Source organism: Quercus robur, chromosome 1, assembly GCF_932294415.1.
Source record: "Quercus robur chromosome 1, dhQueRobu3.1, whole genome shotgun sequence".
NCBI lineage: Eukaryota > Viridiplantae > Streptophyta > Magnoliopsida > Fagales > Fagaceae > Quercus > Quercus robur.
Window position 1 is genome coordinate 28,747,641 of NC_065534.1, and position 72,089 is coordinate 28,819,729.

General features: G+C 36.9%; 5 protein-coding genes across 6 annotated transcripts; 4 read left to right on the top strand and 1 right to left on the bottom strand.

Moving 5' to 3' along the window:
- Positions 1–22,415: 22,415 nt before the first annotated feature.
- Positions 22,416–24,095, bottom strand: LOC126713953 (uncharacterized). Of its 2 annotated transcripts, none has more exons than XR_007651508.1 (4): positions 23,400–24,095; positions 23,107–23,313; positions 22,919–23,020; positions 22,416–22,834 (listed from the first exon to the last, which is right to left on the bottom strand). XR_007651508.1 is itself a non-coding variant. In XM_050413922.1 (4 exons), the coding sequence occupies exons 1-3, from the start codon at positions 23,849–23,851 to the stop codon at positions 22,952–22,954; spliced, it is 345 nt and encodes a 114-aa protein (XP_050269879.1). In that variant the 5' UTR covers positions 23,852–24,095; the 3' UTR covers positions 22,416–22,834; positions 22,919–22,951. The 2 variants fall into 2 exon arrangements, 1 of the variants encoding a protein (XP_050269879.1); XM_050413922.1 differs by having other exon boundaries at positions 23,783–24,095.
- Positions 24,096–24,587: 492 nt separating this feature from the next.
- LOC126696733 (copper transporter 6-like) lies at positions 24,588–24,971 on the top strand. The gene has a single exon (XM_050393461.1). It carries the CDS (start codon positions 24,588–24,590, stop codon positions 24,969–24,971), a length of 384 nt encoding a protein of 127 aa, XP_050249418.1.
- Positions 24,972–36,858: 11,887 nt separating this feature from the next.
- On the top strand, positions 36,859–37,299 carry LOC126696816 (copper transporter 6-like). The gene has a single exon (XM_050393575.1). It carries the CDS (start codon positions 36,859–36,861, stop codon positions 37,297–37,299), a length of 441 nt encoding a protein of 146 aa, XP_050249532.1.
- A 14,799-nt stretch (positions 37,300–52,098) lies between these two features.
- Positions 52,099–52,853, top strand: LOC126728469 (uncharacterized). Its single transcript, XM_050434286.1, has 2 exons — positions 52,099–52,190; positions 52,274–52,853. Exons 1-2 carry the CDS (start codon positions 52,158–52,160, stop codon positions 52,805–52,807), a joined length of 567 nt encoding a protein of 188 aa, XP_050290243.1. The 5' UTR covers positions 52,099–52,157; the 3' UTR covers positions 52,808–52,853.
- Positions 52,854–71,079: 18,226 nt separating this feature from the next.
- Positions 71,080–71,685, top strand: LOC126728480 (copper transporter 6-like). Its single transcript, XM_050434294.1, has one exon. The coding sequence runs from the start codon at positions 71,185–71,187 to the stop codon at positions 71,659–71,661; it is 477 nt and encodes a 158-aa protein (XP_050290251.1). The 5' UTR covers positions 71,080–71,184; the 3' UTR covers positions 71,662–71,685.
- The last annotated feature ends 404 nt before the right edge of the window (positions 71,686–72,089 follow it).

The window sequence follows — 72,089 nt, forward strand, 5'->3', positions numbered from 1 at the left end:
CCAAATATAATAGGGTGTTCTCTATTTATTTGTGAGAGAACCAAAAGCATATTTCGAGTTTGGGTTTGAGTGAGAGTGTTTTCAAGTTATTGTTGTAATCTCCAAAATTATAGTAAAACTTTATTTTGTTGCCTCCTGTGAACGTAGGCGTATTGTTGAACCACATAAATTTCTTGTATCATATTTTCTCTTCTCTATTCGTCAATCTTATGTAAATAGATTATTTCACAATTTTCACGCCAAGGCCCCAAATAAAAATAGGCCAAGAGAACTGCAGTGAAGTTTCGATTAGCATAAAAAAAATAAAAAATAAAAAATAAAACTGCGGTGAAGTTTTTCTTCTGTTGGTTTACTGGCGAGTTTGAGTTTCTTTTCTAAATTTGATTATAAGTTGGTTGTATCGGTTTTTTTAAAATCAAGACACCCATCTTGTTGTATTGACATCGAGGCACTATATATGAAGATGATAAAATATGAAGCCTGACGGGCCTATCTTAATGGGCCTGACGGATAGGAACTGTTGGGCCTGTGTAAAGATGATCCAATGCGCTTTGAAGGCCCATCGCTGAAAGACACAGTAAGGGCCCATGATCCGAGATCTCTATCGCTCATTGCCTAGAAAAGCCCTAGGATCCCAAAATGGAAATCCAAGTACAAGGGTGATTCTAGGAGACACGCACGCTGAAAATAGATTTCCTCTATAAGGAAATCCTTGCTCACCACGCTCGGAAAAGTTTGAAGTAAAGTCCCATATGGAAAAGACTTCGAGACCAAGAAGGAAAAGCCGACTCTCTACTACTATAAAAGACCTAATACCCTCGCAAATCAAGGTACGCATAGTTTACCCTCTCTAGCACTCTAGAGTTGTGAGAAGAATTCTAACTTGACCTTTGGAGAGTGTTTGACCGGCACCACACCGGTTCTCTCTAAAGGTTTTCTTTCGATTGTTTTTGTTGTGCAGGTTCGCTTCGAGTCGTGAGTGCTGTGTGACCTATTGGTGATACTTTCGGCATCATCAATATATATGGTAGCTTTGCGCAACAAAATGGGGACTGTCCAATATAATTATTCTTTGGCCACATGATTCTTTACATTCCTTACCACAGCTTCCTTTTGGTAGCAGCTAGTAAATCACTAAATTTGTTATATTCAGACAGATTTGATGGGTAGAGCTGAGATGCTCTTTGTCCTTTGTAATTGATTTGAACTATAATTATTATATTCATTTTATAGGCACTTGAAAGTATTGGAAAAATAATTTTTTGTATCACATACAAAATATACGCAGCGGAAAATTAACGGATCTATTTTATTCACAATTAATAATATGTACTATGTAAGTTTTAGAATTTAAAAACAAGAAAGTATACATTGGTGTGGTGAAATTCAAAAACAGAAGATTAGAAGTACTTGGGAACACTTTTAATCTTCACTCCAATTCCACTTAATGCCCAAGAAGTGTAGTCTCTCAATCAATTTCCAAGGGAGAATAAGAGAGTGACTTACACTCACATACAAATCATTTCATTCTCATACAAAATTCTGTATGTTTCTCTCCTTATATTTAACTGATTATCTAATTGGACTAGCCTTTTGGGTTATTTTAATTGGGATTTAGTATGTGGCTTGGAGTGGGACCAAAAGGGAACAAATAAGACTCTAACTCCAATGGGCCTTGGACTTTTTTGTCAATTCTTGACAAGTCCAAAGTTACTATTAATTATATTTAATACCACTATATAAATATAATTGCATTCTAGGTCTTATTAATAAATTATATCTCAAGACTTTATTATACATGCAACCCTTTCATTAAAATATTCGTAATAATACAAAGTTATGAATGTTGACTGCCACTTTAAAGATTATTATATCTTAATCCTTGAGTATCCAATTTAGTCCTTTAAGTTATTCATCATATATTTATGAAATCCAATTTCATAAATATATATATTTTAGTAACTCATTACTAAAGTGGTTAGGCCCAACACTCTGAATAACTAAATTCATTAAACTTATTTTAAGGGAATATTTTATATCTCCGTTAAGAGATTATGAATTCCATCTTAAGAATATATGTTTCATCAACATCAAATGTGGCTGCCCAACATACTGAGGTTTTGATTGTAACTTTAGATCTCACTCCTGATATATCAAAGCAATCTACACCTCATGATCAAGTTCATTATTATCTCAGGATTTAGAGTTGATGTAAATAGAAGTCATGAGATTTATTATTTATTTGACAGTCGTTAAGAGAATAATAAATCTCATAGCAATCCATTTCAATATGTCTTAACTCTTAAAACATACCAACATATTGACTAGAAGTCTCCACTTCCATGATCAAGACAAATCATCTTAGTTGATATGTTATAGTCTTCTCAGATGAAATGCCTAATTAAATCACCGACTACGAACTAAAATTCTGAGTTTACAAAGAACTTGTAATTTATATCTTCTGTGACTAAATCACATACTATGCATCTCATAGACTAAGATTTTGTCCCATTAGTTCATTTGAGTGTGGGAGATGAGACTGATAGGCCTTGATAGCAAGGTCTGTCAATGGTTTATTAGATGATGATGATGATGATAATAATAAATCTATAAACTTCTCAAAAAATAATTAAGGAATTAAAGTTTTTTTTTTTCATTTTGAATTTTATTTTATTTTTTATTATTTTTTGCATAAGCATTCGCCCATTAGCAAGGGGTATGGTCAACATTACTATCTCATACATGCCATTTATCAAGGGCAGGCCTGCCTTAACCTTGCGTGCCTGTACTCTTAATTGCATTATGTGGTTAACTATTTCTTCTGGATGAAAAGCAATAAGATTGACTTGTTGGACTACGTATATACTGTTGAGAAGTACCAATAATAACAGAACAGGGCTCTGCTAATGTATTAAGGTGCAATTTTTTTGTCTAAAACTCTGAGAGCTAGGTATATAATTTTTTTGACAAAAATATGCTGGTGTGTGTGCATACATTGTAACTACTATTATTGCATAGTGTATGCATCTAGCAATGTTGGCAGTAAATTCACGAGCTTGCTTGCATACATGCATTCACAGCTATATTTTTTTTATTTGCTGTGTCTTCACAAGTATTTCAGTTTTAAATTTTTTTGGGTTTAAACTGTGCCCGATACACCATGTTACCAAATTTAACAATTGATCTTTGTCAACAGCATTTTCCCCACGAAAGTAGCACCTGGCATCATTCAACCTTTTCAAGTTTTTTGTGTCATGTCCAAGGTTAGTCCCATGTACTTAATCCCAGCTCAAATAAACTTTAATCAATGAGATATCTATACCTTGTTAAGCTACATCTTTATTCTATTTTGTGTATTTTATCTATTGTATTATATAATGTCTCAAACTCTACGTTGATTTTTTTTTTTTTCTTTTTAATTATGCAGGCTTTTCCACTGGATTTAGTACTCTTTTCCGGTTGAGGACAACTTAAGGAATGTCCCTCATTGAAGATTTTTTAAAATTTTTTATCCAACTTTAGATGGAATGGAATTGGGTAAAGCTCAGGAATAGAGCTCTTCTTGAGTATAGACAAGGAATTAAAGACTTCCTTGACTTTGCATTTGAGCATACAACAATGGGGGATCAAATTTATTGTTTGGGTAAGAAATGCAATAACTACCTTGCAAAGACCAGAGATGACTGTGAGGCTGATTTGCTTACTACTAGTATTCTCCCAAGTTATACTCATTGTTTTAGATATGGTAAGGAGAGACATTTTCAAACATGTGATAGTTTGGATAGTGATGATGACTCAGATGGGCATGGCTTGAGTGAGATGGTAGAAGATTATTGTGTAGCATTTAAAATAGCTAGTTGTGTAGCTGGAGATTCGAGTGGCGAAGGTACTCCTGAAGAGCCTAATGATGATGCAGCTAACTTTTTTCTGAAACTAGGGGATAACGAGTAGAAACTTTTTCATGATTGCAAGTATACAAAACTGTCTTTCATTGTGAAGTTACTTCATATTAAATGCCTTCGTGGTTGGACAAACAAATCGGTTACTTTGTTGCTTCAATTGTTGAATGATGCGCTTTCTAAAGTTATTGTAGAGTTGCCAAATTCATTATATGTGGCAAAGAAGATGATTCGGGATTTGGGTCTTGATTATGTGAAGATAGATGCTTGTGGAAAAAATTATATGTTGTATTGGAAGGAAAATTCCAACAGAAGTGAGTGTTAAGTTTGTATGTTATATTGAAAGTTATGTTCTTGACTTATCTAAATAGTTTCATGTTCATTTGTTTTATATTGTGTATTTATGTATATGTTTGATTTATATAATAATATGCATGTATTGACTAAATTAATTAAATATGCATATGATGAATAGTGTTAAAATATATTGTATTGATCAAAGCAAGGACTTCTATTAATAGCAAACGGAGGTAGCAATGGAGGAGTTGGCACAAGTGGTGCTAATGGAAGTAGAAATGATCTAGCTCATCATGGTAAGTTTTAAATTATACTTTCAAGTTTTTTAATATTGTATTGAAGATACTATTCAAGTAAGTTGAAGTGATCTTTATGTTTATTTTTCTCACCATAGGGAAGAAAGAACGAGAAAGGGCCCACTCAGAATCTTAAATTGGCCAAAGAGTTCAAGGAAGGGGAAAAATATGAGATTGATTGGTTGAATGGAAGACCTGTAGGTCCTCATGCTCGTGATTTAATAAATGAATGTACACAACTTGTTAGGGCATAACAAAATGTACCTCTAAAGTTCACAGATTGGAAAAAAGTGCCCTATATCAACAAAATGAAGCTTTTGGATAAAGTATTGGTAAGTAGTATAATAAAATCTAGTAGCAGCTTCTATGATTTTTATGATATTCTTATTTGTGTATTTATGTTTCATTCTCTTGTAGGAGTACTTCAAAGTTAAGGGTCGAGAGCAAAAGGTTTGGCGACAAATGGGTAGTTCTTACTCAAATTATCGTGACTCCCTAAAAAAAAGTGGTTTAAGCCATATGGTGAAGCAACAGAAGAGGCACGAGCAAATGTTCCATCCAGACTAGAGAAGGATGATTGGAATTGTCTTGTGGATTTGTGGAGCAAGCAAGATCATATGGTACCATTACAAAGAATTTATTATCAAATTTATTTTTAACTATTGTCTTATGGATTTGTTGGTTTATGGGATTGATTTATCATTCTTAAATGTAGGACATGTTTTTGAAAAACAAGGAAAATCAAGGCAAAAATGATATTATCCACACTTTTGGTTCAAAAAGTTTCCAACAACGCAGTGCGGAAAAGGTATATGGCAATGATATTATAATCTTAGATCATTGCCAAACAATTGTATCATTCACCTTATATATACTTGTCAAGAAGTGGGCCTTTGCTTGGTTATAAATGATGAAACATCACCCCAAAAACCAAATGCATCTAGCTTTGTTTACATTTTACATAACCCTTATCATGTCTCATTGTCACTGCTACTTGTCCTACACCTTTTGATTGGGATATATCAAATATCCTCATGGATTGAACTAGCATAGTTTGACTCTAATGTCTGTACCAAGAAGACTAGTATAAAATAGATATACTTACAGAGTTGTTTGAGTTTCTGGAGAAGAAATAGAGTCTGATTGGTGTTAAATAAGTAGCCTAATTCCTTACAGAGAAAATTTTATGTTTCCCACGAGAACGTGCCTTTAATCTGTGTGATTGCAACATGTTTCTTGATTTTGTTTTTCTATCTATTACTACCACTATTAGAATGGTAATTACTATGTTAAATTAGTAAATACTTTTTATGTTTATGTTCTGGTTGTGACTGCAACATGCTTCCTCACATTATTCATCTTCAATACTTAATTACCATATGCTTTCTATTTGTTTTGTCAAATGGTAGAAAGAGAAGACAGGTCATAACCCTAGTAGAATCAAATTATTTGACATCACCCATGTGCAAGCTAATGGGCAAGCAGTAAATTAACCGACACAAGATGCATTGGTATGAAATCTTCTAATTATATTAATATAGCTAGTATATTTTTATGTGGTTTTGTTGCAAGTTATATTGTTACTTTTCTTTTTAGATGGCATTGAGGAATCTTACTACACAAGTGAATGAGGGGACATTGCAAATATCTCAAGACCAAATGTTTGTGGAGGTGTTTGGACTTGAGCGTCATGGACGAGTTCGTGGCTATGGGGTTGGAGTCACTCCTACCAAGTTATGGGGTTCCTCCTCATCTAGAATGCATGATCTTAAGAAGCGACTCCAAGAATCTGAACACAAACATTTAGAATATGAACACAAACGTTTAGAGGCTGATGCAGAGTTGAAAGAGGAAGTAAAGCACCTCAAAAGCATGCTCAAACTACAAGCTATTCAAATGGCAAAACAAAGAAGACATTTTGAGGAACAACAAGCTAGTCAAATGGCAAAACATAGAGCACATTATGACAATATGATGGTGCAAATGTTGAGTTATATCACCTCGCAATCATCTCAATCTAGTAGTGATCACTAAGATATGAAGATCAACTCAAGCTAGTCACTTGTGGGGTGTTTTTGAACTGGATTTTCACCAAGCGTGAGTGCTTTTTAATGCTTTTTTTTTTTTTTTTTAGATGTCTAGATTTGAATATGAAGCTAATTGGATTTGTTTATTGCTTCAATTTGTTTACTCCTACCATGATAAGGAGTTGTTGTTGCCTTGTGTTGTTGAATCTTAAATGGCTAACCATTGCAACTAAGAGAAAAGTCAAGGTGTAGATACTCAATTTTGCACCCATGATTTAATCGAGGAGAATGACTAGAATGACCATCCATGTACCCAAAAATCATGATTGCATTACATGCATTAATTTGTTCATTGCATATCATAAAAATGATCTCGAGGTTCTAACGGTCATGACAGTATGCCCGGTTTTCAAATCGGACCGTCGGATTGAAAGATATCACATGATCAAGTTCACACGGTCAGTATGCATTGTGTATAGGTAGAGTCGACCACGCATGATTAATTTAAATTAATTATGATTGGTTAAACAATTAAAATTAATTAAATAATTTTGTGATTGGTTGATAGTTAGTGTCTAAAATAGGATTGCTTGCATGGGAATAAAGGGGATAGTTGGATAACAATAAAACTGTGGATAATCTAGACTTTATCAAGATTTATTTTAGATTATTTATCTACAAGATAATTGTTGCTGAAAAGATTGAATTATATAGAATAGAGTTAAAATTTTAGAATATGGATTAAAAAACACGTCTAAGTGCAAGTTCTGGCTCAAGAAAACCTAAAAAAAGAGTCCAAAACGCACTCGAACATGAAAGCGCAATTGACATCCAAAAGGCACTTTTGGTGTCGATCGGCACTTTTGGAGTGCCAAACGGCACTTTCAAAGTGCCAAAGGGCACACATTAGGGTTTTGGCCCGACGGTCTTCGGGTGACGTTAAAACACATCCTTTTCGACTTTTTAATAGAAGGAACTATCCCAGTTCGTATCCTAATCGTCTAAGCTATTTTTTCGAGTCTCCCAGCCTCTATAGATAGAGACTGCATCTCAAAATTTAGCACACTTTTTCACGCTCCCAAATTTTTTATATTTCTGACTCCCTTTTCTAATATTCTCTCTCTTATGTTAAAGAGATTATGGAGGCTTTAGTATTAAGAATTTCTTTTTTGTAAGCAGGGATTTTTAGGTTTCAAAGACAATTGCATAAATTTCTTTGAACCCTAAAATATTCTCTTGAGAAAAAAAGAGTATGTCCATGCAAGAGGTAGCTTTTCTTTACTTCTTCTTTTATTTCTTTTAATTTTGTGTTGCATGAATAAATATGTGTTTAGTTTGATTTCCAATGTTCATCTCATATGTTGTCAATATTTTCTTTACTAGAACATGTTTATGATGCTTTTATTGTTGAGATCTATTTTTTTATTTCAAAAATCTGCTTGTTATCATATCTTTTCTTAATCAAAAAACTGATTTGCATCTTCCTTAAATGCATATCTAAATTTTTCTCAATAAAAAAACTGATTTGCATCTTCCTTAGATGCAGATCTGAATATTTCTCAAATCAAAAATTGATTTGCATCTTCCTTAGATGTAGATTTGAATTTTTCTCAATCAAAAAACTGGTTTGTATCTTCTTTAGATACAAATCTGAATTTTCTTATTTAAAAAACTGATTTACATTTTCTTTAGATGTAGATCTAATTTTTTAGCATAGCAAATTTTGAAATAAAAAAAAGGGATCATGAATAGTTGTGTTTGTTTTTTTTAGTGCATGTAGCATAGATTTATTTCATGAATATAGTCCTCTTCTCAAAAAATCTTTTTCTTATTTTTCTTTACACATATAAAAACAAATCTGATTTTTTTTTTCAATATACAAATTTGATTTTTTTTTTTTTTTTTTTTATCATAAGACAGATCTGATTTTTCTTTCACCGAAAAAACAATTTTTTTTTTTTTAATTTCTAAAGAACAGTTCTGATATTTTTTAAAACCAAAAGACTTTGATTTATTTAATAAACACAGATCTAAATTTTTATCTCCAAAAACTATTTTTTTCTACACATAAAAAACAAATATTATTTTTCTAAACCAACATCAATTTTTATCACAACACAAATCTGAATTTTTAATAAAGAAGAGGATGCATTCATAAATAAACTTATGTGATTTAGTTTTGTTCATGTGTGCAACATATCATTCATGTCATGCATAAAGGAGTACATTGGTTACAAGAGTCTAGAAGGCTAGACTTTGTCAGAGCAGAATGGGTGCCTAACACCTTCTCATTTTATAACCTAGCCTCTGAATTTAGTGTCTTTGGATAGTTAGACCTAGGCTTTATCTTTGTCTTTTTTTTCTTTTTTCTTTTTTTTTTATATATTATTATAGGTAGATTGTAACTAGGACAAAAAGCCATGCAATTATTTGGTAGTTTGTAACTAGGACCCAAAACCATGTAATACTCAATTTATCAAACATGTATTCTTTTTTATTCATTTAATGAGAATGAAACAATTTAGTCATGTATTTCGTATTTAGTTTTTTTCTTATTTTTTTGTATAAAAAAAAAAAATAAGTGGCTACTCCACACCACTTACCCAAAAAGAGAGGTGTCTTTCAAAGCATCCAAAAATCTCTTTTTTGAGAGCCACTTTTGCAATCTCTCACAGTGGTGACTCCACTGGGGAAGTCGAGGGCCAAGCTTCGTATTAGACTTAAGTGACCAAATATGTACCCTAATTTTGCATGGTCTTGCATGATATTGTTGTTTGTTTATTTATTCATGTTTGTTGAGATGTTGTATGATACTTTGTTGTATGATATTTTGTTATGTGTATTGTTTGTTAAAAGGTTTCCCTAACTATCATAGTATATGCCATCAAAATAATATGTATGCACCCCTTTCAACAACTTGTGGTGGTAGTAACCATGGATCACTGGTCTTCATTAGATTCGGGTACCCAGTGGTGAACTCACCAACTCATAGCCTAAAGTCACTAGATCATTTCATGTTGATTGTAAAGGATAGACCATGCCTTTTGGACCAACGCAATGTTCACTACATTACAAGTTAGGAAGTGTAATGTCCTAGCTATGGGAAACAATGAAACAACAAACGCACCCTACAATGTAATGACTTAGAACCTACCCTTAGGCCAATCCATGTTAAAATTGCATTGTATGTTGTGTATGTTTGTTTGGTTGATTGATTGATTGATGTGGATAGGGACTTAGCTTTGATTAACCCAACCAAGCCTATCATCAGGGGAGAATTTGGTCAAGATCTGAAGAAAGGTTGCAAAGAGAACCTAAGGCCAACACTCAAGCCAGTAGCTCCAGTTCCAAGCCTATCACTCCCATTACGATATTGAAGCCCATAAGCATAGAAGATACTTCGCTGCTACAACATCACAATCCCATATTTGACCTACAAGATAGTTCAAACCACAAGAAGTCTGAACCTCCCAACACTATGGCAGAAGAGGGAGAACATCCAAGCACCGAGTAACCCATGAACACTTAAGAACTATTTAACACCATGGTAGCTAGTCAAATCTAGCTGAGGGAGAACATGAACCGTATGGTGCAACAAATTCAGAATCTGAAGAATAACCAAGAGGAAAACAAGGATGACCATAATCCACCAACCATGGAAAGTGAGACGAAGATCAATGAAAGAATGAACAAAATGTAAGAGATGATTAGAAGAGCTCATAAGATGGAAGACCTTATGGACTACGAATCCCTTTCATTTTTCCCTAAAGTGAGACTGCCTCCCAAGTTCAAGATACCAACCTTGGACAAGTTTGACAAGACTGGTTGGCCAAAGTCCCATTTGAAGATGTATATGAGGGCAATGCAACCCCTAGGAGCGACAGAAGAAGTACTTGCTCAAATGTACCAAAACACTCTGACCAGAGCTATTCTTAGGTGGTTCCTCAACCTGGATGATGCTAGAGTAAGGAGTTGGGAGGACATTTGTCGCGAGTTTCACAAGCAATACAAGTACAATAAAGAAGTGGACATAACAAGGAGAGATCTCGAGACCATTAAGCAAGAGCAGAAAGAATCCTCCTCCACTTTCATTACCAAGTGGAGAGCCAAGGTAGCAAAGATGATGAATAGGCCAAGTGAAGAAGAACAGTTAGCTATGGTTGTAAAGAATTTATTACCTGTATACCATAAGTACTTGTTTGCACAATACTTTCCTAATTTTAAAGCTTTAATTATAGCTGGAACCCAAATTGAGGATGCAATAAATAATGGCACTATAAAGAATGATGACCCACTGAGGTTTAAAAAGAATGTAGGATCTAATTCCAAGGCTGCAAAAATTTCTAATATCCATAACAATGATCCTTATCAACTGATTGCACCCATTGCACTCGTGCAAGTATCACAATGGCCTAGACCTAGGAGGGAGTTTCATAAGTTTTATATGCCTATGAGTCAAGCGTTTGACAAGCTAAAAGCAAAAGGGTTGTTGAAACCCTTAGACCCAAGACCAATTCCAAACCTGTTACCCCCAAGGTTTGATGTGAATAAGAGATGGGCCTACCACCAAGGCCCTGGCCATAATACTGACAATTGTTTTGGCCTTCGTCATGCAATTCAAAACCTAATAGACAACAAGGTGATTGTGCCACCTACAAGGCCTAGCATCACTAATAATCCCTTACCAACCACAATTTTGGGAAATAACCAAGGATTAATTGCCTAATGACCGAAGGGGAAGTAAAGAAGACCCATCTGAACTGATTTATGATCTACCTGAATGGTTTACGATGACATGGGAAGAACTGATGGATAGGACATCCACCACCACCAAAGGATATGATATATGGAATGAAGAAGTACTAGAACCCAAAAATTACTCAACATCCACAAATGGGGGAGACACTTCAAACCCCAAACAAATAACCAAACACCCACAAATGAGGGGAGACACTTCAACCCCAAGTAAATAGCCAAACACCCACAAACAGGTGGAGACACTTCAAACCCCAATTTAGTGACCTAACATCCACAAATGGGGGGGACACTTCAAACCCCAAGATACCAATCCTAATGACCCAACAAAATTTTCCCACATCATAAGGGGGGGGGGGGGGAAGGGGGGGAGACACTTCAAACCCCTACATTTGGAGATAGACAACCCGGTAGAAGCCTTGAATAAATCTACCCAACAAACACCTGCCGAAGAAGATGAGCTCCTTAAGCAACTACAAAAGACACAAGCCAACATATCCTTATGGGATTTGCTCATGGCCTCATACAAACACCATCAAAACCTAGTAGACCTTCTCAACCAAATCCAAGTCCCTACAACCACCACTTCCCAAGATCTGAATGCTATGATTGGGTCCATAAATAGGGAACTCGCTATTTCCTATTCTGATAAGGATCTGACCAAGAAGGGGAAGCACCACAATGACCCGTTACACATCACTGTAGATGCCAAGGGGAAGAGGATACCGATGGTTTTGATAGATGATGGAAGTGTCTTAAACGTGTGTCCTTTAAAGACTACAAGTTGCTTGGGTCTAAGCATTGAAGACTTCGTGCCTACTAATTAGCATGTAAGGGCATACGACAACAATAGAAGAAAGGTCTTGGGAACCATAACATTAGAGCTCACTATAGGATCGATGGTCAAGAAGGTGGAGTTTCAAGTCCTTAACATAGCCTTATGCTTCAATATGCTATTTGGGCGACCGCGGATCCATGACACAGAGGTCGTACCTTCCTCTCTATACCAAAAGGTTCGGTTCTCACATGAAGGAGCTATTGTGACCATATATGGTCATACTTTGACAATACCTAAGCCTATTTTTGATATTGATTCTGAGAAAGAGCCATTGACCTTGAATGGCTTTGAGATTGAGAGGTCTAGCTTTGAAAGGAGAGAAGAAAAAGTGGAGAAGATCTCGATGGACTTTGCCCCCTACAGCAACAAAAATGTGGTAGCAATGATGAGAAGAATGAATTACCTTCCAAGGATGAACTTGGGGAGAACTGTGAAGAAGCCTATTGTTCAAGTCCCGATGATTTCTACTACCACACCACCTTTTAGGCTAGGCCATAAGCCCACTAATGATGATTTGTTGGAGATGGAGATAAGAAAGATGGCCCGAGCCAAAGCTAAAGCAAAGGGACTTCCTTGTCCTCCAGAACCTCTGAAGACCTATACTCCTAACAGGAAGTTTGTCAAAGTTGAAGAAAATTAAAGTTATTGGGGATTCCCTAAACCGAGATTTGATCCCGTGATAAGGAAAATGGTGCCTGGGTTCGAGATACTGCTTGACTGCAACAACAAGGTTCTAGAATTGAAGAAAGAAGATACAACCTGGGTTCCTACTGTTTGGGCTCAACTCACCATGACATCTGAACCAATCTTTTGATTGCTTAAGAAGGAGGTTCCTACAGTATGGAATGAAAAATGACAAGAAGCCTTTGAAAAGATCAAGAATTATCTGATGAAACCATCAATATTCGTCCCACTGATACCTGAAAAGCCATTGTTGTTGTATCTCACCACTACAGATACAACCATAGGGGCTTTACTTGCTCAATACCTAGAGGAGACTAAAAAGGAGAATGCAATATACTACATCAGCAAGAAGATGTTGCCTTATCAAGAAAAGTATTCACCACTAGAGAAAACATGCTTGTATGGGCAACCCATAAACTCATACATTATATGCTTGCTTATAAGGTTTTGTTGATTGCAAAAATGGATCCTATGAAGTACTTAATGGAAAAACCTGTGCAAGATGGGAAGACAGCTAAATGGGTGTTGCTTCTGTCATAATTTGATATTAAGTATATGACACAAAAATCTATGAAGAGGAGAGCAATTGCTGATCACTTAGCCCATTGTTCACCAGAAGAAGCTGAAGAAATCCAAGGAGACTTTCCAGATGAAGATATCATAGGGATTGACGTAGAATCATGGAAGATGTACTTTGATGGAGCAACAAATCAAAATGGTAGTGGTATCAGAGTTCTCTTAATTTCTCCAAAAAGGACACACATCCCATTTTCTGGCAGACTCAACTTTCCTGCCACCAATAATGCCACTAAATATGAAGCTTGTATCATAGGGTTACGAGCAGCCCTAGGCCTAGGGGTGAAAGAGTTAGAGGTGTACGGAGTCTCAGCCTTATTAATCTCCTAGATTCAGAATAAATGGAAGATCAAAGAAGAAAGGATGATGCCTTATCATGAATGTCTTTAGAAATGGGCATCAAAATTCAACAAGATTCAATACCAATATGTGTCAAGGATGTAGAATCAAATTACCGATGCTTTAGCAACCATGGCATCCATGATAGATGGGCCAAAAGAAGATGAAGCTAGACCAATAGTGGTGGAACAAAAAGAAGAACCAACCTATTGCATGACAATAGAAGAGGATGAGGAAAAGAATGGAGAAGGTGAATGGTATTCAAACATCCTACAATACCTCAAGGATGGGACATACCCGAAGTCTGCAGACAAGAATGATCAATTAACCATCCGGAGGTTGTCTACTAATTATATTATTTGTGGTGAAAGGCTTTATAGAAGATTGTATGATGGAATTCATCTCATTTGTGTAACCGCCAAGGAAGCATAGCAAATAATTGAAGAGGTTCATGAGTCATGTTATGGGCCACATATGAATGCACACATGCTATCAAGGAAGATAATGAGACAAGGCTATTACTGGACTAAAATGGAAGCTGACTGTGTGGCTCATGTTCGAAAATGCCATCAATGCCAAGTTCATGGAGATTTGAAGCACATGCCACCCATGCCATTACATACCATAACGTTACCCTAGCCATTCTCTACACTGGGGATAGACATTATTGGGAAGATTCACCCAACAACATCCAATGGCCATGAATTCATACTCGTAGCCATTGATTACTTCACTAAATAGGTAGAAGCTGCCTCATATAGGGTTCTAAATTGAAAGAAAGTTTCTTAATTCATTCAGATCAATATCATTTGCAAATATGGGTGAAATTATCTCTAACAATGAGCAGCATTTCAAGGGAGAAACATAGAAGTTGCTACGACACTTCAATATTCAGCACCATAAGTCTTCACCTTACCGTCCTCAGACTAATGGAGTAGTTGAGGCTGCTAACAAGAATATAGGGAAAATTTTGAAGAAGAGCATGAAGAACTACAAGGACTGGCACCTACAATTGCCTTATGCACTCTGGGGGTACAGAACATCAATTCGATCTTCTACAAGAGCTACTCCTTATTCATTAGTGTATGGGATGGAAGCAATTTTTTCCATTGAAATGGGTGTCCGTTCATTAAAGATAGTATTGGAAAGTGAAATCCCTAAAGTAGATCGGTTGCAAAGCAAATACAACCAGTTATGCATGCTGGATGAGAAGAGACTCAAAGCCTTGTATCATATTCAAGGTTACCAAAGGAGGCTTAGGAAAGCTTTTGACAAGAAAGTAAGAACCAAAGATTTGAAGTTAGGGGATTTAGTGTTGAAAGAAATCCGAGCCCCGGTTCAAGATGTAAACAGGAAGTTCAAGCAAAATTGGGCAGACCCATACATTATCAGCCAGATATACTCTAGGGGAGCAATAAGGCTGATGGACTTAGATGCAAACCCTTTCACTGAGCCAACCAACATGGAACAATTGAAGAAGTACCATGTCTAAGGTGGTAGTTTGAAAGCACCATGTCTGAAGTGGTTGTAAATTATGTTATTTCCCTTCCTAGGCTTGACTAAAAAAAAAAAAGAAAAAAAAAAAAAAGAGGTAGGTTGAAAACTTGAAAGGGCAGTCTATGCAAAAGGAGAGTGAAAAAAAAGAGAGTGAGAGAGCTTGCTAGGTCGAAAACCTGAAAGGGTGGCCTTGACAAAAGTTAAGGCAAAATAAAAAGTTAATGAACTATGTGATAACCTGATCCTTCTACAAAGGGGGTACGTAGGCAACCACGCATTGGTCCGGCCACAATTTCCCAAAACCACCATTGGCCCATTAACCAAAATTTTCAAAAATTCAACCATTCCATTAAACCATGTCATTACACACACACACACACAGACCCAAAAAAAAAAAAAAAAAAAAAAAAAAAAAAAAAACCAAACCTTAAGAAGCCAAACCCCAAACCAAACCAAACCTCAAAAACAAAAAAACCAAACCCCAAAAACCTACACCTTAAACAGAATCCTTAACCTGTAAGTCCTAAATAATTCCTAAACATAAGAGTTTCACATAAATTTTTAAAATAAACATGTTCAAAGCCAAGAATAAGGTCATTCTATCTTCAATCTTTTCTCTTTTGGTTGATCATTGATTTCTTTTGTGCTAAGTACTTTGTCATCCTGGTCCCTTCTTTTAAATTTGTTGGGTTCTAAGACTTTAGGTTAAAAATGTATTAGAACTTCATTTTGTAATGTTGGCAAACCATGATCAAAACGTTTAGTCTTGTTTTAAACTTGCTCAAAATATGTTTATGTGTAAAGTTGGAATCGAGTGTACTGCAAGATTTATTATGTAAATCTACCTAGCTCGATCTATCAGGAATTAGACTCGATCGATTGAAGCTTGTGCAAATTGGTTTTCTGCAGAATTTTCCAACTCAACCCAAGCCCGTTTGACGTGTAGGGTTTTATGTTTTGCCTTAAGTATAAAAGGAAAAAACCTAGCCACATTTTAGCATTGTTGTTTATGCTGTATGTATGAATCTCTTGTGAGATCTAGAGGTGTTTGCCTTCATACATACTTAGGGTTTCCAATCTCAAGATTGATGTCGAGAGCTTGGTGATCGTTTCAATTGCTGCATAGAGAGCTTAAAGAAAACACAAGTGGGAGTACTTGTGGTTGCTGTGAATCCAAGAATGTAGTCCATGGACTCGGAGTTGTCACATGGTCATGGTAGTAAGTTTCGTACTCGAGGTAGCAATAGGATATTAGTGGTCTAAGTCGCTATTGTATAAACTTCAATTCTTTCATAGTGGATCTATTTTACCATGAGAATAGCTAGGTTAAATCCTCCCCAAGTTTTTTACCAATTTGGTTTTGCTGGGTTATCATATCGTTATATTATTTATTTTCCGCACTGTTTCAATGATATGATTTATCTTTGTTAACCTAGATCTACATAATTTATCTAAGTTAATCACTTGACTAAATAACTAGGTTAATCGGTTTGTATTTAAGGGGTCTAAAAATATACAAGTGGTATCAAAGCAAATTAGCTCTATTTTTTTAGATCCTTTGATCTAAGAGTTTATCCTTGTCCTCTACTGTCATGGAACATGGTCACTCTCTCATGATCCCACCTCACTTTGATGGGAACAACTATGCTTATTGGAAAGTAAGAATGAAAACATTCCTGAAATCTATTGATGAGAGAGTTTGAAACTCCGTTAAATACGGATGGGAGATGCCCACTACTCAAGTTAGCGAGTGGCAAACTTCTCAAAAAGAAGTAGCTGCTTTTAATAGCAAAGCCATGAATGGTATTTTTAATATTGTTTCTATGGAGGAATTCAAAAGAAGCTCTAATATTAAGATTACTCATACTGCTTGGAATATTCTCCAAACTGTGCATGAAGGCACAAAGGCAATTAAGATTTACAAACTGCAGCAGTTAACTTCTAGATTTAAAAGTATTAGAATGTCTAATGATGAATGTTTTGATGAATTCTATATTAAATTGAATGATATTGTTAACTCTGCTTATAATTTGGGTGAAATCTATGATCAGCCTAAAATTGTTAGGAAGATTCCTAGATCTTTGACTGAGGACTTTAGACCCAACGTGACTGCTATCACTGAAAGTAAGGATGTGGACTCCATCCCTGTTGATGAATTTGTAGGATCTCTTCAGTCCTATGAGTTGGACCTACCTAAGACAAGCAAATCCAAATCAATGGCTCTTAAGTCTATTGATGATGTTGATGTGAATAGATTTGATGATGAGCTCTCTGCTATAGAGATTGCTTACCTTACCAAGAACTTTAGAAATTTTCTTAGGAACAATAATAAAAGGGCAAGAGGTAAAAACAATGCTGAACCTAGAAATTTTAGGAAGAATAATCCCACTAAGGTGAATACTACTAAAAAACTAGAGAGCAAGTAGGTCAAACCCCTAATAATTCTATGTGTCAACAATGTTTTGGATGTCAAGGGTATGGTCATGTGAAATCAGAATGTCCTACATTCTTGAGGTCTAAGGGTAAGACTATGGCTGTAACTCTTAGTGATGATGAAGTTTCTAACAATGAGTTTGGCAATGATAAGGATGGAAACTGCATTGTTTTCACAGCTACTACTGTAGTTGATGAAAGTGTTGCTGTTAAAGAGATTCCTTCTAATGGAGAACTTTTTGAGGATGCAAATTTGCAAGAAGCCTACAATAAACTTTGCAAAATTGCTGCAAAGGATGCTATGAGTGTTGATTTAGGCTCAAAGAAAATTGCATCTCTTGAACTTGACAAGAAAATTTTGCTTCTGAAACTGTTTAATGCTAATGAATTGTTAAATAATGTGAAGACTGAGAACATGCTTTTGCTTGATAAAGTTAAGAATTTGGAACTTGAATTATCTGTTGCTAGAGAACAAACAAATAGGTTTACTAGTTCCAAACTTAATCACATGTTGAGTGTTCAAAAGTCTCCCTAAGAAAAAACTGGTTTGGGTTTTGTAGAAAGCATCTATGTGCCTAAAACTCATTCCACAAACTTTTTTTCTTCTTCTGATCCTTCCATGAGTGAAGTTGTCAAACCTGTAGAAGTTACACCTCCTAGGAAGATTAGGGTTGATCTTCAAGAGTCTAAGCCTAAGAATTCTAACCCTCCTAAGGACAAGATGCATGATAGTCCTACATGGGTTTTTCATTTTTTTGGAAAGTCTAGGCACATTCGTCCAAATTGTTTCAAGTTGCAAGCTAGCCTCAAGCACAAGATCATATGATACTTATTGGTGAATTGGTAAAGGTTTTAAACCTTTATTCCAATCCTGAAGTTGCTCAGCATTCTAATGTGAATAATAACTCCAATGCAAGAGTTGCATCTAAAAAGTTTTGGATGCAAAAGGCTTGATCTAATTGAGTCCTTCTAACATGGTCCTTGTGCTTCATCATTCTATTCTTTGTGGCCATTCCTCTTTGTTGCTTTTTCTTTCTTTGTTTTTTTTTTTTTTTTCCTAGGATTTGCATTGCATCATTCATGCATTTCATACTAGGTTGTTTTTGTTATTTCTTTTCAAAAATAAAAACAAAAAAAAAAAAAGGAAGAAAAGGGAAGCAAAATGTGTTTTGCACTATTTTCATGAATTTGAAATCAAGGTTGGCCATATTATCTTTACATAATATGTTTATGTGCCTTGTTTAGCTTGGATGAGCTTATTTATTGCATTTTACTAGTTTGAACTTTGTAGTGCATGTTGTGTGGGAAGATGTTTATAGTTTTTGATCACTTGATCTTGATCTTGAAGTCACATGCCTTTAATTGTTGGACTTGATCTTATTGAGAAAGGCATAAATAACCATCTCACTACTGTTTACTAACCAATCATGAACACCTTAGTGCATATCATAAGATTTTGTGCTCTAAAAAGTGTAGCACATGGACAAAAAGAACATAAGGTGTAGCCTCGGTTTAAATGCTAAAATTCGTGTGTACATTATTGGGCTATAATAAATTCAATCAATTAAAATTGGTGTGTACATTATCTTGGCTATTTCAATAAGTAACTGATCAAATAAAATTGGTGTGTACATTATGAGACATATCAAGAAACTTACATGATTGCAAACTTGTTTTCTAGAAGATATGGGAGTTAAATGATGTAACACTTTAGGTGATAGTCTCTTTCAAATTTATGTGATGAATTTTGTAGAAATAGTGATTGCTTACTATTCATATCACCTCACATGTATCTCAAGCTTTTGCTAGTTGCACACACTACACAAGTTACTCTTTGCTAAACTTGGTACATGTTATTGTGTGTAATTTTGTTGTGGCCATCCAAGATTGAAAATTCCTTGATTTTAATGCAAAATGTGTTTGAAGTTTGAGATTTAAGGAAATATTGATAGCAAATCTTATTTTTGGGAGATTTAGGTTCACTACAAGTGTTTTTGAAAAACATTTCATCTCATACTCATGCATTCTATTCATAATATATTATGCTTTCAGGAGTTTCTGCATTAAAATGCTTTGTTTTTCAAAAAAAAAAATTTCCAGAATTTCGATCGATTGAACTTGTTTCTCAACCGATCGAAATTGCGATTAAAAATTTAGTTTGAATTTGCCTGGCTCGATTGGTGCTAAATCAATCGAATGTAATTTTCGATCGATCGAACCAATTTTTCGATCAATCGAAAATCGATCTAAAGGTTTTTTAAAAAGCTTTTTCTCTCACGTGCCTTTCACTATTTCAAAAATTTTCAAAAGCTTTTCTCACTTTCTTCAACCGGTCCAGATTCAAAGCAAGTTTCTTTGTCATTTTCCCTCATTTTTTTCTCAAGGGTTTTGTCTTCTAGCACCGGTAAGACTATTATACCCTTCCTTTTTTCAGTTCCTTTTCATTTTTCATGCATTTAAGGGAGAATTTTCGAACTTCATAAAATTTGGGGTTTTTGATGTTCTAGCTATTTTCTTTCAAAATTGATCAATGGGTTTTTGTTGTTGGATGATAGTAAACTGATCTTTAAGGTTAAATTTGATCGATTTGATGAATTGGGAAAATTGGAATTTCTAAGGATTGAAACTACCCAAATTGGGGCTTTTGTTCAATTAAGCATTAATTGATGAAATTGGCTTGTTTGATTGATTAATTTAGTCATTATATTCTGTTATCTAACTTGTGTAATGATCAATTGGTCAATTTGTTGGGATTTTTGAAAGTTGGTTTTCAAAATTTGGGGTTTTTGGTATAAACTCTATGTTCAAGCCAATTTTGTGTTTCTAAAGTGTAATTGGACCATTCTCAATGCACTAGAGCATGCATCATGCTTTAATTCTGTTCATGCATCATATAGATTGTTATTTTCTATATTATTTTTGCTCTAACTATGTCTGATGCAGTCTGCCCTTGTTTTTTCTTTTTCTTTTTTTTTCCTTGTGTTTTTTGTATTTTGTCTCTTTTCTGTCTGTCCTTTATGCTCTTTAGCATCATGATTAGGAAGACTAGAGCCCATAGGACATCCTCTTTTTCTTTTGCTCCATCTTTTGATAGTGAGAGGTTTCTTAGTGAGAAAAACCAGGAAACTTATGAGAAGCTGAACATTCTTAGGAATGTGTGGGTTGAGAGGAAAGTAGTTTTAGATGAGCTTGACCAAGAGATTAGGAGAAACTTTGAGCGTAGGGGCTGGTTGCCTTTGTTGGATGTTGATCATCCTCCTCTGGCTACCTTGATCAGAGAGTTCTACTCGAACCTCTCTATCGACTCCAATGATTCCAACACTCAGTATGTGAAGAGTTGGATACGGGGTGAAGAGTACACCATTACTCCTACGGTAGTGGCCTCTACTCTTGAGGTGCCTAAGGTCCAGCATCCTATTTATCCTTACGATGAGTCTCCTCCCTTGATGACATCATGTCATATCTTACTAGGACTTCTATCCAATGAGGTTCTGATCCTCGAATCACCTCTCACAAGTTGAATGAGATTCATTATCTCTTTTTCCATATTTCTTGCCATTTTATCTGGCCCATCTCTTATTTGCATACTATTCCTATCGAGAAATGCGCATTTTTGTACGCTCTTATCACAACACTTATGGCTCGAACATCCTTAAACCATGCCACAAAGCATAGAGACAAGCCAAATTTTTCTGCATATTGTCAATCCCTCCATAGGTGCATTTGTTAACCAACCTTGAAATAATTGCACAAAGATTCGCCATATGTCCATCAACCGTACTACTGGTAATGGAAGTAGGAAAACTGAGAGCATCAGACAAAGATTCCTTATGCCTGAGATCACAAGAAACTACTACAAATTTTTTGTTTGGATCATAGCCAAGGATAGTAGAAAATTCTTCAATTGTGGGACATAGTTCAGCAGTTTTAAACCAGAACACATGATCTTCAAGATCACAGAATTTCACAGTAGCACGAAGGAAGTCCCACTTGATTTTGATGTTCCTCAAAGCCTTAATTCCCTCTAGTTTATAGGTTGTAAAATTGGTCTTGGTACTGAAATCAAAGCTATGATTCCGTCTGTTGATATCATGAATTGTTTGCCATAGATGACTTTTGCTTGTGATTATTGTGTTTTGCTAACCTTGATGCAGAGATTTGTTGTAGGAAAGACCACTAATGTAAACTACATCAGTTCCTAATCAGTTTTAAATAGGTTTCGAAGAGTTTGTAGCCGAGTAGGAAAGTGTTTCATGGTCACACACAAAGAAAATATCTTTCAAAAAACTCAAGAACGCAAAACACACATCCAAAAAGTGTGAGGAGTCAACCCACCATGGTGTAAGCTTGGTGGTGTGACCAAGTGCCGAACAGCACTCTAAAAGTGCCGAATGGCACTCCTCAAATGCCAAACAGCACTCAGCTCCGCCAATGTTTATTCATGCAATTTTATGCAATTTCGCGTTTTAAGGCCTTTTTTTAGGACCGTTAAACACTCAAATTTTTTTTTTTTTTTTTTGGTTAAACTAGGGCATTCAGATATGCCTAACTCATTTGTTTTCAAAAAAAAATCATCGCCTGCATCATTATTTTCAAAAATTGATCAAATCAAGATTTTTCCAAGCTCATGAATACATCTCTCAAACTAGGGGCATTCGCCCATGCTTTATTCATTTTCAAGAGAGAGAGAGAGAGAGAGAGACCACCATCATCATCTTTTCAAAAAAAAATCATCAAAATTTCCAAAAATCATACATTCATTTTAAACTAGGGCATTTGGCTCCGCCTCATTCAAGTAAGTGCAGATTCCATCAGAACCAATCAAGATAAGTTTAAATTGGTATTACAAGACCTCATTAAGTGAATTCTAAACTTGTCTCAGTTAAAGTTTCTACAAGATCCAAGGCCATTCCAAGGGCAAAGAGCTAAACATGGAAATTAATACAAGATTGTCTAAAGAACACTTCCTTTTGTTTTGCAGGAAAAATTAAAAAATACAAATCAAACATCATTAGGACTCTGAATCTGCCTGCTCTAAGACCTCCTCAACCCAACTCTAGAGGAGCCACCTTCAGTATTTCCCTATTGACTTGCATAGAATTAAGGATTATACTAACAGTTCTTAAGTTCAAGGTTTCTGATCCTTTCCTCCAAAGTTCTTCTGGTGGAATCAGCTCCTTCCATTCGACTCACCTGAAAAGTCAGCAAAATCAAGTGTTAGGTCCATTATCAATAAAAAGTCCAAGCAAAAGACACTCAGAAAGAATAATTGCATACCCAACTCGCCTCATTGATCACGTATTGGGAAGACTAAGTACGAGCCAACAGTTGCAAGCCTCTGATCATTTGCATACTTTCCTCCTCAAGATCAACATCAACCTGAAGCACAAATCTACCAAATCATGAGCCATTTAATGAGCCAAGAAGAAATGAAGACAAGGAACTAAAAAAATTCAAGAACACACCGAATCAGGCCAAGGGATGTTCAAGGTATGCTCTGGCCTATCCAAAGGCATGGAACTATATGTTCCATCAGGATTCATCACTTCATATTGCCATGCCAGAAAATAAGGATAAGTCTCCATGAAAGAATTAGAAAAGCTACCAGCATGATGAGGAGAGAGAATCTCTTCCTCTCCCTCTCCCTCTTTCTCTCCTTCAGAAGATGGAGCCTGAAAATCCAACATGCAAATGTTGTCACCAAATGGAAAAGGAATATGCAAGATGAAATTTTGACTTCAAAAGGGAAAAGAAATACCGATATGCCGGCCAACACGAGCCCGTCAGTCCTGTGTGCTTTAAAATAAGTTTTCTCAAGGTTTTTTGATACATTTTTCAAGGATTTTGACCCTTGAAAAAAGTCAACTTTGTTGTAGTGGGGAGATTAATTAAAAGAGCATTTTTAAAATTTAAAACTCTATTTTATAATCACAATTCCTCATATCATTTTTACAAATGCCTATTTTAAACTCAAAAAATAGTTTTTCAATGACTTATACAAACGCACTATTAATTGGTGAAGGCTAAAACAAACCTACATTACTCATTAACAATGATTCTAAACATTTCGTGGAAATTTTTAATGCAACAATCAGGTGAGAAGATTTAGAAGGTAACATATACAAAAAAAAAAATACCTACATTACTCATTAACAATGATTCTAAGAATTGTTTGAAGCTGTCACTATTAAACGATGGAATGGTCCACATTTCAACTTGGCAAAAATGCAGCAATGCCCTCCTGAACCACCGCCACCACCTCCTATAGTGCCCATAGGATTTTGTACTTACTGAGTCGTGACAATGAACTCAGTACGTACAGAGTTGAGGTGGTGAGCTGTGACTCTGGTGCTGGGTTTCAAAAGTGACTAGATTGAACCTTTTTGTTTTTCTTGGAAGAAATGGGTCCTACAGACTCCTACTCCTGGAGGGTTTTGGGGTTTGATTTGTTTGTGAAAGGGAGTTTTAATGTGAGAATTATAGAAACCAAACAAAAGAAATGGAGATGGTATCTGTACTGCAATGCTATTGCTACTTTCTTGCGTAGTACAACAAAAGCCAAGCGTACTTTAGTTTCCTTTGGAGTACTGTGGGCTTTAGTTTTTCTATCTAATCCTTTTTTTCCTGGGCATGAAAAGTGTTCCATCCATCTATTTTCTTTCTTTCCTTATTTTATCGGATAAAATTAATGTCCAAAGTCAATAATTAATTATGATAATGGCCAATAATGGCCTCTTGGGTCTGCAATGGAAGTACTATTAGGTTGAGCAAATTAAAAGAGCATCATGGTAGTACATGATGTACTGGTACTACATAGATGAGTTTAGGTACAACCACCACGAAAATGGCCTCCTTTCCCTTATAAACTCACTTATACCTATAATCGTTAATTTCAATTTCCTAAGAGTGAAAGAGTCATATACATCAAAAAAATATGAAATCACACATGACATTATTCTGGGGTGATGCCATTGAAATTCTCTTCCCAGGTTGGCCAGGCTCAAACTTCAACTCTTATATGTTAGCCTTAACACTTGTATTTGTGCTCAGTTTGGCAGTAGAGTGGCTTTCGCATACCAAATTCATCAAGCCTACCATGGATAACATCACAGCTGGGATTTTACAAACTGCAATGTATGCATTTCGAGTTGGAATGGCCTATTTGGTCATGCTTGCAGTCATGTCATATAATCTTGGCATTCTACTAGCTGCAGTTGCAGGATATACAATAGGGTTCTTGATCTTTGGCAGTAGGGCTTTTGACGATTCAAAAATATCAAAGATATCTTCTTGCGAGGATCCAGCTGATCTTCCACCACTGATTTGCTAATCAGAAGAGCACATCAAACTTTAATTTGCAGCTGTATGGTCATTATAATTTCTTTATGCATATTGGTATATATACACAGTTGTATATGATTGTCCTATTTTCTGTGAAACATAGTACTCCAAATTTATAATTTTTTGTAACAATATTTGGATCTTGCAAACAAAAATAATGTACAAGTTGTTGTGCCTGCGTATCTTGCAAGAAAATTTAAATTCTAGGTTGAGAATTGCAGATTTTTCATTTTTGCATACTAGAAGAAAATCCTTCAACTTCATTTTTGTTAATTATTTACTCATCTAACATCTCAGTTCAAGAGGAACCTTTTTAATTAAATTAACGTATGGTATTAATTATCACAGCCGAATCAGTTTAACCCTCCCTGGTTTCCTTAAGATTTTTCTTCTGTTTTTTTTTTTTTTTTGAGGAGCTTCTTAAGATTTTTCTTTGGAACTTAGTTGACCCCCAAATTAATTAAAGTTCTACTTTGACCATTAATTTAGTCCTGGTGATTTATTCTGTTCGGCCTTTTCTTTTATTTATTTAGTTTATCTACAATTTTGAGTCTCATTACTATTATATTTTAATTAATTTTCAACAAATAAACAATGAAATTTAAATTTAAATATGAAAAAAAAATGCATCCAAATTCCAAACGCACGCATACTCAGTTAATTAGTTCCCCACAAGTTTTATTATTATATATTGGATCATAATTATATACTTCACGTCTTTGATTTTTTTTTTTTTTTTTTTTTTTTTTTTTTTTATACAATATGTTTGATCTTGATAATTAATTAATTATACTACTCATGGTCTCGGTTTGCAATTTGCATGAAACCCGCAAATGGGCCTTCGACTATCCCAAATTATATGTACACTACTTTACTTGCCATGTGTTTAGCACTATTGGGCCCTAGCTCCCACTTCAAGCCCTTACAATAAAGCCCAAAACACCCTACCTCCTTGCCTCTCTCCCCTAGAAAAAGCCCAAATGAGTATAACTATGTTTGAGGCTTATCTATTTTGGTAGATTACCATGTAGACTAAAGAAAATATTAAAATGTATGTATAATTTTTTTTTTTTTTAAAAAAAAAACATAGAATATAGTTTTTGCCCCTCTCATACAATAATAAATTTAGATAAATTCCATTTTCTTAAAACAATTGCTTATAACATTACTCTCATATGAAAGATGAAATTCACAAGTAGGAGATTCACTATTGTATAAGAAGGATGTTACATGCAACCATTACATAAAATATATACAATTTCCAAACTTTATAAGAAGATGAAATTCACATGTATGGGATCCATCTTTATATAAAGAATGATGTTGTATGTAATTATTACATAAAATATACCATTTTCCAAACTTTATATGAAGATGAAATTTACAAGTGGGAAATCCACCGATATATAAGAAAGATGTTGCATGTAGCCATTATCCCAAATTATATGTACACTACTTTACTTGCCATGTGTTTAGCACTATTGGGCCCTAGCTCTCACTTCAAGCCCTTACAATAAAGCCCAAAACACCCTACCTCCTTGCCTCTCTCCCCTAGAAAAAGCCCAAATGAGTATAACTATGTTTGAGGCTTATCTATTTTGGTAGATTACCATGTAGACTAAAGAAAATATTAAAATGTATGTATAATTTTTTTTTTTTAAAAAAAAACATAGAATATAGTTTTTGCCCCTCTCATACAATAATAAATTTAGATAAATTCCATTTTCTTAAAACAATTGCTTATAACATTACTCTCATATGAAAGATGAAATTCACAAGTAGGAGATTCACTATTGTATAAGAAGGATGTTACATGCAACCATTACATAAAATATATACAATTTCCAAACTTTATAAGAAGATGAAATTCACATGTATGGGATCCATCTTTATATAAAGAATGATGTTGTATGTAATTATTACATAAAATATACCATTTTCCAAACTTTATATGAAGATGAAATTTACAAGTGGGAAATCCACCGATATATAAGAAAGATGTTGCATGTAGCCATTATCCCAAATTATATGTACACTACTTTACTTGCCATGTGTTTAGCACTATTGGGCCCTAGCTCCCACTTCAAGCCCTTACAATAAAGCCCAAAACACCCTACCTCCTTGCCTCTCTCCCCTAGAAAAAGCCCAAATGAGTATAACTATGTTTGAGGCTTATCTATTTTGGTAGATTACCATGTAGACTAAAGAAAATATTAAAATGTATGTATAATTTTTTTTTTTTTTAAAAAAAACATAGAATATAGTTTTTGCCCCTCTCATACAATAATAAATTTTGATAAATTCCATTTTCTTAAAACAATTGCTTATAACATTACTCTCATATGAAAGATGAAATTCACAAGTAGGAGATTCACTATTGTATAAGAAGGATGTTACATGCAACCATTACATAAAATATATACAATTTCCAAACTTTATAAGAAGATGAAATTCACATGTATGGGATCCATCTTTATATAAAGAATGATGTTGTATGTAATTATTACATGAAATATACCATTTTCCAAACTTTATATGAAGATGAAATTTACAAGTGGGAAATCCACCGATATATAAGAAAGATGTTGCATGTAGCCATTATCCCAAATTATATGTACACTACTTTACTTGCCATGTGTTTAGCACTATTGGGCCCTAGCTCCCACTTCAAGCCCTTACAATAAAGCCCAAAACACCCTACCTCCTTGCCTCTCTCCCCTAGAAAAAGCCCAAATGAGTATAACTATGTTTGAGGCTTATCTATTTTGGTAGATTACCATGTAGACTAAAGAAAATATTAAAATGTATGTATAATTTTTTTTTTTTTTTAAAAAACATAGAATATAGTTTTTGCCCCTCTCATACAATAATAAATTTAGATAAATTACATTTTCTTAAAACAATTGCTTATAACATTACTCTCATATGAAAGATGAAATTCACAAGTAGGAGATTCACTATTGTATAAGAAGGATGTTACATGCAACCATTACATAAAATATATACAATTTCCAAACTTTATAAGAAGATGAAATTCACATGTATGGGATCCATCTTTATATAAAGAATGATGTTGTATGTAATTATTACATAAAATATACCATTTTCCAAACTTTATATGAAGATGAAATTTACAAGTGGGAAATCCACCGATATATAAGAAAGATGTTGCATGTAGCCATTATCCCAAATTATATGTACACTACTTTACTTGCCATGTGTTTAGCACTATTGGGCCCTAGCTCCCACTTCAAGCCCTTACAATAAAGCCCAAAACACCCTACCTCCTTGCCTCTCTCCCCTAGAAAAAGCCCAAATGAGTATAACTATGTTTGAGGCTTATCTATTTTGGTAGATTACCATGTAGACTAAAGAAAATATTAAAATGTATGTATAATTTTTTTTTTTTTAAAAAAAACATAGAATATAGTTTTTGCCCCTCTCATACAATAATAAATTTAGATAAATTCCATTTTCTTAAAACAATTGCTTATAACATTACTCTCATATGAAAGATGAAATTCACAAGTAGGAGATTCACTATTGTATAAGAAGGATGTTACATGCAACCATTACATAAAATATATACAATTTCCAAACTTTATAAGAAGATGAAATTCACATGTATGGGATCCATCTTTATATAAAGAATGATGTTGTATGTAATTATTACATAAAATATACCATTTTCCAAACTTTATATGAAGATGAAATTTACAAGTGGGAAATCCACCGATATATAAGAAAGATGTTGCATGTAGCCATTATCCCAAATTATATGTACACTATTTTACTTGCCATGTGTTTAGCACTATTGGGCCCTAGCTCCCACTTCAAGCCCTTACAATAAAGCCCAAAACACCCTACCTCCTTGCCTCTCTCCCCTAGAAAAAGCCCAAATGAGTATAACTATGTTTGAGGCTTATCTATTTTGGTAGATTACCATGTAGACTAAAGAAAATATTAAAATGTATGTATAATTTTTTTTTTTAAAAAAAAAACATAGAATATAGTTTTTGCCCCTCTCATACAATAATAAATTTAGATAAATTCCATTTTCTTAAAACAATTGCTTATAACATTACTCTCATATGAAAGATGAAATTCACAAGTAGGAGATTCATTATTGTATAAGAAGGATGTTACATGCAACCATTACATAAAATATATACAATTTCCAAACTTTATAAGAAGATGAAATTCACATGTATGGGATCCATCTTTATATAAAGAATAATGTTGTATGTAATTATTACATAAAATATACCATTTTCCAAACTTTATATGAAGATGAAATTTACAAGTGGGAAATCCACCAATATATAAGAAAGATGTTGCATGTAGCCATTATATAAAATATACTATTTCCAAACTTCCAGACCACGACCAAAACAGTAGAGATTTTGTTTTGGGTTGAAATGTTGAATAAAAAATCATGAGGAATACTTCGCATGCTAGCTTGGTGGCTTGATTTTCTCAACACAACTTATATACCAATTGACACTATATATCTGTATGGATTGCACCACTGGATCATATTACCCTAAATTGGAAAGAGGGAGGCGAAAAAAAGAATAGTTATTATTATTGAACTCTTGGCATTCTACTTTTCATTATTTTTAAAACTACCTTTGTTGCTTATTTGAAATTGATTTTTCCAAAAACATAAGTTAAAAAAAAAAAAAAAAAAAAAAAAAAAAAAAAAAAAATTCTTTTAGATATAACCAACATAAGTTGAAAAAATTTTCATGTTCACCCTTCACGTTAAATCTTATTTTTATGGTAGTTCAACCATCCATTTTTGTTAGTAATATAACAGTTAAATGTCCTTCATGTTTTGTTCCTTAAAAATAAAAGTAAAAATAAAAATAAAAATAAAAAGTGTCCTTCATGTTTAATATTTTTGTTAAATACTCGCTCTAAAATGTTATGCAATGTATGAATTTTATGGTTAAAGCCTTGTAGGTAGAAGAACATATTACAAATAGTCAAATTACATAGAAATAGATTACATGACTAATACGAAAACTAAATCAAACATGAAGGTCTAAATAAAAAATTTGAAATAGAAAAGATTAAGGCTGGGTTTGGATTGCGATGAAAAGGAAAAAAAAATGCGTGTTTGCGTTTTTTCTGTAGGTCTCATGCACTGTTCACTGGACTCTCAAGTACTGGGTCCTACAGTCACTACAAAACACGCGGGTCTTAGACTGCGTTTTCAAAAACGCGGCTACAGATAGGATGAAGCTGCGTTTTTACAAAACGCGGCTTAAGTTATTCACATGAAGCCGCGTTTTATATGTGTGGCTGTAGCCCATGCCTAGAGTCACATTTTTAGGGGCGGAGCTATTGCCACGTTTAAAAAACGCGGCTGTAGGACCTTCCTTTAAAAATAAAAAATAAAAATAAAAATAAAAAAATCTTATCCATGGCCGTGTTTAAAAAACCCCAACTCCAGCTTGCCTAAAGCCACGTTTTATAAATGCGGCTTTAAATTTAGTCTAAAGCCGCATGTTTAAAACGCGGCTTTAGTTTGGGATGGGGCCGCGTTTTTTAAACACGGCTTCAGATTTTGCCTAAAGCTGCAGTTTAAAAACGTGGCTTTAGGCTTTGGATAAATAGGAAACTAAAAACATCCTAGCCTCCATCTCTCAAGCCCTCACCCTCCATCTCCGATCTGAAGCCCTTACCCATCGCACATCGCACATCTGTCTGTCTCCGATCACTTGCTACATTTCCTATTTCACGACTAACATTTCAAACTACTAAATCAAGAGATTCTGAGCAGCTAGGAAGACCAAAGGGCGTGGGTTCTGTGACGACCACCACCCCAAATCAGCCGACCGATCTTCGAGACTTGCCAACTCCAACTTCGACTCCCTCAAGTCTGAGGATGGCCTTCGTCCTCAACGATGTCAGTCTCTCTTTTCTATTTTAGGGTTTCATAATTAAAGTTTATATTGTTTGATGTGATTTCGGATTCTAGGGTTTTGGCTGATGACTTTTGATTCATTGTTGTGATTTCGAATTGATTTTGTATTTTCTTAATGAGGTTTGTAGGGTTTTTGAAATGTTTAGTAGCAGAATGATTGAGAGATAGTTGAATTTGGGGATCAAAGCAATTAGTGTTTGGGTTTAAATTAAGTTGAGAGAGATTTGGTTACTTCTTGTTGAAATTTGGTAGCAAGATTGGGTCTTTGGTTGAATTTAAATTCAAATCTTGTGCTTTCGAATTGACTTTTGTGTCTTCCTAGTGAGAAATTTGGGGTTTTTGAAATATTATTCATTGAATGATTGAGATAATGAGTTTGGAGATCAAATAGATAATTTGTTGGTGGTGCTGAAATTAAGTTGAGAGAGAATTGGTCACTTTTCTGCTGAAATTTGTACGGTTGTGTTTAAATAGAATGATTTCTAGCTGTGTGCGTGTTGGTTTCAATGAATATTGTGATTGTGGCTCAATTTTGAATCTTTTCTGATTGAATGGGTTTTGAGCCCACACTTAAGACCCCATGGCCTGCAAATGGAGGGAATGACTCGAGTATTTGAATATGTTCCTGGTGGTAACAGTTTTGGTAGATATCAAGTAAAATGTTTTGAAAAATTGATAAATTATCTATATGTGTTTGTAGAATGATTCCCGTTGTAGTTGAGATTTTTTAATAGAATATTTTGTAGAAGTGGTTCCTTTGTTTGGGGAGCTGATTTTTTAAGTGAGATTAAGATTTAAGATTTAACTGAATTGAGTTGAATAAATCTAAGCATTATATTAAGGCAGAGCTGGCTAACGATTTTGTAAGTAGTGAAGACGACTAATACTTGAATCTTACTTTTTCTTGGTCACAATATTCATTTGACATCATCATCAGCTGTATTTGTTAAAATTTTGTGATAAATTGTTATTTTATTAAGTTTAGTACAGTTGGAAATCTTTAATTTGAGGTTTGATTTATAAATTGCAAAAGGTGTGGTTTAGGTAGCAAAAACGTGTTGCAACATTAATATAAGCAAACTAAAAACCCCACCGCGAAGACTCGGATTCTAGATACCTTTGGTACATGCCATATTTATTCTTGTCGTTTATGTATATTACCAAAAAAATATACATTCAAACTATCTGGTCAAATAATAATATAATAAATTCATACGAGTATGTTACAATTTTTTTTTTTTTTTTTGGGATTAAAATTCAATTTGGTCCTTCTTCATTTTGACTTTTGACTTTTATTGTAATTGTCAAATTAGTTTGTAAGGTTTAATTTTGTCAATTTAGTTTTTCAATTTGTCAAAATGAGCTAATCTTATTCTTATTTCTTTGTCCAACTTTATTAGTAACAATGTTTAAATATTTTTTTTTCATGTTAAAGATAAATTAAAAACATCCACGAGATGCTCCATGTAAATAGATCTTGTTGTTTGATGAATACTATTTACCTTGTTAGAATTGGGTTTCATTTGCTTACAAATTTAGATGAAATGGCTAAATTGACTTGTTTTAATAAGATGGAGATAAAATTAAGCCTTAATAAATAATTTGACTATTGACGTAAAAATTAAGAGAATAGATTGAATTTTAATCTAAATTTTTTTTTTTTAATTTTTTTTATTCTAATTTATTGTAATAGTAAATTATCCATAGAGGTTCTGTTCATCACCCCACTTTTATTAAAACATATCCGATCTCGACCGATCACATCACACATGAAAATACTAAATATGTACATTTAATTGTATATACGGTTCGCATAAAAAAAAAATTGTATATACGGTTCTAAGAATATAAATTTAATGTTGTTGTATGGTTGGAGATGTCTATTTTTGACACCTTAGGAATGATGTCATAACACACAAGTGGCAAGTTAGTGTCTCTTGAACTCCGTCAAGTCACTCCTTTAAAAGAAGCCAACTAACAGGAAAAAATGTGACATTTGATTTATCATATATAGGGACTAGGGGAGGATTATGGTAAGAAGTCATAGAAAATGGTAAAAACGAGTCATTATCCAAAATATGCAACTAGTTAAAATTTCTTAGGGTAGTTAAAATGCTTGCCTTTTTTTCTTTCCCATAAAAAGTTTATAAATGTAATATTTCTTAAATAAATACCCTTAGGGCATTCATTAACAAAATCCAAGTATTGGTTAACATTTCCCTTAATTAATTAGTCTTATTATTATGTAAGAGGAGGGATTTTATTACAGGTTAAAGAATGTTAAATGTTCAATTATAAATTGCAATATAGTTTTTCAAAAGAAAAAAAAAAAAGTACTTTTATTGATATTTGTGTATAATTTAACTCCATAATTTTTTTAAATAAAAATCATTTAATTAGGGAGTAGTAAATGCTTTATAACTTTTCCGGTTTTCCCTTTAATTCATTGGTTAACAAAAGACTAGAGGGTGTTTGTTACAAATAATTAATGTGCCAAACACACTACATTTTAATAAAAATATCATCATTAATTGTTATTATAACTTTTTGGGGAACAGGAAGGTATTGCAGTGGGAAGGACTTTTGCTGGCATTGCTGCTTTAAAGGATTACCGAGTGGATGGAAATAAGGAGATGATAGCAATTGGGTTGATGAATGTTGTTGGCTCCTCTACTTCTTGCTACGTTACAATAGGTGCATAGTTACCCCTTCATAATTCAAAAGTGAATACTAGTATTATAAATAAATAAATATATATTTATACTATTATTATTTATCATACTGCTCACTTGGCTCCTCCCAAATTATGAAGTATAAGCACTTTTGATTGATTAGTATTGAATACTTGTTTGATATACATGCGTTTATGATTGCATGTTTCTTTGTATGAAATTTCATATATATCACCGTTGTGTTCTTGTTGTTGTTAGTGTACTATGTGTATATTTTCCTTTTGATCAAATTAAAAGAAGCTGTCTTTGGTGCTGTATTTGACCACTAATTGTTATATTCAAATAATGGTATAAATTTTTTGTTTGCTTTATTGATACTTTGTTCTTTAATTGGTATGATTTATTTTATTGTATTTTTTATATATTGGTTTCAATGTTGAACACATATCTAGTCATATTTTATTTACTCTTTTAGATCTTGGTTTATATTCTAAAAATCATTTAATAACCATGGATTCAATCTATAATCCATATATTACTCTTAAATTGATTTATGCTTAACAATATATGAAAAACAAATAATTAGAACAATATATAAAAATTATAAATACAAATATATTTAATAATGAATTAACACCATATCTCTGTTGTATCATATCCTAGCTTTTCAAGTATTGTCGTTTCATTGTATAACTTATCGTATTGTACACCTACCTGAAAACATATTGTGCTTCTTAGGATGCTTCGCACATAGTTTTTCTAATTTGGATTTTGGATTCTTTCTTCTTGTTGGGTATGTTGTTTTCCTGAGCCACACTTTTCTAGAAACTTATATTATTAAAAGGTTAATTTTTTAAAATATTAAACGCACTAACATTCTTCTCTTATGTGAGTGTTGCAGTTAGATATGGCCGAGGGATGTTTAAAGCCTGCAATGGACTTGGGTGGTTTGTTACTGCTCTATGCTTCTTTAAGTGATGCTAAGAGGTTAACACAACTTGCATCACTTGCTAAAGACCCTGATTACAGATTTGAGCTAGCCATACAGCTTGGTAGATTAGAGGTTGCAAAGGTAAGTCCAATTTGTTTATGTCATGGGATATGGGTCTCCTTGAGAGCATTTTTCTACTTGAGCATGTGAACATTTCTAATTTCCTTTTGAACAATGGTATAGTCCATTGTTTGTCCAACAAAATGATTCATTCTCACTGTGACACAAGTTTTAGGCACGTGGAGTTTAGTTACTCCAATTTTAGATATGCAATTGGATTCTGGATTAACTATTCCATGGAGAGTAAACTAAGTTATAGATGTTGATAGTTTTTTCACTTGGAATTTTTAATGACTTGTACAAGTTGATAGATGTTAAGATTTCCTTCAACAATTAATTTGTTGGCTGGCACACACTTGTCCAAAGTTGGTGAGAGATAATATTCTTTACTAATGATAATAATAATGTGTGCACTTTTGTTGCATTTCTTTTAGTATGATTTATGTGTATTATATTGTAAGTCATAATTATAATTAGCAATTGTATTTTATAGTCCTCACCACAAATTTTATCTAAAGTGCACTGTGAGTTAATTGCCCTCCTCTCTTGCATTTTATCTTTGCAAGATCAAAACTATATAATGAGGGCTTGGTTTATGGTGATTGTACTCAGGTGTGGAGGTCCTTCTTAAGCCATCTGGGCTAGGAAAAAAGAAAAAAAGAAAAAAGGGCTATAGCCGCGTTTTTAAACGCGGCTAAAATATGTCCTACAGTCACATTTAAAAAATGCGGCTATAGTTGTAACCTATAGTCACGTTTTAAACGCGGCTATAGCTTTCACCTATAATTGTCAACAAGGGTCCTATAGCCGCACTTTTTAAACGCGGCCTAAGGGTCTGGTCTTAGGCCGTGTTTAAAACGCAGCCCCAAGACCACAACCTTAGGCTGCGTTTAAAACGCGGCCTAAGACCAGACCCTTAGGCCGCGTTTTAAACGGGGCTATAGGACCTGATCTTGGGCCGCGGTTAAAAAGTGCGGTCATAGGACCATCAGTCCTATAGTCACAGGTTTTAGGCCACATAAGAAAGCGCGGCCTAAAAAAATGCGGCTATAAGCTATAGCCACGTTTTTTGGACATATAGCCGCGTTTTAAAAACGCGGCCATAGAACCCTTTTTTTGTAGTGAGTATTATTCACACATTTAAAAATTATTTTGCTACAGCGTTTTTAGTTTTCAGTAATAAATGATATCCAAACAGACGCTAAGTGAAAATAACCCCAAACTTTAAAGATGAAAGAATTACTTTAATCTTTTTTTTTTTTTTTTAAGAGCATTTGAATATGTGTGTAGCACATATATAAAAAGGTTAGTTGTTGTTATTGTTACTACTTTTATTATTTGTAGATGAAAAGATTAGCCACACCTTTTTAGAGTATAGGGACTAGTTATTCGTTTATAATGACAATTCCTTAAATTTTAGGAATAGCTATTCCGATCCTCTCTAATTGTGTTAGTGTTTTTTTTTTTTCTTTTTTGAGAATCTCTAACTGTGTGTTTTGGATGTGGCATGTGGGGCCAGAATTTGGGGCAAAGACATAATTTTTAATTCTATTAACATTAAATTTTGTGTTTGGCTAAAACAATTATAACAATTTAATATATTTCTTAGAAGATGTAATAATTTATAAATTTAATATATTTTTAAAAATATAAAGTTTCCATATAAACATAAAAATTATTAAAATTAACAATCATAAAATAATTAATTTAATATATTTTTAAAAATATATTACTTGGCATGTGTAATAATTTTTATTTTTAATATATTTCTAAAAATATAAATTTTTCATATGCACATAACAATTATAAAAAATAATAATAATTTCTCACTTTCCATATGTGTGTAACAATTAATTTTATTCTAATTTTACAAAGCATGAATAGTATTAATAATTTACAACATATTTTATTACAAATATTAAATATTACCATTCTTATTATAATCTACATTCAATTAATTAAATGTGCCAGAATTTTTTTTTTTTTCTAAATGTAACTTTTCAAATAATTCATTAGGGCAAAAGTTGTGATAGTAGAAAAAGTCTTTGTGCAGCCCAGATGATATGTATTAGTATTACTAACACCCGTAGTACTGTAGACTCTACTAAACAGCCTCCTTTAAAACAGAAGCAAATACCGGAGGACTCTCTCACGCAGCCGGCAAAACAACCCCAAAAGGGCAAAGGCTTTGTCTGAGGGAGAGAAGAAGGAAGAGGCAGCCATGGATGATGATAATATGTCTGACATGAATAACCCCACAGCTGGAATGGACCCTAATATGGTGATGACGCACATGACCTTCTTCTGGAGCAAAAACGCAAACATACTCTTCTCTGATTGGCCTGGTACACACACTGGCATGTATGTATTAGCCTTGGTATTTGTCTTAGTTCTCTCTATCTTCGTTGAGTGGCTCCGTCATTGCCAAGTGATGAAACCTAGCCCGAAGCATTTAGGGGTTGGTCTGATCCAGACATTTTTGCATGCCTTAACGACTGCGCTGGCGTTTATGGTTATATTGGCTGTCATGTCTTTTAATGTCGGTATATTTTTGGTTGCAGTGGCTGGGCATAGTATGGGGTTCTTGTTATTTCGTAGTAGGGTTTTCAATGACTCAGATACTAAAAGCTGTCCTCATAATGTTTGTCCATTGAGTTGTTGAATAGAAACAAGACGTGGGTGATTGCTCACTTGGGTCTTCTCGTTGTGTGTGTATATAGATATACCAATATACTCGTGCAACGAAACAGAAGAAGAAAAAAAGTATTGTATGTGAATTATTTGTTCCAAACTGTAACACAATGCATTATGTTACAGTTTTGAACAAATAATGCAGTGTATGATATTATGGTTGAGATTTGTATTTTGCTTTTAATGTTTTTGCATAATGTTCAGGACAAATAAAATTGTTCTATTATTATTATTATTTGTTTGTCTAAGAACAATTTGTAATTAGGAGTGTAGGACATTGTTTCCTAAAACTTGTCTAGGGAAATTGAATGATAGCTGAGAATGTCATTATTAGTGGATCGAAAATTACATTAACTAGTCGCTAACCCGTGCGATGCACGGGATAGTTAAATAAAATTAAGTTAAAAATGAAGGAAAATAAATAATCTAGTTCAAAATAAAGGTTCAACTAAAAATTGGTCAAAAATACAATTAGTTTTTACTTTCTTTGAAATTGAACCTACAAACAGAACCGTACATATGTGAGGACAATGAAAATGATATCAAAGACATTAAATTCACAACTACATTAAATTTAAAGAACAAAGACATTTGTTTCACAGCATTATATTAAATGATTAAAGCCTTTAAAATGAGTGAGGAAGAACAAACTTTTGCAGGCCAAGAACATAGAGTAATTTGCTAAAATTGTAAAGTAACGCTTTCTTTCATATGCAAAAATATCATCCAAAGTATAAAGTTTCTAATGGAACCATAGAACGTGAAAATATGTGCTCACTAAGATACAAATAGCTTAATTAAATTTATAACTAATCAACAACAGCATGGTGTGGAAATTGTTTACCAAAAAAAAGGAGTATCTAACGATCAAACATATGTATCTAACAATTCTAATCATAAAGCAAGTACAACATGAGAATTTGGTTCAAAGTATTAAAACAATAACTAAATTTACAAAATGCCCTTTATATATATTTGTAGTGATGGTGTTCTTTCGGGAAAAGATGAACAAATGAAAATCAATAAACTTACTATTATGTATTGAACACTATTTTATAACTAAAATCTCATACTACTCTTAATATGATTCTTCTTTGTTTTTTTTCCTTGAATGCTTAGGCTCTCCAAGTGGCATCAGTAGTTGGAAGAATTGGAGCTTGAGCTTCATAGCTTTGGTGATATAAAAGCTTTTGCCAAATCAAACAAATGTTAGACATGTTGGTGAGAATCTATAATTCCATTTAGTTTTGGTGAGAATTTGTATCTTCCCAAGCAACATTGTAACAGCTACACAATATGACTCTACACTATATCCCAAAGGATCTCTCTTGGATTGCTTCATTCTTCTATCAAGCACTACAACTAAAGCTCCCCCATCATAACTTTCCTGCCTTGCAAAACTTCACAAACAAAAGCAGAATTCCATAATTTTCATTTCCTACTTTTGCAGCCCCCAATCAGACTAACTAATAAATAATTTGAAATTGCTATCAAACATTGACCATGATACTTGATAATAAACAAAGGCTGGGAAGTAAGAGATCAACATATCTGATAATAGCAATCAACAGTTACCAATTATAATTCACCAGCACCAATATCACAGGACACACAAAACTAATATGAAATTCATGACAATTGAAGATAAGCCAAAGACAACAGATACAAAAACCACTACTATGAATAACAGTTTTGAACCTTCCGCACTAACCAAACACTGCCACCAACAAAGCGAAGGGAAATTATCAGAATCCTTTTGGTCTAGAAATTATTTTGGAAAAAAAATCATGCTCTCAAAACCTTCAGGTACCTAGAATATTAATCACTTCAAGAATATGGAAATAACAATTAGGCACTTACCTGGAGTAACTGAGTCATGTTCAACCTTTTTATATGTAGTTGTCCGCTTCAAATGCTCAAGAGCATTTGCAACTAAAAAAACCCCAACAACAATTGTAGCTTTTTCCCATTTCATATATAAATTCAGTGTGATTGATTTGATTAGTGAAAAACACACCTGAGTACTTCCTGTTATGCACTTCACCAAGCACCTTATTTGCATCCCTCTTCCTTAAAAAGAAAAGAAAAAAAAAAAAAAAAAACAACATGAAAAACATTCTCTACTGTGGGTTTCAACTACAAAATCTCATCAAGATTTTAAATCTCACACATTATTTCAGCTTACTTAAGCATAACTCTTAATTTCTCACAAACCAAAAACACAATAAGTAAATAAAGTAAGATCTGTATTTTCTTATTTACACGACATTCAAAGCAACCTTAAAAATGGTTTGCAGACAACTATCTGAAAAAAAAAAAAATCCCCTAAAACTCCTTTGACATATTCTTAGAAATTAAAATTACACAGCAAAGGATCTCATCAATTGTCATGCTATTTCCAAGTAAAGCAGAATAGATTCACAACGATGGAATTTCCCTCCAAAGCAATTCATTTTCATTTCTAATTGAAGAGACAAATACACAAACCATAATAAGAAATGAATGTGCTGCTAAAAAAAAAAAGCAACTGGAAATATTGGACTATAATGATGTAATTGAAGAAGCTGATCACCAAATATGCTACTGCATATTAAATTAACAACATAGTAAAGAATACAGTGTGTTTGGAGGCAGATTTAACTATACATTTGAACCTAAAATTTAAATCTTTATCAAATTTAAATAAGCCTATAATCATTTCTATTAAAGATGAAGAATAATTGATTGATAGCTGCCATCATAGGCCGTCTGCTAGTTGAGGAAATTGCTGCAGAAGCCAAGAAGTCTGAGTTTTTTTTTTTTTCAAAAATATAACAACTCTAGAACTGTGCAAAACTTCATTGTATAAAGTTAAAAGTTATATATTCTATAGAATCTACAGTCAAGAAAATGAATAAACTTGACATCTACACTGTTTAAAGAACAGAAAAGCAAGGTTGTGGCTTAATTTATTTTTTGATACACTCATCATTTGCTAATCATAAAGGCAAAAAAATTAAGTTCCCATATCATTTGCATCTTTTTTTAAAAAAATAAATAGCTTCAGCAATGCAATCGACTGTTGAATTTATTTCTAATCTTCATTTGCTGTTCGGTTTTATTTCTGCTTGAATTTAAGATATAGATGAGACTTACAGAGTCCATAATCTCTGTCAAAAACCCAAACTCTCCGACCAATAATAAAGATTCAATTTTGAATGTGTATTTTTCTTCCTTATAATCTCAGAAACTGAGTTGTGTGTTCAAAACCGAGCAGCAAACCATTACTACCAATCCATATAACAAAATGTAATAAGGGAAACAAAAATCATCAAGCAAAAGAATGGAGAGATACCTCAACCGAAGCAGCCACGTTCTGTGAAGAGAGGAAGACAGGAAGGAAGGAACTCAGATAGGCGAGGAATAAAGGAACTCAGATACACTGTGAGAGAGAGAAAGGCTCTTCTTCGATCCAAAGAGTTTGCGGTTGTTGTGGGTGGTGGTGCTGCTGCTGCCGCCTGCTGTCTTATGGTGGTTGTGGGTGAAACGGGAAAGGAGAAGGGGTTAGAAGAAATAGGGTTGTGGGTGGTGCTGCTGCTGCTGCCGCCTGCTGTCTTATGGTGGTTGTGGGTGAAACGGGAAAGGAGAAGGGGTTAGGAGAAATAGGGTTTGTGGGTATGGTGGGTATTGATTGAGTGGGTTTTGTGTTTAAAGAGTTTTAGAAAAGTTTTATGGTGCGTGAAAAGCTTTTTTTTTTTTTTTTTTTTTTAGTTTATGTTTTTTTTTTAAAAAAAAAAAAAAAATTGTGCTGATGTGGAAAATTGTGGGAGCTTCAAAAGTTTCGGTTATATATATATATATATATATATATAGACTAGTCGCTAACCCGTGCGATGCATAGGATAGTTAAACAAAATTTATACACATTCACTTTTATTGGTACAATCATTTGAAAACAATTCTAACTAATACCCAAATGTAAGAAACACATTGACTTACTATTTAAAGTAGCCTTCTGAAGAATTTACACATATTGTGCAATTGAGCCTTAATTTCTCATTAACGGTTAGAAATATAAACTACAAATATATAAATAAAGACTATGACTTGAGAAGGACGCATTAAACTTCAAATTAGAGTAGTAATGTTACTTTCTCAATCTTTGCTCAGTTGTAATAATAATATAGAGGAAATTCAAAACATAGAAAGAAAATAAAAATTACAACAATTAATTCCATTATCTTTCATGGGACAAAATGGCCTTATGCCCTTTTCATCCAAATTATATAGTCTTATGCCTCCCTTCCCAAACTAATTAGGAAAATGCCCCTTTTTTGTACCTCGATTTTCTCAAAATCGAGTTAAAAAAAAAAAAAAAATTTCTGGAGCCCTATAGTGACGTTTTCAAGGACTTATAGTGACGTTTTTAAGAACCTATAGTGGCGTTTTGTAACTTGATATCCATGAAATAAAGTTATAGGCAATCATGGATATCAAGTTACAAAACGCCACTATAAGTCCTTAAAAACGTCACTATAAGGCTTAACTCGATTTTGAAAAAATCGAGTTTCAAAAGAGGGGCATTTCCCTAGTTAGTTTGGGAAGAGGGGCAAAAGGCTATATAACTTGGGTGAAAAGGGTATAAGACAATTTTGACCATCTTTCATGCTATACTTTGTAATTATACAGAATTAAGTCAACTCAATTTAAGTAGTTGTAATAAAATTGGCTTCTACTATTCTCTATTCTATAGAGATATGAACATATTGGATTTTTCAAACCCGGTATTGCAATAAAATGATTTATTATTGAAAATAAGAAACAATTAAGCTCATCCCTTAAAGATTTACCTCTTGTACTTGGTAATTTCCATTCAAACTTTAAAATAGATTATTTGCCTTACCTAGATGTTTTCCTTGTGGTGAGGACAAATAAAATGAGACAGGTGCTGCATGACCTTCAGAGCAAAAAAGCTTTCTTCTAGTCAAAAACCAAACTCGTCAAGAGGAGTAAGAGAGAAAGAAATTACTCAATGAAAAACCATTTGTGAATGGAGAAAAGATTTTTGAACTTCCAAAGATCCACACAAATTTTAGCCATAGGTGCAAAATGCCTAGATAAGAAATATAAATATTAATCTACAAGTGCAGTTTTTAAATAGAAAATAGCAATTTCATAACTAAAAACCCTAGCAACCAAATAGAAAAACTATAACCTTGATTTGATTTCTCGTTTATCAATGATGGTGACTGGAGAATAAGTTGATTTAGTCCATAAGAATGGCCCTGAGTAATTGCCGATAGCAAGTGCCAAAGATAGTAAGTAAATCAAATCAAAGAAGGAGAGAGTATAAATTATTTCACGAAATCAAAGATCTCTTTACATCCCATAAAATTTAAAATAAAGAAGAAAATCTCTCTATAGCTTAAGAAACACAATATAATAAAATTAAAGAGAGAAATTTTTCGGAGGACTAAATATTATAGATAATTTAAAAGAATTTTGGTTTAATTCCTGAACACCGCAACTCCATAAAATTCATACTAATAATAATATTTTATGATTGCACAAACTATTCTTTTAGAGTGGTTGATCTCAACATTGGCGTGCATTTAATCTTTCACTAAAAGCAAAGGGAAGTAGATCATGTGCATACATCTTTATGAGCAATTTTTGGCAGTCAGGCGTAACAAACGTGTAACCATTTTGTCCTATTCCTACCATCTAAGAACATATCCTCTCTTATAAGTTGAAGATGCCAAGTTTAAACATATCCTCTCCTTTTTTTCTTTTTCTTTTTCCCCAAAGAAATAAAATAAAAGGACTTTAAAGACATGTCCAATTTGTTAAAATGCAAGTGCTTCAAGCCATAGAACGATTTAATGAAAATTGCAACTCCATGAATTGAATTTGCAAATGGTATTAACTATTGGCTATTAATGCAATTATTAAGCCGTACCACATTGAACATGTTTCTCTATCAAAATATATAAACAAACTAACCTTACAAAAGCTAAACTTTATAAGCTAAAATCTATATCGTGAGTTGTAGATCTTGAATGCTATACCGTGTGTTTAGGGCTTCCTACATCTGGAGAGAGAGAGTTTGCAAAAATCAAAGAAAATCTCTCTATAGCTTAAGAAACACAATATACTAAAATCAAAGAGAGAAAATTTTTAGTGGATAAAATATTATAGATAATTTAAAAGAATTTTGGTTTAATTCCTGAACACCGCAACTCCATAAAATTCATACTAATAATAATATTTTATGATAGCGCAGTTAGAATTTTGGTTTAATTCTTGAACACTGAATTGGAAATTGATTATATGAGTATTCAATGGTGAACAAAGTACTATGTATTAATTAATATATAAACAAAAATAACCTTACAAAAGATGAACTTTATAAACTAAAATCTATACCGTGCGTTGTAGATCTTGAATGCTATACCATGCGTTTAGGGCTTCCTACGTCTGGAGAGAGAGAGTTTGCAGAAACCATGGTTTTATATTTCTTAACTTGAGAGAGGGGTAAGGTTGCTAGGGTTTTGAGGAGTTATAATGTTTTTTTTATATATACTTTTTTTAAAATATTGTGCTGACGTGGAAAATTGTAGTGCCAGCAAAGGTTTCGGTTTTATATAAATATATAGACTAGTCTCCATTATGCCTAAAACAAAGGAATGATTATAATTGGTCTAAAATTAGGGGAAAATGTTTCAGAAAGAAGGCACGATTTCCACCCAATACCTCAAAAATGGCTGGCCATTATCAATATAGACATGGGAAGCAGGGCCTAATCTGACACTTTATTTGAGGGTCCATAAATGAATGAAATGAGTAAATAAAATAGTCAGCCATTATGATTAACTTAATGACTCAAGTTTGTTTACAAGTTATTTGATCAATTAATAATGTGTTCTAGGTTCATCTAGTTGATGAACTCGTAGCCCTCATTTGGGAAAAGGAAATGAAATGGAATGAAAAGAATACTTTTAAAATATTCTCTCCTTCCCTTATTTAGGAGTTTTAATGGAAAGAATGGAAAGTTCATTCCCTTGTCTGGAAGTTTAAGCCTTCATCTAGGAGTTCATAAGAGAATGGAATAATCATAAGGGAATAGAAATGAATAGAATGGAATGGATAAGAGAATGGAATAGAATGTATTTAAGTAAGGGAAATGAATGGAATAAAATGGAATTAAGTAACCTTGATTAGATGTTTTAAAATAAAGGAATAAAAATAAATTGAATGTAAGTAATCTTGTTTGGGAGTAACATGGAAAGAATGGAATTGAATCATTTTATGACAATATTACTATTAGACCTTTATTTTAAAATAAAGGGTTGAATATATAGGAGTATTTTGGGAGTTTTAGTAAAAAATTTATTAAATCTAATTCTATTCCCTCCCATTCCTCACAATTTCTGGAGGAATGAAAATTTGAGATTTTAAAAGAATAGAGAGGAATGAATGTTCCGTCTTACTCATTCCATTTTCTCCCAATTAAACTCCCAAACAAGGGAATGGACTTTCTATTCCCTCCATTAAAACTCCTAAACAAGAGAAGGAAAGAATATTCTAAAATTATTCTTTTCATTTCTTTTCATTTCATTCAATTCCTTCCTTCCAAACGAGGCCTAAGTGGGAGGGAATAAAATGAATAGGAGAGAACACTCATTCCTCTCTATTCCCTTAAAATCTTAAATTTTCATTCCCCCAAAAATTAGGAAGAATGAGAAAGAATGGAATTAGATTTAATAAATTTTTTACTAAAATTCCTAAAATACCCCTATATATTCAACCCTTTATTTCAAATAGGGTTCTAATAGTAATATTGTCATAAAATGATTTCATTCTATTCCCTCTATGTTACTCCCAAAGAAGATTACTTACATTCCATTCATTTTCATTCATTCCATTCCTTTATTTTAAAACATTCAATCAAGGTTACTTAATTCCATTCCTTTCCCTTACTTAAATACATTCCATTCTCTTATAATAATTCAATTCAATTCCATTTCATTCCCTTATGAACTCTCATTAGAAGCATCAATGGGGTTTATAAATTGTATGTATAGTCCAACTAGGCGATGGATAAACATATATCACATAAAGGTATCATGGCACACCAAAATAGGAGAGAGGTGGCGGTTATGGTCACAGGACAATCGGCAAGTTGGAGGTGGTACAAGTGAGGTTGACAGCTCCCAACAGAAACTTGGTAGCAGATTGAGTCCTTATGAGTTGGGGATGGTGGTGGTGGTGGTGGTGGAGCCATTCACAGTAAGGATATTGGGGAATGGGTTTTTTTTTTTTTTTTTTTAATTATGAGTTGGTAACTAGGATTTGACTCAATAGGTTGTTGCATATGACACAATATTATTGAATGGGAGTGAATAATTTCTCCAACTTAAAGATGTTATCTTCTATGAATATTATTGGAATTGGATATTTTGGTGTTCACATTTTGATAGTTCCAAAAATAACCCCATTGACTATTTGAAACTTGAAAGTAATTTAATAGTTAAAAAAAGAGGATAAAAAAGTAAATTTAATAATTTAAAACTCAACTAAAATTAAAAATATGCTCTTTAGTGTCCAATTTTATTACTTCTAAAAATAACCTTATCACCTAATTTTAAGGCACTCAATGAAAATTCCAAATAATAAGGATAAAAAATTAAATTGAGTATTTTAAATTCATTAAAAAAAAAAAAAAAAAAAAAAAAAAAAAAAAAAAAGGGGACATCATCTACTACTCTTCCCCCAATTTCACTTCTTCTTAATTTAGATTTTTAATTATAGAATAAACCAAATAAGATTGAGAAAATGAGTATCTAAAAAAGTGTATCTAAACACCTACATAGGAGATGCTAAAATTAAAGTATGCACAATTTTTGCCCTCAAAAATTTTCATTATAGCCATTAATGTGGTCAAATTTGTTATCTTATTAACCTTACTATCTATTTTTGCTAGTAATTTAGATTATTAAGCGTTCTTCATATTTAACTATTTCATGAAATGCTAACTCTTAAATACTATATAATGCATGAATTATTGTAGAAAAAAAAATTTGCTTAATTATTGTAAAGATAAAATTATGTTATGAACAATCAAATTATTAATGGAAATTGATGGCATATCTAACATGAAAAGGAAATCAAACATCAAAGATAAAATACCAAAGTAAAAAGGAACCTCAAATTTTAAGGATCACAAATGGACTTTTCTTTAGTCTTTATTTGAAAAAGAGAGTTTGAACATGTTTTGTTGTTGTTGCTGTTATTATTATTACTATTGTTATTTGTGGGTGAAAAGCTATGAGCCACACGAAAATAACAGTGTTTCAAAACCTAATATTTCTAACTATGAGTGGTGGAAAACAAGCAATGGACTCATGTAAAAGTAATATGAAACCACTTAGTAGTTTTCAACGTTAAAATTGTTACATAGTTGTAGTTCTAAAGAAGATTGTACTATATAGTATCAGGAAAAATGCCTCTTTTATAATGAAACAAATACCAAACAAGAAGCCGCACCAAATCAACCCCAAAAAGGCAAAGACTTGTGTCTGAGGAAGCGAAAAAGGAAGAGCCAGCAAATGGATGATGGAAATATGAATGGCATGGGTGGGATGTCACAACCATCAACCATGAATTACCCGATGGTGATGTCACAAATGACCTTCTTCTGGGGCAAAAACGCATACATACTCTTCTCTGGTTGGCCTGGAACAAGCACTGGTGAAGATGATAAAATATTGGGCATGATGGGCTTACCTTAATGGGCCTGACGGATTGGGTCTCTTGGGCCTGCGTAAGTATGGTCCCAGCTTTGAAGGTCCATCACTGCTGACGCAGCGAGGGCCCATGATCTGGAAATGGGAATCCTTGCTCACCACGTTTGGAAGAATTGGGAATAGAGTCCCACATTGAAAAGATGTGGAAACCAAAAAGGGAAAGTCAACCCCTTATCACTATAAAAAGGCGTAATACCCACAGAAACCGAGGTATGCTTTTATGAACCCTCTCTAACGCACTAAGTAAAACAAAGGAATTCTAACTTGACCGTCGGAGAGCCTTCGGCCGGCACCACACCGGTGCTTCTCTGAAGGATTCTTTTGTTTGTTTCGTCGTGCAGGTTCGATTCGAGTCGCGAGTACGGTGTGACCCATTGGTGACGGTTTTCGACGTCATCAGTTGGCGCCGTCTGTGGGAAAAACGACCGGGTACGGTAACATTTCCTAGATAAAGGAGTTACATGGTACTCACGCGCTCGATGGCAACCACAAATGACGTCCAAGAAGAAGCTCCTACGACTGCCCTTGAGAGACAGGTCAAGACGCTCGCCGCAGCCGTGGAGCGCCTCACCAAACAAAACCACGACCTGACGGAGCAGCTGAATCAAAAGAGTGCAGCCGTGAATAGCCAAGGAGAAGATCAAGAAGGGAACAGTGAGGAAAGGAGAAATAATGACGGACCACAGGAGAGTAACGCCCCGAGCAAACAAGTGCGACGGGACGCTAGCATCCCCTCAGTGACGGACACAGCTCCACAACCCATCATCGCGGAGATGCAGGCGATGAAGGAACAGATGGAAGTCCTGATGAACGCTCTCAAGGGGCGAGTGTCCAGCGATCTTGACGACCTTGTCAACCGGACTGACTCGCCATTTACGGCGTCCGTCAACTCCTTCCCCCTGTCGAGTAAGTTCCGCATGCCGAGCATGGACAGTTATGACGGAGTCAAGGACCCCCTCGATCACCTAGAGACCTTCAAGACCCTGATGCACCTTCAGGGAGTGGCGGACGCAATTATGTGTAGGGCATTCCCTACAACCCTGAAGGGCGCGGCAAGGATTTGGTTCAGCCGGCTGACACCAAACTCCATCGGCACCTTCAGGGAGCTGAGCGCTCAGTTCACTACGCACTTCATCGGAGGACATCGGTATAAGAAGTCCACGGCTTGTTTAATGAATATCAAGCAGAGAGAGGAGGAGACGTTACGGGCCTACATATCACGCTTCAATAAAGAAGCGCTCACGATCGACGAAGCCGACGACAAGATATTGGTGGCAGCATTCACGAACGGGCTGAAGGGGGGTAAGTTTTTGTTCTCCCTATACAAAAACGACCCAAAGACCATGTCAGAGGTGCTTTACAGGGCCACCAAGTACATGAACGCTGAAGACGCATTGTTAGCCCGAGAAGACAGACCCAAGAAAAGGGACAGACAAGAGGACCCCCGACAGGACCAGGGGCGAAAGAGAGGACGGATGGGAGATCGAAGGGAGGAGAGACGCCCAAAACCAATGGGCGGAAGGTTCACAAGTTTCACTCCGTTGACCGCCTCGATAGACCAAGTCCTAATGCAGATTAAGGACGAAGGATCCTTGACGTTTCCGGGAAAGCTGAAGAGTGATCCCAACAAAAGGTCCAGAGACAAATACTGCCGCTTCCACCGTGACCATGGTCACGACACGGCCGACTGCTATGATTTGAAGCAACAAATCGAAACCCTTATCCGACAAGGGAAATTGAAGAAGTTCGTCAGTAAGGAGAGAACGGATCAACCCCCACAAGAACAACACCCCCGCCGAGAGAACGAGCGACCAAGGCCCCCATTGGGGGACATAAGGATGATAATTGGAGGAACAGGTGCGGCCGGATCGTCAAAAAAGGCTCGCAAAACATATCTTCAGATGGTACAGAATGTCCAATTAGCAGGCACAGTGCCAAAGATGGCAAGAAGGGAAGGCCCTATTATCGGGTTCTCGGAAGAGGATGCAAGGCGCCTACACCATCCACACGACGATGCCCTCGTCGTCACCTTGCGGGCAGGCGATTACAACATCCACCGAGTGTTGGTCGACAACGGTAGTTCGGCCGACATCTTGTATTATCCGGCGTTCCAACAAATGAGGATTGATAGGGAGCTGCTGATACCAACAAACGCCCCGCTCGTTGGTTTCGGAGGGAGTAGAATCTTCCCTTTGGGCGCAGTCACGTTATCGGTGACGATAGGAGATTACCCACAACAAATCACCAAGGACGTAACATTCTTGGTGGTCGATTGCTCGTCAGCCTATAATGCTATTATTGGGCGACCCACGCTCAACTCGTGGAAGGCGGCAACATCAACTTACCACCTGATGATCAAGTTCCCAACAGAGTATGGGGTAGGAGAGCTACGCGGAAGTCAAATTGCCGCACGAGAATGCTACGTAGCTATGATGGAGGTGGAAGACCAGATCCAGGCTTTGAACATAGAAGAGCACCGAACGACGACAGAACCTACAGAGAAGCTAGAGGAGATAACTCTCGACGGTTCCAATCCAGACCGAACGACCAGGATCGGAACGCTTGCAAAACCCGCAATCCGTCAAGAGCTCGTGGCTTTCTTGAGAAGCAATAAGGATGTGTTCGCCTGGAGCCATGACGATATGCCAGGAATCGATCCCTCGGTCATGGTACATAAGTTGAACGTGTTGCCCTCGTTTCCACCCGTCCGACAAAAGAAGAGAGTATTCGCCCCGGAACGAGACCAAGCAATAGCGGAAGAGGTCCGCAAACTCCAAGATGCAAGCTTCATCAGGGAAGTCTACTACCCCGATTGGCTGGCGAATGTGGTAATGGTGAAGAAAACGAGTGGCAAATGGCGGATGTGCGTGGACTTCACCGATCTTAACAAAGCATGCCCCAAAGATAGCTATCCCCTTCCAAGGGTCGACATCCTAGTGGACTCGACGACTCAACACCAATTGCTAAGCTTCATGGATGCTTTCTCGGGTTATAACCAGATCCGCATGCACGAGGACGACCAGGAGAAGACTTCGTTTGTAACCAGTCAAGGTCTCTTCTGTTACAAAGTAATGCCATTCGGTCTGAAGAATGCAGGGGCAACATACCAGAGACTAATGAACAAGATGTTCGCACAGCAAATCGGGAGGAACGTCCAAGTTTATGTCGACGACATGCTGGGGAAGAGCCGGAAGGAGGAAGACCATTTGGAAGATCTCAAGGAAACATTCGGCACACTCCGATCCTACAACATGAAGCTCAATCCAGGAAAGTGCGCGTTTGGTGTAACGGCAGGAAAATTCCTAGGATTCATGGTATCTCAAAGGGGGATTGAAGCTAACCCGGACAAAATCCGAGCCATAATGGAGATGGCCCCCCCGAGAAATGTGAAGGAAGTACAGAGCCTTAACGGCAAGGTAGCGGCATTGAATAGATTCGTGTCGAGAGCGACGGACAAATGTTTACCTTTCGTCCATGCATTGTTGTTAGGCTTTCCATACCCGTCAACACTTTCAAACCCGTCAGTCTTAGGTTTTATTGTCAATTGTAGGAAATGTCTAGTGCGTCAAGTAACCAGTCGGTGGTTCGTGATGGGACGGAATACGAGGATGTATACCCGTCCGGTCATAAAGACCAAGAGAGCCCCGGCGAAAATAGGAGTCCGTCTGCCTCCTCTTCATCCTCAACAGATGAGGATGTGGAGATAGTTGAAGTAGATGGTTCCGACGATGACGGGGATCGAGCACTGGAGTCTGTTGTAGGTGCTGATGGACTAAGGCAGTTCATTATGTTACCAGAGTGGACGGTGCATAGGTTTACATCCGTCATCAGAGAGAAACATTTCAGAACCTTCAGAACCAACTTTCAAATCCCTGACTATGTTTCCATCCGTCTACCTTACGTGTCGGAGAAGTGTTACTATGAGGGGGTAGACGGTGTCGGAGTGTACGAGCAGGCGTTGAAGGCTGGACTTCGATTCCCGCTTTCTACACTTCATAGGGAACTCTTACAGTATCTGGGGTTGTCCGTCACCCAGATATCCCCTAACGCCTGGAAGGTCTTCATAGCCATGGAGATTCTTTACGGTGCAATGTCGAACGGGGAAAGGAAATTGACGGTCCGTGAATTTCTTCACTGTTACCGTCCAGACGAGATTTCCGGATCAAGGGGGATGTACAGTTTTGCTAGTCGGAGCTCCTTGTTGAAGGTGATTTTTGAGACCCCAGACTCAAATAGAGACTGGAAGAGTCGGTACTTCTTCCTGGAGGGTGACAGATGGATGAACCATCCAGGGGAGACGGAGTACATGCCCGTCGACACAACTTGGGCAGTAATAAATCAGACACGTATGCATCCGTCTTAATTTTATACTGCTATTCATATCCGTCCATTTTTATGTCTATATCTTGATCACCTTTCTCTGCAGGTAGACGGCGCCCACAAGTCAGCCTTGAGGAGTTTAGTTTCCTTGAAAAGATTTGCAGGAAAACTGCGCCGGAGGAAAGGACTTGGGCTAAGTTGGTGAACCCAAGGACCATACATTGGTACTGTGACGGTCCTGAGCCCACCCAAGAAGCAATTAGATACGACGAACGAGTTCATAAACGTAAGCCCGTCAACTTTACTTTGTCATCTAACTGCCCTTACGTAGTTTTAATTTCCTCCGTCATTATTTGCAGAGATGGATGACGCAAAAAGGAGAGCTTTGATCAAATCCCAAGCCGTCAAGAAGAGGGAATCCGGCGAGGTGGTTCCTAAGGTGTCGGCTTCAGCACCTAAGAGGAAACCAACATCAAAATCTGACCGTCCGTTTAAGCAACCAAAAGTCTCACTTGAGCCCGTGGTTGGTTTGATGGCAGAGGGTGTCAAGACCGTCACCCCAGCTAAGAAGGGGACGGGTAAAGGACTGATGACGGCCCCAGAGGGTAAGCAAGAAAGACCTCCTTCCCTTCTCCGTGATGACTCCAAGTATACATTGGAGAAGTTGTCGTCCATCATCACGGCAGAAGACTATGAAGACCTGGGAAACCATTCGACGGAGGCCATGGGGGAGACGGGCCTCTTCTCCGTCGCTCAGGTTGGTTATGTTTGTCAAATAAGTTTTTATTTTTCTTTCTTCTTGTTACCTACATTATGTGACGGTCTCTTGTCTGTTTGCAGTCCTTGGTCATGATGAAGGGACTACTTGACCGGTGTCTCAACCGTGAGAGTACCTTGGACCGGGTGCGCGCGAAGGCGCAGCAGACGGAGGAAGAGCTAGGACAACTTCAGAGATGGAGGTCCAAGATGGAGAAGAAGCTGGAGCTTTCTGAGCAGGCGAGGAAGGAGCTGGAGGAGAAGACGGCCACTTCGCTGACGGTCATAGAGAATAAAGAGGCTGAGATCAAACAACTCAAAGAAGATCTCCGTCAGGCTAAAGTGGCAGCCGTCGAGGAATACCGATGCTCGGAGTCCTGTTTGAGCGAGCTGTCGGACTCCTTCCTCCAAGGCTTCGATGATTCCCTCCGTCAAGTCAAGAAGGCTTATCCAGAGCTGGACTTGACAATGGTCAAACTTGAGGACCAAGCCCAGACTTCTGCCCTCCCCGTCGCCTCCGAAAACACGGAGGACCTTTTTGGCGACGGTGCTGCTCAAGGAGACGGAGAGTCCGCCCCGTCGAAGGATGTCCCAGTTGCTGAAGAAAAGAAAGATTGATGCCTATGTACTTTATTTTGTGAACAATCCGTCCCTCTTTTTTATTCATTTTATTTACATTTCAGAACTGTCCGTCTTCTTTAATTGTATTAAACACTTGCCTTTTGGGCTTTTGGCTTAATATTCATATATCCTTTCTATAATTGCTTGGTATTTTGTTTAAAGGTCCGTCCTCTTTCCTGAGGAAGGGCTTGTGTGAGAATATTTTGTTTGTCCGTCCGTATTGAGGACTTATTTTTTTTTTATTGAGCACTTACAATTGAGGATCCGTTCATTCTGTGGTGTTGTATGACACTTTTGAACGGACTTATAAAAATTAACGTTTCTAGTGGTCCGTCCACCTTGCGTACATGCTCTTTTATTATCCCTGTGGGATAGTCCGTCCACTGTGTGGAATTATGTTCACCTTAGTGATCCGTCCACTGTGGACTTGTGTGTAATCACCTTGGTGATCCGTCCATAGTGTATGTTTAATCACCATAATGATCCGTCCACTGTGTGGAATTATGTTCAACTTAGTGATCCGCCCACTTTGTGGACATTTTTCATCACCTTAGTGGTCCGTCCACTTTGTGGACATATATTTCATCACCTTAGTGATCCGTCCACTTTGTGGACTTATTTCATCACTTAGTGATCCGTCCGCTTTGTGGACTTATATTTCATCACCTTAGTGATCCGTCCACTTTGTGGACTTATATTTCATCCCCTTAGTGATCCGTCCACTTTGTGGACTTATTTCATCACCTTAGTGATCCGTCCACTTTGTGGACTTATTTCATCACCTTAGTGATCCGTCCACTTTGTGGACTTGTACTTCATCACCTTAGTGATCCGTCCACTTCGTGGACTTACGTTTCATCACCTTAGTGATCCGTCCACTTCGTGGACTTACGTTTCATCACCTTAGTGATCCGTCCACTTCGTGGACTTACGTTTCATCACCTTAGTGATCCGTCCACTTTGTGGACTTACGTTTCATCACCTTAGTGATCCGTCCACTTCGTGGACTTACGTTTCATCACCTTAGTGATCCGTCCACTTCGTGGACTTACGTTTCATCACCTTAGTGATCCGTCCACTTTGTGGACTTACGTTTCATCACCTTAGTGATCCGTCCACTTTGTGGACTTACGTTTCATCATTTAGTGATCCGTACACTTCGTGGACTTACGTTTCATCACCTTAGTGATCCGTACACTTTGTGGACTTACGTTTCATCACCTTAGTGATCCGTCCACTTTGTGGACTTACGTTTCATCACCTTAGTGATCCGTCCACTTTGTGGAAGTGATAATCCTCGTAGGCTTACCTGTCCACCATGCGGACTTGATTCGGTATCCGTCCATCTTGTGGACCTCAAGTGATCATCCTTTTGAAGGATCCGTCCATACGTCCATCTTATGGACTTTATTTCGCATCCGCACATTTGGTGGAACTCAGTTACTTTGTGGGCAATTGTAACGGCATTCAAGTAGAAAATCAAAGTTGATAGAAATGTGTAAAGGAAAAGTGCCTGCCCCCCCGGGCTTAAAAAGGCACGACAAGATTGTAGCAAAAATAGTTAAACAGTTGATGGAAAAGTTAATAATGTCAAAAAGTCTTAAAGGAAAAACTGGTTGTCGTGTCGTTATCACTGGTAGTATTTCCTCAAGTGCTCAGCATTCCACGGATGCGACAGCTTTTCTCCGTCTACTGTCTCCAGGTGGTATGTTCCCTTCCTTTTCCACGACGCAACTCTGTAAGGTCCTTCCCAGTTGGGGCCGAGTTTTCCCTGTGTAGGGTCTCTTGTTGCACCCATGACCCTCCTGAGTACGAGGTCTCCTACTTGGAAGCTTCTTTGTCGGACCCGGGAGTTGAAATGCCTGGACATGCGATCCTGGTATCTAGCGATCCTCTGCTCTGCAGCCGACCTGACCTCATCTATAAGGTCCAGCTGTAGCCTCGTGGATTCGTCATTCCTGCCCTCGTCGTGGTTGTGAACCCTGTAGCTTGTGAGCCCAACTTCTGCTGGGATGACTGCCTCGCTCCCGTATGTCAGTCGAAACGGTGTCTCTCCTGTCGGAGTCCTCGCCGTTGTCCTATACGCCCACAGTATGCTTGGCAATTCTTCTGGCCATATGCCCTTTGCCCCCTCGAGCCGAGTCTTGATAATCTTTAGCAGGGATCGGTTTGTGACCTCAACCTGACCGTTAGCCTGAGGATGGGCGGGTGATGAGTAGTGGTTTTTTATTCCTAGCTGTGTGCAGAAATCACGGAAGGGGCCGTTATCGAATTGCCTCCCGTTATCTGAGACAAGGACTCTAGGAATACCAAACCTACATACTATGTTCCGCCAGACAAAACTTCTAATGTTCTTTTCTGTAATGGTGGCCAAGGCTTCTGCTTCTACCCATTTCGTGAAGTAGTCAATACCCACTACCAAGAACTTTAACTGCCTTATCGCCGTTGGGAAAGGTCCCATGATGTCCAGTCCCCACTGAGCGAACGGCCATGGAGTCGTTATGGGGGTTAGCTCTTCAGCTGGCTGTCCGATAAAATTGCTGAACCTCTGGCATTTGTCGCATCTTTTAACGTAGGACTCAGCATCCTTTTGCATGGTCGGCCAGTAATACCCAGCTCGTAGCAGTTTGTGCACCAACGACCGCGATCCAGAATGATTCCCGCATATTCCTTCGTGTACTTCCCTCATCACGTAGTCTGCCTCTTCAACCCCGAGACATCTTAGGTAAGGACGGGAGAAACCTCTCTTGTAAAGAATGTCTTTTATCAAGACGAACCTTGCCGCTCGGACTTTTAACTTTCTCGCTGCCTCCTTCTCTTCAGGCAATATCCCGTCCTTTAGGTATGAAGTTATCTGCGTAGTCCAGTTTCTTTCGGAGCGTATCTCCTGCATGTTGTCGGGGTCTATTAGCGGAAAGATTTGAACAAAGGAAAGCACATTACCCGGTGTTATCATATGTTCTGCTGAAGCGGCTTTGGCTAGCTGATCAGCGGGCTCATTGTCTCCCCTGGGGATCTGGACGAATATTGCTTTTAGCCCGTCGACTCTAGCCCTCACTTGATCAAGATATCTCTTCAACCTTTCCCCTTTGCATTCATAATCTCCGTTTACTTGATTGGTCACGACTTGAGAGTCGCAATGCACGACCACACTTTCAGCTCCGGCGGCTTTGACTAGGTCAAGTCCTGCTGCTACCGCTTCGTATTCTGCTTCGTTGTTGGTAATGGGGAAGTCGAGACGGACCATAGATTCAATCTCGTCTCCTTCAGGTGACAGCAATATTATGCCGGCTCCTCCAACTCGCTTATTGGATGATCCGTCGGTGTAGATGTTCCACTGGGGGGGTTCTTCTGCCCCCTTGTCCGCGTCATGCGTAAACTCTGCTATGAAGTCGGCTACAGCTTGTCCTTTAATGGCCACACGTGGACGGTATTTGATGTCAAACTCACTCAATTCTATTGCCCACAGCGTCAGTCGACCTGCGGCCTCAGGATTACTTAGTGCCCTTCGCAAGGGCTTGTCGGTCATTACGTTCACGGTATGGGCTTGAAAGTAGGGCTTGAGCTTGCGAGCCGCCGTGACCAACGCAAAAGAGTTTCTCCATAGGTTGGTATCTTTCCTCGGCACCGCGGAGCGCCCGGCTGGCGTAGTACACGGGCTTCTGTGCCCTGTCCTCCTCTCTGATTAAGGCCGCGCTGACGGCCACAGTGGAGACGGCCAAATAGAGGAAGAGCTCTTCACCTGGTTGCGAGGGGCTCAGTAGAGGTGGTGAAGATAGATAGGTTTTTAACTCCTCGAATGCTCGTTGACACTCGTCCGTCCACTCGAATGACTTTTTCAATGTTCGGAAGAAAGGTAAACATTTGTCCGTCGCTCTCGACACGAATCTATTCAATGCCGCTACCTTGCCGTTAAGGCTCTGTACTTCCTTCACGTTTCTCGGGGGGGCCATCTCCATTATGGCTCGGATTTTGTCCGGGTTAGCTTCAATCCAACTGATGACGTCGAAAACCGTCACCAATGGGTCACACCGTACTCGCGACTCGAATCGAACCTGCACGACGAAACAAACAAAAGAATCCTTCAGAGAAGCACCGGTGTAGTGCCGGCCGAAGGCTCTCCGACGGTCAAGTTAGAATTCCTTTGTTTTACTTAGTGCGTTAGAGAGGGTTCATAAAAGCATACCTCGGTTTCTGTGGGTATTACGCCTTTTTATAGTGATAAGGGGTTGACTTTCCCTTTTTGGTTTCCACATCTTTTCAATGTGGGACTCTATTCCCAATTCTTCCAAACGTGGTGAGCAAGGATTCCCATTTCCGGATCATGGGCCCTCGCTGCGTCAGCAGTGATGGGCCTTCAAAGCTGGGACCATACTTACGCAGGCCCAAGAGACCCAATCCGTCAGGCCCATTAAGGTAAGCCCATCATGCCCAATATTTTATCATCTTCAGTTGCCCCCTTCACCCCAATGATCCGTCATCTTTAAGGACAAAGGATCAATGGGGTGACGGTCCTTATGTATGGCTATGACGGATTCATGCAGAATAGGATGACGGTCCCAGATGGATCAACTCGTCAAAGGAAGAATCATCAAGTTGACGGTTACATGACGGGTACAAATCTGTTGGTACGTACTGACAGGTTGTCAGCATTTATTAAGCATGCCACGTGTCACTCTCTGAATGGTCGTTGTATAGGATCGAAGCGTCGCTTCGTCTTCCGTGCACTTCCTATATATATAAGGCGCCTCACTCTTTCATTTTTCAATTTTCACTCAGAAAACATTTGTCAGAGCGAAGCCGTCAACCTTGTCAGAGAAATCCGTCGAGGACGGTAACAGTGAAGAAATTCACGGACCGTCAATTTCCTTTCCCCGTTCGACATTGCACTGTAAAGAATCTCCATGGCTATGAAGACCCTCCAGGCGTTAGGGGATATCTGGGTGACGGACAACCCCAGATACTGTAAGAGTTCCCTATGAAGTGTAGAAAGCGGGAATCGAAGTCCAGCCTTCAACGCCTGCTCGTACACTCCGACACCGTCTACCCCCTCATAGTAACACTTCTCCGACACGTAAGGTAGACGGATGGAAACATAGTCAGGGATTTGAAAGTTGGTTCTGAAGGTTCTGAAATGTTTCTCTCTGATGACGGATGTAAACCTATGCACCGTCCACTCTGGTAACATAATGAACTGCCTTAGTCCATCAGCACCTACAACAGACTCCAGTGCTCGATCCCCGTCATCGTCGGAACCATCTACTTCAACTATCTCCACATCCTCATCTGTTGAGGATGAAGAGGAGGCAGACGGACTCCTACTTTCGCCGGGGCTCTCTTGGTCTTTATGACCGGACGGGTATACATCCTCGTATTCCGTCCCATCACGAACCACCGACTGGTTACTTGACGCACTAGACATTTCCTACAATTGACAATAAAACCTAAGACTGACGGGTTTGAAAGTGTTGACGGGTATGGAAAGCCTAACAACAATGCATGGACGAAAATGTAACTTGACTATAGTAAATTAGAAGCACTTACCGAACTTAGCAGAGGATAGGTGACGGTTGGTGTAATCAGCAAATATTCGTCCTCGACGGATTTCTCTGACAAGGTTGACGGCTTCGCTCTGACAAATGTTTTCTGAGTGAAAATTGAAAAATGAAAGAGTGAGGCGCCTTATATATATAGGAAGTGCACGGAAGACGAAGCGACGCTTCGATCCTATACAACGACCATTCAGAGAGTGACACGTGGCATGCTTAATAAATGCTGACAACCTGTCAGTACGTACCAACAGATTTGTACCCGTCATGTAACCGTCAACTTGATGATTCTTCCTTTGACGAGTTGATCCATCTGGGACCGTCATCCTATTCTGCATGAATCCGTCATAGCCATACATAAGGACCGTCACCCCATTGATCCTTTGTCCTTAAAGATGACGGATCATTGGGGTGAAGGGGGCAACTGAAGATGATAAAATATTGGGCATGATGGGCTTACCTTAATGGGCCTGACGGATTGGGTCTCTTGGGCCTGCGTAAGTATGGTCCCAGCTTTGAAGGCCCATCACTGCTGACGCAGCGAGGGCCCATGATCCGGAAATGGGAATCCTTGCTCACCACGTTTGGAAGAATTGGGAATAGAGTCCCACATTGAAAAGATGTGGAAACCAAAAAGGGAAAGTCAACCCCTTATCACTATAAAAAGGCGTAATACCCACAGAAACCGAGGTATGCTTTTATGAACCCTCTCTAACGCACTAAGTAAAACAAAGGAATTCTAACTTGACCGTCGGAGAGCCTTCGGCCGGCACCACACCGGTGCTTCTCTGAAGGATTCTTTTGTTTGTTTCGTCGTGCAGGTTCGATTCGAGTCGCGAGTACGGTGTGACCCATTGGTGACGGTTTTCGACGTCATCAACTGGCATGTATGTATTAGCCTTGATATTTATTTTTGTCCTCTCTATCTTTGTTGAGTGGTTGTCTCATTGCCAATTGATCAAACCTGGCCCGAAGCATGTGGTGGTTGGTGTGGTTCAGACCATCTTGCATGCCTTAAGGGTTGGCCTGGATTTTTTGATTATGTTAGCTGTCATGTCTTTCAATGGTGGTGTATTTTTGGTTGCTGTGGCTGGGCATACTGTGGGGTTCTTGTTGTTTGGTAGTAGGGTTTTCAAGGACTCTGATGCTATAAAATTTCCTCATGATCCTCATCCATTGAGTTGTTAATGGATACAAAGACGCCTGTCATTGCTCCCTTGGGTCTTTCTCGTTGTGTGTGCATATGTATAGATCTCCCTTTACGCTCTAATGCAATGAAACAAAAGGAAAAACAAAAGGTATTGTGCATATATATGTGAATTGTTTGTTCAAAGCTGTATAACAATGGTGGTGATTTGTATATTTCTATGAAAGCTTTTACATATTGCTAAGGCCAAATAAAAATGTTGTTGTTGTTGTTGTTGTTCTTCTTCTTCTTCTTCTATTTGCACTGTTCCTAAAACTTATCCAGGAAATTGAATGAAGGTAGAGAATGTCCTTATTGTTAGTTGAAATCAATAATTATATTAACTAATCTCCATTATGCCAAAGACAAGGATGCTACTTGGTCTAAAATTAGGGGAATTTTTCAGAGAGGAGGCACGATTACTGCCTTAATTAATTCTTCAAAAATCGCTGGCCATTATCATTTCAGACGGGGAAGCAGGGCTTAATCTAAATTTAGGCACCTTTTAGTTGTCATCACTAAAATTATCTCTCTTTTTGTTTGTTTGGATTTTTTTTTTTTTAAGTCTATAATTGTTCAGTTATGAAAGTGCGAAAATTCCCAAAGAAAAATATATTATTTCTGTAATGCATAAACAAAAATTGAAACTATTTTGAAAACCAAAATTAACACTACCCTTTTTTTCCCAGAAGATGTGTACTACCTAAAATGATAAAATCACAAAGTTTTCATATTCATGAGAGGTTGAGGTTTCTTATTTTATATTTCCAATATAATAAAAAATATTTAATCAAATTTCCATTAACATTTTTTTACAGAATACATCAAACTTTTAACCTTTCAGCAAAAGTTTATTTTTTATAATAATAAAAAAATAAAAAATAAAAACTATAGACACAATATTTTTCATGACTTGGCAAGTTATATTGATTCTCATTTGAACCCAACATTGACAGCTTTATTATTTACTATTATAATAATTAAATAGCCACTTTGATAGTTATGAAATGTTTTTGTGAAAATTGTTGTGGCTCTAGAGTTATTTGAAAATAAGATATTAATTAGCTCAATGTGAATTGTTGCCATTTGTAAGTACTCTAAAAATAAAGGCCCAAGCCCACTTAGAACAGTGATGCCTTATCCTTCAAATCAAGCCCAACAATAAAATTTCTTTAGAGAGAGGGCGTATAATTCAAGTGCAATTCTAATATAAGCTTAAGTTATAGACCGAAAAGCCTAAGTTAATAGAAAGGAACAACATGAGTTGATAATGAGAAAAATAGTTCTCCTCGGGAAGGTTCGAGAATTAGTTCTTATATATAAAGTTTGAATTCTATACCAGACAAAGTATTGTTCACTTTCCCTTTTCTCTATTTCCTCACCAGGAATGTTCATCCCTTTCTTTAGGAGACTCTCCTCCTTTTATATCCTTCTTTGTTGTATCCTACCCCTCCATCTGTATGCCTGCTAGAGTTCCTGAAGATACTTGTCCCATCAATACTCTGCCAAAGGTGGTGGAAAGGGATGGTATCTGTAGAATTACTATTCAAAGGTCATTTTCTCATTAATGCAGCTGATAAGATTAGTGTAGGGCATTCAATGCAAAGGAGGGAATTGTTCCTTCCAAGAAACTTCCTCCTTTCTTCCTTGATCTGCCACTACCCCCTTTCCTCATCCTAGAACATTACAAGAAGTCCATTGCTTTGATTACGATTCCATCCTTGAGTGGGTGAAATCTTCGGAGTGGATTTATCTCCTTAGATATGGGTTAGGCAATGTTGTCCCTAATCCAATCCTCCTCGATCCTCGAACCCCACACATTAGCCCCCTAAAACCTTGCTGCCAGGAGCTACTTTAAGAGTAAGGTTTTAGTAGCAAGGGGGAAGTTGATATGTGCTCAACGTGTTCCCATGTTCCTGACGCTTCAATATCCACATTCTTGCAGTTATTGCATTAGGCAGCTGCATGTCCCCCCTCACATTCTATGGTGCGATGGTGATCCTATGGTCCCAATTTTCTAGGATTTATGAGCAGGAAAAATTCCGCTCTTTTTCAAACCCTATATAAAGAGAGATTGGGGGTAACTTCTCTCATTTACATACCTTCTACAAATTTTGTTTAATGCAGCGATCTAAGGAAAAACTTCTTCTAGTGCTTGTAAGTGCCCTTGGCCCTTCATCCAACATTTAAAGAAAACTTTCCTTTTCTTCCTTTTTTTTTTTTGACTAATTTCCCCCGATAGGACAATATGGGTAGATTTGCCAAATTAGTTGATACCCCCGAGGGTATGGCCTCTTTAAGGCCTAAGTATAGAATTCCAAAGAATGTTGAACTTCAACACTTTGAACTAGGAGAATGGTTGGTTATAGATAAACAACCTAGGGCAGTAGTCATCCCTATGATCGCCTTTATTAAAGGTGAAATGGAGATTCCAATAGATAGGGTAACTAGAGACTTTCTCATTAACTTTAGGTTATTCCCGACTCAATGTTCTCCCAACCTGTTTAGGGTCCTCGGCAATGTAGATATGATAAACCAAAAAATGGGGACTAACCTTACGTGTCACGACATGAACTGGGTATATAATTGCCAGAAAGGGAAAAACATGGGTTATTACTTTAGGTGTAGAGTACCCTTCGTTAGGTTGATCTCATGTATTCCTGAGTCGAATAAGGGTATGGACAAAGACTTCCTCATCATCTCGAGTGAATGGCATGGTGGTTTGCACTGCCCTACCTAGGTGGGATGCCCGAGAACCTAGAACAACTTAGATTACCCTCTTTCTCTATCTCATGATTTTTTCTTATAAAAAGAATTTTTCTTTATAAAAAGAATTTTTCTGTTTTTCTATATTATATATATTCTTGTAGAAATAACACCTTTCTTTTCCATTTCCTTGGCAGACGAATTTCACACTACCCCGAACAAAAGCTTGGTGAACTTTGCGGACCTCAACCGAATTCTTCGATCAGAGATCTTCCTTCACCGAGATAGACAATTTCATGCGATTCATGTGATCCTAGGGTTCAAACCTATCTCCGCTTGCTTTCAATCTAAGTAGTGAACCAACTCAAGAGGTACAAGATAAAGATTTTGAAATCTTTTTCCAAGAAGATCCTGAGGACTTTCCAACACCTGCCTATCACCATTTTGTTACTGCATAAGTCAATACTAGTTAAGAAACAACAAACATTCCAGAAGCTATGGTGCGGGAAGAGAGGACGCCCGATTTGCTCGCACTGCTCTCCGCCCATAAAGGGGGAGATGCCCCCGTGGTGCCCATTGTACCGTGGCCACCTACCCGTGCTCCATCCCACATTCCAACTACTAATGCCCTCAAGAAGAAGAGAAAAATTGGAAAACAGACTAAGGATTCTAAAGAAAGAGAGATACCTTAGCCCACACAACAACCTTCTTCCAAGGAGCTCAAAGTCACAAGGGCTTAACAAAAGAAAGGCACTTCTGCCGGAGTTGGCAAGGGCACTGAGGGTGAGCAATAATCCAAGGCTACAATATGGAATCTTGCCTTCATGCTCAGCTCAGGGGACCCTATTACCTCTTAGGCATCTCTTAGGGATGCTCAAAAAGGTAGATCTGGGCTGGTGTCCGAGTGCCTAGAGAAAGAGTTGCTCCTTCTTGATGACATGTAAAAGTTAAAAGGGCAGAGGAAACGTGAAGTAATCCTCTCGCTGAAGAGGGATCTCTCAAAAGTTAGTCAGTCACCTCTACTTTCCTGACAATTCTTTCACCTTACTTAACAAGATTATAACTTATGTAAGTAACTTCTTCGAAAACAGGCGATGCAAGTAGCTTTTGTGGCCGTGGAGTGGGTTGATCATGCTCTATCTAAATCTCAGGAGGCAGAGAACAAGTTGGTGCAATCAGACATGGCTTTAGCTAATTTCGAGAAAAGGTATAAGGACTCACTTTTTCACCTAGCCGTGGTCGAGAAAAGGTGCAAGAACGCCAATGCTGCCCTATCTAGGTTTGAAAGGCAGGCTGAAGAGCTATAGGCTTCTTTGAAAAAGAGAAAAACCCAACTGGCCTTGGCTAATGAGCAGATAAAGCACTAGCAAAAACAGCTCAAGGGCAAAGATGCTGAGAGGGCAAAGGCCGAGCAAGTGGCCTATGATGCTGGTATGACTAAGACTGCTCAAAATCTTACTGCCCAGCTCAGAGACGTAGCTCGAGCCTTTTGCCTAGAAGTTTAGGGCAAAGCCTTCAACACAGTCAGGGTTGACACTGATGCTGAACTGAGAAGGTCTGATAAGGTCTATTACCCTCCTGCTCTTCGCCTTGCTTCAAGCTTTGCCCCCTCCCAATCTGAATTCTACTTCCTCGACACTGAAGTCCATGACAATCTCAACCTCTACACCTTCCACTGGAAAAGAGAAAGAACAACAACTTTCATCCCCAGTGGTAGAGTTAATGTTTGAAGACATCGTAGAAGTTGAGCAGTTGAAAAGGAAGAAGAAGGAAAAAGAGAGGGAGATCGCTGCCTAGTCTTTCCTTGCTTAGCACTTAGGCTAATTTTGTATCGGTCCAGGCTTAGATAACGCCCTTTTTCTCCCTCTTTTTTTTTTTTTTTTTTTTTTTTTTTTTTTTTTTTTGTAATCAACTTGCTAGATTGAATGAATAAATTCCATTGTTATTTCCACTCTATTCTTTATGATTTTCCTCTCTCTATGTTATCGAGTATAATATATATTCTTTCGAATTTAATGCATAACCTTAACATTACATTTCCCAAGTTTGAATGGATCTTTAACCAAATATGTGGGATTGGGCCTTACTTCACTTGAGGTTAGGTCTTTTTGGCATTTGTCCCTCCACTTAATTTACCCAAGGTTCAAAAACTAGATACACAATTAAGACCAAGGTTTAACTTACCCACGGTTTATAATTGAGGTATTGAACAAAACCAAGATACTAAATAACACTTAACTAAGTTTTCATAAGAGTTAATTTACCCAAGGTTTGTGACCTGAGGAGTCAAACAAGGCCAAGGTTCTGTTTAACACTTAACCAATTTTACATAAGAATTAATTTAGCCAAGGCTTATGACCTGAGAAGTCGAACAAGACCGAGGTTCTGTTTAACACTTAACCAATTTAACATAAGAATTAATTTAGCCAAGGCTTATGACCTGAGGAGTCGAACAAGACCGAGGCTTTGTTTAACACTTAACCAATTTTACATAAGAATTAATTTACCCAAGGCTTATGACCTGATGAGTCGAACAAGATCGAGGTTCTATTTAACACTTAACCAATTTTCATAAGTGTTAATTTACCCAAGGCTTATAACCTGAGGAATTGAATAAGACCGAGGTTCTATTTAACACTTAACCAATTTTACATAAGAGTTAATTTACCCAAGACTTGTAACCCGAGGAGTCGAACAAGACCGAGGTTCTGTTTAACACTTAACCAATTTTCATAAGAGTTAATTTACCCAAGGCTTATGACCCGAGAAGTCGAATAAGACCAAGGTTCTATTTACTCTTTACAACCATATCATCAATATATGCTTCAACGGACTACCCAATCTAAGACTCAAACATCCGGGTCATCATCCTCCGATACGTAGATCCAGCATTCTTCAATCCGAAAGGCATTACTCGGTAGTAGAAATTCCCTGTTGGAGTCCGGAAAGCTATTTTCTCTTGGTCAGGGAGGGACAAAGGTATAACGACCCAAGGAAAAGCGCTAGCCACATCTGCGCTATACCTCAAAAGGACTAGTCACAATTGAGGCTCCTTGTAGTTGTTAATAAAGCCCAGTTCAACCCATTAAATACCCGATGTGGGACTCATCACACACCTACACACATCACACAATCAATCAAATTGGGGCATCACAATCTCCCCCACTTAAATCCCTAACGTCCTCGTTAGGGCCCACTTTGTGGGGTAGTGTCTCTGAGCCCACACGGGGTTACCGGGCCGGCTCTGATACCATATATAACGACCCAAGGAAAAGCGCTAGCCACATCTGCGCTATACCTCAAAAGGACTAGTCACAATTGAGGCTCCTTGTAGTTGTTAATAAAGCCCAGTTCAACCCAGTAAATACCCGATGTGGGACTCATCACACACCTACACACATCACACAATCAATCAAATTGGGGCATCACAAAAGGTATCTGGTGATAACTTAGGAAGACATCCAAAAAACTCATCTGAGGATATCCCACCGTTACATCAACTAGTTGATCAATCCAAAGGATGGGAAAAGGGTCCTTCGGACATGCCTTGTTCAGATCTGTGAAATCAACGTACAGACACACAACTTCCCGTTCTTCTTCTTTACTACCACAGTGTTTGCCAACCAATCGGGGTAAAAAACTTCCTTGATTGCCCCCGCATGCTTGAGCTTGTCCACCTCTTCTTTTACTGCATCAACATGCTCCTTTGAAGAACGTCAGGGGGGTTGCTTCCTTGGTACAGCACTCGAATTTACGTTCAACTAATGGCATATGAATTCCGAGTCAATCCCTGGTGCCTCATAAGTATTCCATGCAAAAACATCCAGGTTACTCTTTAAAAAGTTCATAAGTTCCTCCTTTTTAGCAAAGGGTAATTAAGCCCCCACCTGAAAATACTTATCCTTGTCTGACTATATTACCACTTTTTCCAATTCCTCCAACATTAATCCTTTCAAGTCAACCCCAAGTTCATCCTCGGGGTTAGTTAATTGCTATGGAACTTCTTCCAATGCAGTAGAAGTCTCCTACAATGATTGCTGCCTGATGGCAGCTACCAAACATTGCCTGGCTTCCAACCAATTCCCCTACTTGCCCTTAGTGGGGTACTTAACTTTTAGATGTAGGGTAGATGATACTGCTACCAGTGCATAAAGCCAGGATCTAGCCAAAATAGCTATATATGGTAAATAGGCCTTAACTACAATAAATTTTACCTGCACCACCTTATTCCCTGCCTGTACGGGTAGCCTAATCATTCCTCGGGGGATGACATTTCTCCCATCGAAGCCAACCAACAGTGAATCATATTTCTCCAGATCCTTGGGCTTGAGATTTAACCCCTTAAATAGATCTAGATACATAATCTCAACTACACTTCCCTAATCCACAAGGACCCTCTTGACATCATATCCCCCGATCCGAATGGTCACCACCAAAGCATGATTGTGGGGCTGAAAGGTTCCCACTTTATCCTTTTTCGAGAAGCCTAGAATTGGCAGCGATTCCAATCTAATCTTTTTAGACTCTTGGTCCTGTTCCCACAACTCTGCCTTCAAAGCTACAAACATAATGCCCGAACATGAGCCGACGTCGCGGCTAGACGTGGCAAGAATTACATTAATTGTTCCCAAGGGTGGCCAAGCAATAGCATCCCTCTGATATCTAAACCTGGCCTGGTCTAGCTATCTTGCAAGCTGGTGCATGAACTGTTTTAACTTTCTCGCCTTCACTAATTGACCCAGGTGATCGTGCAAGGTTCTATAATCCTCGGTTGTATGTCTCCTATCCTAGTGGTAATGGCAATACAAACTCTGATTTCGCTTGGTAGGATCTCCCCCCATCTTATTAGGCCATTTAAAGTATGACTCCCTTTTTATTTTCTCGAGGATTTGATACACTGGCTCTTTAAACACCAAGTTGACCAGTTGTGCATTAGCCCTAGATGATTGATTGGTGAAATCTCTCCTGGGTCAATTATGACTATATCCTCCTATTCGAGGATCTCTCTTTTTAGAGAAGACTTTGGCCTTTCCTTTCCCTTGGGTCTGATCTTCTTTAACCTTCTTATGCTCGTCAATACGGTCTATAATCTGACGCATACTGCAAGCAAGTTTCATCGTCTGTGATTTTCTCAAGTCATGCTCCATTGGGAGCCCAACCTTAAAGGTCCTTATAGCTACATCCTCGAACTCACCATCTGTCTCATTAAATGTTTCCCAATACCTATCAAAATAGGTCTTTAAAGTCTCCCCTTCCCTTCTGATTATGGACAACAGGGAATCCAAAGGCCTTAGGACTCTATTGCATGTCACAAATCTTGCTCCAAAGATCTTATGGAGCCTTCCTCCAGCCCATCAAACCACCTCATTGCAATAGGCTCAAGGCTAGAGGGAAAAACTTTGCACATAAGAGCCTCGTTCCTTGAGTAGATAGCCATCCTTTAATTAAAGTGGCTCATGTGCTCCACAGGATCGGTTCTCCTATTATAAATGGTAAATGTAGGCTACGTAAAATGATGTGGATGCTTGGCTCTATCAATTCTCTTTGTAAAAGGTGACTTTGAAATTTGACGAAGGGCCTTGCTCATTGCATCATTCCCTATGTTCCAAGGGGGTGATCTCTTTCCTCGCCTTCTCCTTTGTTTCTCCAGCTTATTAAAGCATGATGATGTGGAGAAAGGTTCCCTAGGGGGTGTCCTTGACCTTCGTCTGTAGGTTCTGTCCTTTTCTTAATCAGATCCTTCACCTGATAGGGGTGTTGGATTCCTTCTGTCACGCTCCTTGCGACGCAACTTTTTGCGCAAATGGTCAATCTCTAGTTTCAGATTCTATGTTTCTTACTCATGCAAAACGTGACCTCTAGTTTTGGAGTGGCTCCTCTCGGTTTGCTTTGTATACTGCATTTCCACCTTAACACTTGGGGTGGGATTATGCTCCCTATCTCTCATTCGCTCCAGGTTAATAAAGTGGTCGTTTCACTCAGAACCCACAGATTGCTCCCTATCATACTTTGGGTTAACCATAACTTAGGAATAATGAACTATAGATGAATTCCCACAAACGGCGCCAATTGTAAGTGCTCTGAAAATAAAGACCCAAGCCCACTTAGAACAATGATGCCTTGTCCTTCAAATCAAGTCCAACAATAAAATTTCTTTAGAGAAAGGGCATATAATTCAAGTGCAGTTCTAATATAAGCTTAAGTTATAGACTGAAGAGCCTAGGGTAACACAACATGGGTTGATAATGAGAAAAAAAGTTCTCCTTGGAAAGGTCCAAGGATTAGTTCTTATATATAAAGTTTGAATTCTACACCAGACAGAGTACTGTTCACTTTCCCTCTTCTCTATTTCCTTACCAGGAATGTTCATCCCTTTCTTTGGGAGACTCCCCTCCTTTTATATCCTTCTTCATTGTATCCTACCCCTCCATTTGTGTGCCTCCTGGAGTTCCTAAGGATACTTGTCCCATCAACACTTTGCTGAAGATGGTGGAAAGGGTTGGTATTTGTAAAATTACTGTTCAAGGATTATTTTCTCATTAATGCAGCTAATAAGGTTGGTGTAGGACCATTCAATGCAGATGAGGGAATTGTTCCTTCCTGGAAACTTCCTTCTTTCTTCCTTGATCCGCCACTACCCCCTCTCCTCATCCTAGAACATTACAAGAAGTCCATTGCTTTGATTACACTTCCATCCTCGAGTGGGTGAAATCTTCAGAGTGCATTTATCTCCTCGAATATGGGTTAAGCAATCTGGTCCCTAATCCAATCCTCCTTAGTCCTCGGACCCCTCACACCATTTATACTACATGAGCAATTATATAATACTCCAAAAGTACAATAATGTTATCTCATTTTCCTGTATATGGTAGCATCTAAAAAAATAGGTCAAATGAAAACTATATCTTAATTTCTCTTATTCAACTTAGCATGAGATAGAAATATTTTCTGCTAAAAACATATGAAAACAACTTTATCTCATGTGAAGCTAAACAAGGAAAATAACTTCATTTCACATGAAACTTAATAAGAGAAATTACTTAATATTTTCTAGTTCATTTTAAGGTCACTACCTAACATAAAAAATAAAATAAATAAAAAAGAGATAGTTTTCTATAAAATACTTTTTAGAAAATGATTCTGTAGGCACACGATTCGCGTTAAACCGCTGTTGAGTTGGGTTCACACGTAAATGGGCCCGTACAATATCATTTGTAGAGAGTGGGATCGAAAGGCTAAGCCATGTTTACCCGGCTGTGTTTTTGTTAAGATATTTATGCATGGTTCCAGTATATTTGCCTTTGAAACCTCTTTTTCTTTTTGTGGGACTGGAGGAACCCCCTCCTTTAGGTTGCATATTTTCCTTTTATATTAGCATGCATTCAATTCCCTTCGTCCACGTGTAGGGTCAAACTTTCCAAGACTGATACTTGTCCCATCAGTTTCGGACCCGAGTTGTTGGGAGTGGTTGAGTGGGCTAAAGAAACACGACTCTGTGAGAGACAAAGCTCTGTCTAGGGCAGGTAGTATGGGCAGCCTTTCCTAGATATTTTAGATTTTTCACAAGATTATCCCTATGCCGCTTTTGCCCCTTTCCTTAGAGTAGCTCTGGGCCATCCGGGGGCTGTACCCTCCTCGGCGGCTTCTCTGGCCCATTGGTGCTTTGTGCTATTGGGCTTGGTATACTATCTTCTTCGGCTTGGGCCTTAAGTCTTCCTGTGAACAGGTGGATCTGACCCAATTGTTGTCGGGCCCCACAGATTCATTTTACAAAAAAAATTATTGTCACAAACAAACATAATGGACCCATTTTCATGTACTTCATATATTCCAACTTCCACCCACCAAAAAAAAAAAAAAAACCCTTAGTTTACTCCCTAATAAAACCATTCAAATTAGCCAATAATTACATGACTCTCAAGATAAGGAGAAGCATTTTTTTGAAAAAAAAAATTGCAAATGAGTAATGTTATAAAAACAGTACTTTTTAGGATATCTTACTTTGTAGGTTTCTATTGATTCTCATTTGATCCCAATACTAACATCTTTTATTATTTACAATTAATAAATAGCCGCTTTAATAGTTATGAAATTGTTCTAGGAAAATTGTTGTGGGCCTTGTGGCTTTTGAGTTGTTTGCAAATAATATATTACCTCAATTATTTTTTTTTTTTAAGCATATTACCTCAATTAAATTGTTATCACTTATACTCAATGAATAATTATATAATACTTTAAAAATACAATAATTCCATATTCTATCTAGCAATCTCACATAAATAATAGGCTCATCCTACTAGCTAGTTAGACTAGATTAACTATTTATTCTAAAGAGAAAGATTTAGATATAATATTTAAGTGTTATTCGTTAGGTTCCGTGCTTAAGATTCTGTTATATAAATTTTTTTTCATAAAATTAAACTTTATTTTTTAATTAAATATCTATATATCAGAATTTTAAGAGAATAATTTAAAAAACTGCACCTTTATATCTAAACTTTTTCCTCTCATAAATGAGTGATTGCGACTTTATTGAATGAAAATAATCGTGTAATTTTCCAAGGTAGACTTTTTGAGTAATTCCACGGTAGACTTTTTTTTTTCTTTTTTTTGAGAAGGTAATTCCACAGTAGACTTAGTTCACCCTTTCTTCAACTAAAAATAAAAAATAAAACTTTTTTTTTTAAGAAAAAAAAAAAAACTTGGTTCACATTCAGTGTAGTACTACTCTAGTATTAGTAGTACGAGACATTACCAATCTCAGTGTACTACGTGTCTCAATAATCGCCGTAAGGGTCTCCTCTTTATCAGATATTGATAGCATAATATTCTCAACAAAAAAAAAAGAAAAAAAAGAAAAAGAAAAGATATAGACCCCAAACAGCCACTTCCTTTGTAAGTCTGTGTGGGAGAGAGAATCATCTGTGGAAGGTATGGATCATGGTGATATGCCTGGCATGGGTGGTATGCCACCACCACCATCATCATCATCATCATCATCCATGAATGGCACAGCTGGGATGCACCACAAAATGATGATGCACATGACCTTCTTCTGGGGCAAGAACGCAGAGATACTCTTCAATGGTTGGCCTGGCACAAACACTGGCATGTATGTATTAGCCTTGGCTATTGTCTTTGTGCTCTCTTTCCTCATTGAGTGGCTCAGTCATTGCCGAGTGACCAAGCCTGGTTCATTTACTGTCGCGACTGGTTTGCTCCAAACCTTTTTGCATGCCTTAAGGGTTGGACTAGCTTATATAGTTATGTTGGCTGTGATGTCTTTCAATGTTGGTGTGCTTTTGGTTGCTGTGGCTGGCCATACTTTGGGGTTCTTTTTCTTTGCTAGTAAGATTTTCAACAAACCAGCTGCTGTAACAGGATCTGATCTTCCTCCTATGAGTTGTTGAATAAAAGAGGGGCCTTTCTGATCATTTTGGGTGAATAAACCCCATTCTGATTTTTTTTTTTTTTTTTTTTTTAAGAGAGTATTTTGTTTTACGTCTTTGAATTTGAAAAGGAAAAAAAAATTGTGGGAAGGGAATTTTCTTTTTTTTTTTTCCCCCAAATAAATTTGTAGTTGTCTTATAATGTGTGGTTGTTAAGTTTTCCAAACGCCATGGGCCCATGGTAATGGTCCACTAATGAAGTTCCATTGACATTAATTTCTTTTTTTTTTTTTTTTTTTTGACATTAATTTCATAATGAAAATGATGCCAATCTTTAATGCTTAGTTGCTTGTAAAATAAATAGAATATAATTTTTTTTTTATATAAATATGTTGTGTTGTTTGAATTCAATTATCATCAATTACCTCCCTTTATTTAGGATAATGAGA

Bases quoted from the DNA above. Each gene is read 5' to 3' on its own strand.
- LOC126713953 (XM_050413922.1), bottom strand. From the start codon at position 23,851: ATGTGGACCATTCCATCGTTTAATAGTGACAGCTTCAAACAATTCTTA. The intron at 23,314-23,782 runs GTAGGTATTTTT...TTGGATTTTCAG, and splicing joins AATCATTGTTAATGAGTAAT to GCTCCATCTTCTGAAGGAGA. The intron at 23,021-23,106 runs GTGTGTTCTTGA...TTTGTGCTTCAG, and splicing joins ACATCCCTTGGCCTGATTCG to GTTGATGTTGATCTTGAGGA.
- LOC126696733 (XM_050393461.1), top strand. From the start codon at position 24,588: ATGACATTATTCTGGGGTGATGCCATTGAAATTCTCTTCCCAGGTTGG.
- LOC126728480 (XM_050434294.1), top strand. From the start codon at position 71,185: ATGGATCATGGTGATATGCCTGGCATGGGTGGTATGCCACCACCACCA.
- LOC126728469 (XM_050434286.1), top strand. From the start codon at position 52,158: ATGGGGGAGACGGGCCTCTTCTCCGTCGCTCAG. The intron at 52,191-52,273 runs GTTGGTTATGTT...GTCTGTTTGCAG, and splicing joins GCCTCTTCTCCGTCGCTCAG to TCCTTGGTCATGATGAAGGG.
- LOC126696816 (XM_050393575.1), top strand. From the start codon at position 36,859: ATGGATGATGATAATATGTCTGACATGAATAACCCCACAGCTGGAATG.